The sequence below is a fragment of the Elephas maximus genome, chromosome 5, assembly GCF_024166365.1.
Source record: "Elephas maximus indicus isolate mEleMax1 chromosome 5, mEleMax1 primary haplotype, whole genome shotgun sequence".
Lineage (NCBI taxonomy): Eukaryota > Metazoa > Chordata > Mammalia > Proboscidea > Elephantidae > Elephas > Elephas maximus.
The window spans coordinates 128,256,628-128,328,716 of NC_064823.1; positions in this window are offsets into that span (position 1 = coordinate 128,256,628).

Sequence of the window (72,089 nt, forward strand, 5' to 3'; positions counted from 1 at the left end):
GCAAGTAATGCTGTGATATCTGCGTATCATACATTCTTAATGAATCTTCCTCCAATTCTGATGCCATGATAATCTTCATGTAGTCAAGGTTCTCTGATTATTTTTTCAGCCTACTTACTGAATAAGTATGGTGAAAGTATACAGCTCTGATACACACCTTTTCCAATTTTAAACCATGCAGTATTCCCTTCCTTTGTGCAAACAATTGCCTCTTGGTCTACGTACAGGTTCCACATGAGCACAATTAAGTGTTCTGAAATTCTCATTCTTCCCAGTGTTATCCATAATTTGTTGTGATCCACACAGCTGAATGTCTTTATAGTTCATAAAATACAGATAAACATCTTTCTGGTATTCTCTGCTTTCAGCCAAGATCCATTTGACATCAGCAGTGATATCCCTCATTGCATGTCCTCCAGAATCTGCCTTGAATTTCTGACAGTTCACTGCCAATGATTCCTGTGTATTCTATTCTGTGAGGTCCACCTGTGTAGTAGCTGTTTATGTTTTGAAAGAAATGTATTTGCAATGAAGAAGTCTTTGGTCTTGCATAATTCTGTCATGCGATCTCTGGCATCTTTTCTGTCGTTAAGGCCATATTTCCCCACTAAAGATTCTTCTTGTTTCCTTCTTTTGCATTCCAGTCACCAGCATTTATCAATGCTCCTTGACTGCATGTTTGATCAAATTCAGACTATAGAAGTTGGAGAAAACTTCAATTTCATAATGTTTTTCATTAGTGGTTGGTATGTAAATTTGAATAATATCAACTGGTCTTCTTTGTAGGTATATGGATATTATACTGTCACTGTATATGGATATTATACTGTGACTTTCATTTTTCCAAGATTCATATTTGTACATTCCAAGTTCATATTATTGATGGAAGCTTGCTGTTATTTCTTCACATTTTGAGTCATGCCACACCAGCAAATAAAGGATATGAAAGCTTTACTCTTTTCCTGTCATTGAGATCTACTCTGCTTCGAGGAGGCAGCTCTTCTACAGACGTATTTTGAGTGCTTTTCAACCTGAGAGGCTTATCTTCCTGCACTATATCAGACAGTGTTCCACTGTTATTCATAATGATCTCACTGGTCATTTGTTTTGGAAGTGGACTGTCAGGCTTACTCTGGTGGTGTAGTGGTTAAGAGCTATGGTTTCTAACCAAGAGGTCGGAAGTTCCGATCCGCCAAGCACTCCTTGGAAATGCTATGGGACAGTTCTACTCTGTCCTATAAGGTTGCTATGAGTCAGAATTGACTCAACGGCAGTAGGTTTGGTTAAGTTTTTGGATTATCTTAATCTGGAAGCTTTGTTGAGACCTGTCCACTATAAGCGACTGTGCTGGTATTTGATATACTGGTGGCATAGCTTCCAGTACTCCATGCATCGGTCAATTTGTCATACTGTGGAAGCTTGAATGTTGCTGTGATGCTGGATGTTGTGCCACCAGTATTCAAATACCCCCAGGGTCACCTATGGTGGACAGATTTCAGCTGCACTTCAGACTAAGACAGGCTTGGACGAAGTTCCCAGTGGTCTACTTCTGAGAAAGAATTCGCCAGTGAAAACCTTATGAGTAGCAGCAAAATATTGTCTGACATAGTGCCAGAAGATGAGCCTCCACGTTGGAAGGCACTCAAAATATGAGTAGGGAAAGCTGACTCCTCAAAGTAGAGTCAAGCTTAATGATGTGCATGGAGTCAAGCTTTTGGGACCTTCATCTGCTGTTGTACATGACTCAAAATGAGAAGAAACAGTTGCAAACATCCATTAAAAATCAGAAAGTGAATACCATTCTCCCATCCTCCCTCCCTCTCCCCTCTCTTAACCATCAAAAAATATTTTCTTCTCTGTTTAAACTATTTCTCAAGTTCTTATAATAGTGGTCTTACACAATATTTTTCCTTTTGCAACTGACTAATTTGACTCAGCATAATGCCTTCCAGATTCCTCCATGTTATGAATATTTCACAGATTCATCACTGTTCTTTATCGATGTGTAGTATTCTACTGTGTGAATATACCATAATTTATCTGTTCTTCCGTTGATAGGCACCTTGGTTGCTTCCATCTTTTTGCTATTGTAAACAGTGCTGCAATGAACATGAGTGTGCATATATCCGTTTGTGTAAAGGCTCTTATTTCTCTAGGATATATTCCAAGGAGTGGGATTGCTGGATCGTATGGTATTCTATTTCTAGCTTTTTAAGGAAGTGCCAAATTGATTTCCAAAGTGGTTGTACCATTTTACATTCCCACCAGCAGTGTATAAGTGTTCCAATCTCTCCACAACCTCTCCAATATTTATTATTTTGTGTTTTTTGGATTAATGCCAGCCTTGTTGGAATGAGATGGAATCTTACCGTAGTTTTTATTTCCATTTCTGTAATAGCTAATGCCCAGGACAGGAACCATGCCCAAAGCACTCTTCAGACAGGGAATGGGCTGGACAATGGGATGTAGAGCGATGCTGGTGAGGAGTGAGCTTCTTGGATCAGGTGGACACTTGAGACTACGTTGGCATCTCCTGCCTGGAGGGGAGATGAGAGGGTAGAGGAGGTTAGAAGCTAGAGGAATGGACACAAAAAGAGAGAGTGGAGGGAGGGAGTGGGCTGTCTCATTAGGGGGAGAACAATTGGGAGGATGTAGCAAGGTGTGTATAAGTTTTTGTGTGAGAGACTGACTTGATCTGTAAATTTTCACTTAAAGCACAATAAAAATAAAGAAAAAAAATCAGAAAGTGGAATGTACAAAGTATGAATACAGTAAAGTCGGAAATCTTTAGAAATGAAAAGGAATGCATAAACATCTGTGTCCTAGCCATTAGTGAGGTGAAATGGACTGGTATTGGCCATTTTGAATTGGACAATCATATGGTGTACTATGCCAGGAATGACAACTTAAAGAGGAATGACATTGCAATCATTGTTACAAAGAACATTTCAAGATCTATTCTGAAGTATAATGCTGTCAGTGATAGAATAATTGCCATACGCCTACAAGGAAGACCAGTTAAAATGACTAGTTTTCAAATTTAAGATCCAACCTCTAAGGCCAAAGATGAAGAGACTGAAGACTTTTACCAACTTCTGCAGTCTGAAATTGACCAAACATGGACTCAGGATATGCTGATAATTACTGGTGATTGGAATGGGCAAGTTGGAAACAAAGAAGAAGGATTAGTAGTTGGAAAATATGGCCTTAATCCTGGAAATGATCCTAGAGATTGCATGATAGAATTTTGCAAGACCAAGGACTTCTTCATTGCAAATACCTTTTTTCACCAACGTAAATGGCAACCATACACATGGACTTCACCAGATGGAATACATAGGAATCAAATCAACTGCATCTGTGGAAAAAGGGGCTAGAAAAGCTCAATGTCTTCTGTCAGAACAAGGCTGGGGGCCAACTGCAGAACAGACCATCAATTATTCACATGCAAGTTCAAGTTGAAACCGAAGAAACTTAGAACAAGTCCACCAGAGCCGAAGTACAACCTTGAATATATCCCACCTGAATTTAGAAACCATCTCAGAAGAGATTTGACATATTAAACATTAATGACAGAAAACCAGATGATTTGTGGAATGACATCAAGGACATCATAAATGAAAAAAGCAAGAGGTCATTAAAAAGACAGGAAGAAAGAAAAGACCAAAATGGATGTCAGAAGAAACTCTGAATCTTGCTCTTGAACGTGTATGCAGCTAAAGCAAAAGGAAGACAAAGTATTGTAATAACATGTGCAAAGATCCAAAGATAGAAAACCAAAAGAGAAGAATACATTTGGCATTTCTCAAGCTGAAAGAAGTGGAGAAAAATTCAAGCCCAGAGTTGCATTAGTGAAGGAATCTATGCAGAAAATATTAAACCTCACAGGAAGCATCAAAAGAAGATGGAAGGAATACACAGAGTCACTACACCGAAAAGAATCGGTCAACATTCAACCATTTCAGTAGGCAGCATATGATCAGGAACCAATGACACTGAAGAAGTCCAAGCTGCACTGAAGGCATTGGTGAAAAACAAGGCTCCAGGAATTGACAATATCAGTTGAGATGTCTCAATAAATGGAAGCAGTGCTGGAATCCATCCCGTTAAGGATCTTCTACTTTTTCACTGACCTTCTACTTTATGAAGCATGATGTCCTTTTCCAGGGACTGATCCCTCCTGATAGCATGTCAAAAGTATGTGAGACATAGTCTCATCATCCTTGCTTTTAAGGAGCATTCTAGTTGTACTTCCTTAAAGACAGATTTTTTTTTGTTCTTTTGGCAGTCCATGGTATATTTTATATTTTCGCCAACACCACATTCAAAGGCATCAATTCTTCTTCCATCTTCCTCATTCCTATGCTTTCGCATGCATATGAGGTGACTGAAAATACCATTGCTTGGGTCAGGCACACCTTAGTCTTCAAGGTGACATCTTTGCTTTTCTACACTTTAAAGAGTTCTTTTGCAGCAGATTTGCCTAATGCAATGCATCTTTTGGTTACTTGAGTGATGCTCCCGTGGGTGATGACCTTGGATCCAAGTAAAATGAAATCTTTGAAAACTTCAATCTTTTCTCTGTCATGATGTTACTCATTGGTCCAGTTGTGGTTGCAACAATGGGCTCAAGCATAACTAGAATTGTGAGGATGCCGCAGGACTCGAAGGCACCTAACAACAACAAATACCACAGCTTCCAGTATCACAGCAACATGCAAGCAACCAAAGTATGATGAACTGACAGAGGACTGGTGGATCAATGCATATACTTTACAAAATAATGTTTTACAAATGAAACACACAAACTGATAAAGAAACGAACAAGAAAAACCACGGAAGTATGAACACCCATGAAGTTCTGTATAATTGTCCCCGTTAGTGTTTAGATTTGTTGTTAGTTGCAGTCAAGCCACTGTCAAATGATTACTGTCCTTTCAGACTTTCTCTGTTCATCTTTTTTTTTCTCCTATGTGTGTGTGTGTGTTTTACTACCCACAAAGGCTATATATTTTTTGATCATTTGAAGAGGGATGAAAACTTATTTTTTTCTTTTTAATTCTGTATAATTAATATTTATATTGTTTGCCAACTGGATCAACACTAACCTATCAGTGTGGTTTAAATTTACATTTTTATTAAAAATAAGCATGAACATATTTTTATATATTTATTGACCACTTGTAATCAATACATCTATTTATTGATCATTTGCTGGTTTTTAGTTCTTTCTATATTTTCCTAAGGAATCTTTTCTTTCATTGATGTGGCATATTTATTGCTCTGATTTTGTATGTTCAATCTTTGTTTTCCAAATTTTTTTTATGTGTGTGTATTTTTTTTTAACTTTTTGCCACACAGAAATACGGCAAAGATGACTGACTTTCACCAATCGTATGTGTCACCCTTTCCTCTGTGCAAAGAAATTACCTTTCGCTCCACACTTTCTGAATCAATGGGGAAGTAACTGGGGTTTGTGAGCGGTTCTAACAATACAGTGTGAGAATCGATATGGAGTCTTCCAGGACTGAATGCTTAAGAAGCTGGTCAGCCTTAACCACTTTCTGCTTCTGAATCACAACGAGGAAGTGTGGCCACCCAGCTAGCAATAAACTTTAATTCTATTAAGCCAATGAAAACTTTATGTTCAATATTTACAGAAGCTAGCATTAACCTACTTCGTAAAAGGGTTTTAAATTTTTATTTGCTTCCATTTCATTTATGGTTCCTGGTGGTTTCCACACCATTTGTAAAAATGCCATTCCTTTTCTTATTTTAGAATTTTTTTTTTCCTGTAATATTTTAAGCTGCCACATATCACATTTAAGTAGTTAATCCATCTGGAATTTGTATACATGTGTTTTTGTAAAAGAAGTAAGCTTGGTGTCTTTTTTTTTTTTCTTAAAACAGTTATTTAATTATCTAAGTTATTGAATAAATGATGGATACCTCCCAAAATTTGATATTTTTTTTCTATCACCACCTAGAATTCCTTATATACTTGGTTTTATTTATTTTTGCCTGCTCTTTCATTGATTGGGTAGCACATTCCTATGCCAGGATTTTACACTTTAAATTTTTCTAGCTTTACAACATATTTGAATATCTGGTAGAATGTGCATCTTCTCATTATTCTTCATTTTTCTGAATATTTTCACATTTTTATTTCTCAGGTGAGTTTTCTGATTATATTTTTAATTGAAAAATCATTAAGACTATCATTGGGATTGCATTACTTATACACATAAAGTTAGACAGTATTGACATTTTTACAAAGTTCATCCTCGTCTGCCTTTCTTCGTTTAATCATCTGTTAACCTATCAGTATGTTTAGGTACTGCATATTTCTTCCCAATTACATTTATAATAGTTTCAGATTTTTTGATGATCAAATGTATGTTTTTCTATAACATTTTTGTTTTGGTCCTTATTTTAACGTAGGAAACAAATTCATAACTTGTAAAAATTTGTACATTAATTGGTGATCAGTTGCTCATTGTTTGCAAAGTAAATGATTTTCTTGAATTTTCAATAGAATCATATGATTTCCATACAATAATAAAATAATATCTTTTAAACATTTTTATTCATGTAATATTACTTTGTTAGTTATAATATACAAACCATAACAATATTTCAAAATGCCATGTGTTTTACTTTCTTTACATCACTGCCTTTAGAATGCTTCTAATATAGTTTAATATTTCACTGTTGAACCTAATGCCAACCCTAGCTTCAGAGTCCCCTCACCAAAATAAGTTCACGATTTTAATGAAAATTTGATATCTGATAAAATGTCATCCATTCTGTTTTAAGGACTGTATAATTTAAATCCTTCCTAGGTGTCTTTTTAATTGTATTTAAAAGACATTAATGTATTTGATGTCTTTGCCTATTGACAGTTTCTCTTAGTTTCTTTGTAGTAAAATCTTTAGTTATAAATAGTATGAGACTATCCCTTGAAAATTCTTTGAAAAGGGCCATCTTGTGCCTTAGGGGGCTATTACAGGGCAATTCTACACCAGGAAAATTTTTAAAAAAAAGAAAAGTGGACTGCTGTGTTTTTCTCTTCAGTGGAATTTTCTGGACAACATATGGCAACTATAATGCATGAAAGTGACTATATACACCTTTAGAGGATAAGATCATGATTACCATTCTCAGATTCCATTGTGTTGCATTCTCCAAAAGCTAAGGAAACTGTATCTAGACAGGAACAGATCAATGCCCTTTTTGCCAATTCAGGGAGTGTTAAGGCAGTTACTATCCAATAGACCTCCTAACTTTGTAGGTCCTTTATGGTCAGAGAGGGGTTTGAAACTATAAACAATGAGCATGACAATGATGGTAATACATACTAACCTGTGTCAGATTTGAGTGTGTATACACTATTTCCATTGGGCATACATTCAAGATGTTAACTTAAATTAACATATTTACAAGTAAAACACTACTTTGAACACATACATACACAGTCCAGTGTATAAAGAATATTACTTATAAGTTATATGCTATCAAAGGAAAAGGACAACTTGTGGGGTTGGGAGAACTGAATCTCACAAAGAGATAGATTAGGAGTGGCAAGTGCCTTCAACCCTGGGTTCATAACCTTAGGACAGGCAGCTGTTTGGGAGTTTTGATTGGGACTCTTGCCCTCAGCAAACACATTTGACGTGCATTCATGGTCTCTTGGCTACAAATATTCACAACCGTCTGTTAGGATGGCACGCTGCCTGTTTACAAGTCAGTGTGCCTGTTCCACTAGGAAATGGGTGCCAAGAAAATAAGTGTTTGGTTGGGTAGCTATGCAAGTCTTGAACTACAATTGTTATAACCAGACCATCCTCTGGGACAAGTATATCTTATTTGTGTACGGGCATATATATATTTTCTTCTCTTGGAGTCTATTTTGTACACTGTCAGCATTTTTTTTTTTTTTTTTGAGAAAAAAAGGATCTATTTAGCTTAGCACAGCATGGAATGTTGCTTCTTTCTAAAGGTGCTATTTGTATTTTGTAGCATTGTATGTGAACAAACAATAGACTAGTACTATCTTTTGAAATAGCTGTTGCCTAGGCATTGAATGATATTCCCAGTACTCTTTTGTTTTTACATTATTACAATTTTAAATTATTATTTTATAGAATCCTACCCACTCTCTTAGAGCTGCATTTTTTCCCTAGCTACATTTCAAAACCACCTTTGAATGAGCACATATGTTAGGGGTGTTTGATTCAAAAGAAAAAAAATGTCTAAAATCATGTGTTGGTTAGGATACAAAAAATTAAAAAAAAAGAGGAAACTCAGTAATCTCTATGCCCATACTTACAACATGATAACTATGTGGATAAGAAAAAATAATGAAAAATTTTTACTTCCTTCATATATGCTTTTTTCTCATGACTTTTTGGTTAACTTTATAGTTTTATATAAGAAATATAATTCTCAGGGGATGAATAATTATAATATTTATGAAAAGCATATATCATCTTAAAATTCAGTTGAACTAGTTTTACGTTCTATCAAAATATAAATTCCCTAAAAGATTATTATTTTAAAGCATCCAAAACTCTCTATTGTCTGTTCCTGTTAGAATCAAAAATGTATTTCACGATTTAGAAACCCACGATAAAAATAGAATCAAATTGACACCAATATCAGATGCCATACAATTCATGAGTCCAAAATTGTGAAATGAGCTAAGCAGGGTCGCCAGAGGCAATAGAGAAATACACTGGGCCCAGAGCAAAGTTTTAAATCTAAATACCATCTGTTAGAAATGTCTCTTTGATGGGAAATAAACGGAAATGACCATGCTTTTCACAGCCCTCACACTTTTATCAGTTTTCTACAATTGCTAAGGATTCCAATTTTTCCCAGACTTGCCAAGTAAATACATTTGCTGTGACTAGCCAGGGATCTGAGTTCAATGTCTTTTGTAATGTCTTGCTGGATGAAATGGGATTTATAAGACAGGGGAATATCACCACTCTAGTCTACTGTTAGTCCCAAGTAATCAGCTTGTTTGATGCTTTATCTAAGTACCCCCTGAATTTCTTTTTTTTTCTATGATCTTTGATGACCAGGATGCTTCTCCTAAAAATAGTGTTGTGCACATTCCTACAAAGAGCAACATTCTAAAAAGTTATCCAGTGTAGTCTAAGATAAATCCAGCATAGAACTAAAAACCAAAACCAAATTTGTTGCCATCAAGTCTATTCTGACTCATAGTGACCTGTCCTCATAGAGTTTTCAAGAAGCACCTGGTGGATTTGAACTGCTGACAATTCGGTGAGCAGCCGTAGCACTTAACCACTTCACCACCAGGGTTTCCCTCAAACAATCCAGGTAAAGGTCAACTACAGGGTGGATTGTAAACTGACCAATCCTTTCAAGCTGCTTATGGGGAAAGAAAACCAACCAACCCTTTTGTTATGGATTGAATTCTGTCCCCCAAAATGTGTGTCAACTTGGCTAGCCCATGATTCCCAGTAGTGTGTGATTGTCCACCATTTTGTCATCTGATGTGATTTTCCTATGTGTTATAAATCCTACCTCTATGATGTTAAGAATGCAGGATAAGAGGTAGTTATGTTAATGAGACAGGACTCAATCTACAAGGTTAGATTTTATCTTAAGTCAAACTCTTTTGAGATATAAAGGAGAGAAGTGAGCGAAGAGACAGGGAGACCTCATACCGCCAAGAAACAAGAGTCATGGGAATAGCATGTCCTTTGGACCTGGGGTCCTTGCAATGAGAATCTCCTTGAACCAGGGAAGGTTGATAACAAGACCTCCCACCCCAGACCTGACAGAGAGAGAAAGGCTTCCCCTGAAGCTGGCACCCAGAATTTGAACTTCTAGCCTACCAGACTGTGAGAGAATAAGCTTCTATTTGTTAAAGCCACCTACTTGTGGTATTTTTGTTATAGCAGCACTACATAACTAAGACATCTTTGCAAGCTGCATATTTGAATAGTAAACCAACCAATACCTTAAAGTCACTTATGCATGTAATAAACCAACCAATCTCCTGCAAACCGCTTATGCAGATAGTAAACAGATCAAACCTTTGCAAGACTGTAGCTCGACGAATTATTTTGGGAGAATTATAAACCCAGGGTCAGAAAGCCCGCATAAGAGAAACCCATTGCAGTACATACTTATTATTTTTATTACTACTTGTAGTTATAGAGAAGTTTATATTTTTAAAAGTACTTGTGAGTGTATATTAAAAACCAAGCAATTTTCATGCCTTTTATCACAGGTATTGGTGTATCAGAACCAATGTATGTTCCATCCTAGATTTGGTAAACCATATTTGTCCTCACTGGCTGTTTTTGAATATGCCTGGCTATCATTTCTATTCCCTCATGTTACAGCACCTTGGTTACCTTGACTGTCTTTAATACGAGCGCTAAACCCCTGGCATAGCCTTTATGGTTCCTTTCATGGTGGAAATTACAGCATCAAAAATGTCCGGTTCCTACTCAACACCATGCAGGAATGGGCTTACTGGCACCACTTCTGAATTCAAATAAAATAGTACACTGCAGAGACTGGGATCTGGTAAAAAAAAAAAAATATATATATATATATATATACACACACAACAATATGAAAATATAATAGTAGTTAAAGTTTGGTAGGAAATGCATCCAAAAATCATAATTTTTTTTCTTGTATGAAAAATGTTTCCCTCTATTTATAGTTGTCTTGCTCTATTACTGAACATAAAGTTAATTTTGTTTGTCATGTGTTCAGTAGAAGTCACTTCTCTAATTTATAAGAAGCCAAATCCAACCTTTCTTGGCTAGTTGTTATGTTATGTGAGAGATCATTATGTGGTAGGACACTCTGAAACCATTCTCTGAAAGTTTCGGGTAAAATTTCTAAATATTGCATAAAAATGCAAAGTAATACAGAGTTCTAGAGGCATGAAAACAGCTTTGTTCTATAAACTGGAACAAGCCTTCAAGGCTCAGAAACCAGGCATTTTTACGATGATTTAGAATATGAACCGATTCATAAAATGCAACAAATGATAAAGTCATAAACATTAATCTTTAAAGTGAAAGCCCAGAGTACACTAAAATAAGAATAATTGTATAACAGTATAAAGTATAAAACTGAAAAAAAATAAAGCTTAAGATATGCTACACATATCTATTCATCTATACTATTTTTTTTTTTGTGGAAAGACTAGTATTTCTTTAATTTTAACATTAAATTATAAATGAAGTATGTTATTGATAAGATAAACTTCAAACTCATTAGGCACTAAAAATATTCTTCTTATACTAAATTTTGTGATGCCAATATTTAGCACCACAGTATCCTAGTAAGGTTTTTCTCATACACTAGTGTTCTTAATTGTTCCATGTATAGGCCGTTATTCCACAGGCCATGTGACTTGATATGCATGAAGAAAACATTGAAAAGATATTCTGTTTATCTGTTTTTTTTTTTTTTAGCTTGCACTGTATAATGAAAATGTTGATAAGATGGTTGCTTTCAACTCTAAAATGAAGATTAATAGGCCATGATTTGCTCTTCTTGGTCACTTTGACCTTTTTTTTTTTTTTAATTTGACCATGTTCCAGTCATGTCCCATTATCAGTAGATGTTAAATATTGTCATGATTGGTGCATTTAGGTGTGGCTCAAAAGATTATGTGAGATCAACCATCCTCACACTGTGTGAGGTACTGGAAATAATCTTTTGCCTTGGAATGTCAGTTATTACTTCAAAGGTTTGTTAATTTTTTTTTCTTTTTTTTACTGCTGGTGATTTTATTGCATGACCTTTCAATAAGCAGATTGTTTTTCTCTCCTTGAGATGTAGAGCGACCATTTAGTAAAAGGATTGCCCTCCAAAATAGTTCAGGTCATACCTAAAAACACAACGTTCCATCAAAAATAAAGTATAGAATTTAAAAGATATCAGATATCACCTCTGTCCCTATCTCTCTCTATCACCTATAGTTATAATGTTTGAAAGGAGTCAACTCTTCACAATTTTGAGTTAAGGCATGTGTTAAAAAAACTTATATTGACTGAAAGTAATAGTGTTATCGACGGCCCTTCCAAGAACTTTACTTCAGTCCTAGAGCTGAGCCTAAAGCAGAAATCAAGGGATTTGAGTCTTCTGCTTCTGCAATCAGTGATGGCATGCCTGTGGAGAATTTTTGGAATGAAGAAAACAGACAGAATAGAAATGAATCATATCAATTGCTATTTTTGTCTTATTTCCCCATTTTTGAAAATCTGGACGTAATAGGCCTATTTATCAAGATGAAATTTTTTATATCATTAATTATTACCACTTGTTACAGATTGAAATTTGCCCCCTAAAAAGATATGTTCAAGTTCTTCTATTTTACCTCTACTGAGCATAAATTTAAGGTAGAATTTTTATTCTAGCAAAGGCATATACACCAAAAAATATTAGGAAACCACTAACTCTGAAGTTACTTCTATTTCAAACATTCAATCTAAAATTGATTTTTTTAATGCTTTCTTAAGAAATGTGTGCTTTTTACATTAATTGCAGTAGAATAGAGCTGCAAATGCTACGAGATGAAAATAAAAGCTTTGGTTTCCATAACTGGCTTAATATTTCAGCTTAGCCTAACAGACATTTGCTTTCTCTCCTTGTAAAGAAACGGACTGTTAGTACTTCCATTCTAAAAACAAATTATTAGTTTTCACCCTGACTCTGAGAGATAGAAAACCAATAACTATACCTCTGGACTTCACCACTTCACATAGCGAGGTGAGGAGGCATTTTAGGGAGCACACCACAAGTCAGAATGAGAGCAGGTATTCCTTATCACCTGTCTTTCAGCCTGTACTTCAGCCACATGCAAAGAACAGGTGTGCTACAAACTCCATCTGCTTCTCAACTTTCCTTTCTAGCTCCAGGAACCATGTAATAAATTTATTGTGGCATCCTTAAGAAAACCAAAAGCCTATAGTAGAAAGTAAAACTAAGCAATTAAAAAGAAAAAAAAATAATAACAAACTATCAAGACATTTATTTACGTTGTATTTGTTTAGAGGTTTCCAGTATACTTTACAATTTGTAAACCATAAGAACATGTGATCACCAGGTAGCAAGAGGAGTTAATCTCTTTAGTTATAATTTAACATAGGATTAAAGAGGTGCTATATCTTTTCAGGCTAGAAATACCTGTATTTGTTAAATGGGGTTTATTCTGCCAGAGAATGTATTATTGATATTCAGAAGGGCTTTTTTGAATCCACTCTCACATGTCTATATTGTCCTAAGTAAGAAAGTAAATTTATTTTTCGTAGTTTCCAATAAACATCAGAAATAATAAATGACAGAACATGAATAGAGAAATAAGTCAAATGCATAATAGCCACACTATCTGTCTTCTTTATATTGTAAGCTAATTTTAGAGGATCCAGTCTCTGTCTTAGGTTCCAACATTCAGAAGTTTACCCACATGCATCGAATTGGATATGAGTCTGATGTTTATGTAGAGGCTCCACCTTTAGCTGTGCTTGTGTAGATTTCGGGCTTTGCACAAGAAAATAAAGTCAGTTAGTGAGGAAATGAAATGGTGTCTGTGATTATAGGTATCAGAGCCTTAACATGGAAACAAATCCATCTTTTTTGTCCACCCTTTTCTCCTAATATTTGCGCCAATTCGAAAGAATTTTTCAAAGTATTTCTCTCAGTTGAATTGCTATTCCTTCATTATTACTAATAATAAAGGATGTCAAGGAAAGCTTTGCACTCCAAGATACATAGCGTAAAACCAAAAAACCAAACCCATTGCAGTCAAGTAGATTCCAACTCATAGCAACCCTACAGTCAGTGTAGATAAATGAATGAGTCATTTCACCAATGATTACATCTTGCAGAATCCTCACAACTGGACCAATGAGCAACATCATGATAAAAGGAGAAAAGATTGAAGTTGTCAAGGATTTCATTTGACTGGGATCCACAATCAACAGCCATGGAAGCAGCAGTCAAGAAATCAAAAGACGCATTGCATTGGGCAAATCTGCTGCAAAGGGCCTCTTCAAGCGTTGAAGAGCAAAGATGTCACTCTGAAGACTAAGGTGCGCCTGACCCAAGCCATGGTATTTTCAATCACATCATATGCATGTGAAACCTGGACAATGAATAAGGAAGACCAAAGAAGAGTTGACGCTTTTGAATTGTGGTGTTGGTGAAGAATATTGAATATACCATGGGCTGCCAAAAGAATGAACAAATCTGTCTTGGAAGAAGTGAGGCCAGAATTCTCCTTAGAGGCAAGGATGGCAAAACTGCGTCTTACATACTTTGGACATGTTGTCAGGAGGGGTCAGTCCCTGGAAAAGGACATCATGCTTGGCAGAGTACAGGGTCAGCAGAAAACAGGAAGATCCTCAAAGAGGTGGATTGACACAGTGGCTGCAACAATGAGCTCAAGCATAATAATGATTGTAAGGATGGCGCAGGACCGGACAGTGTTTCGTTCTGTTGTGCATAGGGTCGCTATGAGTTGGAACCAACTCAACGGCACCTAACAACAACAACAGGTAAATTTTGCTACATTTAAACTTCAGGCAGGGGCAACCTAAGGGTTTGTTTTTCTAGTGCCTGAAAAGGGAGGAGATGCTACTGTCACTTCTGCCCTACCTCTCACTTTGATTGTATAATGTATTTCCTGCTTATCGAACCAAAGTCTTGAAAGGGAAAGTAGGTAATTCTCTCTAATTATTCTGCCCTTTTCCCTTTTCCTTCTTCCTTTTTGGCCATTTCTCAAGGGAAGGAAAAGAATTTTTTTTTTCCTATAATTTCAAAATGTTGTATTCTCTTACAAGAAACGCAAGGTATATGCTCCTTAGAAGTGAGGATGGTGAGACTTTGGCTAGCTTACTTTGGACGAATCATCAGAAAAGATCAATCCCTCAAAAAAGACATCATGTTTGGAAAAGTAGAGGGTTAGCAAACATGAAGGAATACGTTAATGAGATGGATTGATACAATAGTCATAACAATGGACTCAAACATACCAAAGATGATGAGAAGGGCATAGGATCAGACAACATCTCTTTTTGTTATACATAAGATGGCCACGAGTTCTAGGTAAATCAATAGCAACTAATAACAACAATAATTCTGAAGAATAGCTAGGCCTCAAGATTTCAGTGTGATTGATGACTATAAAGGAAGTCATTCCATTGGGCAAAAGTCCTCCACTTTGGAGGAGCTAAAGAAATTAGATTTATGGGAATTTGAAAAACAAAATTTATTCTTTCAGCATTGCGTAGTTCTCACATCTATTGCCTAATTGCACTGATTATATATGTCAAAGATTGAATATTGCAATTTTCCTTGTATTCCTTCTGTAATAAGTCCTAATCGGTCCCCCCCCCCCCACTCCAGAAAGAGGAATGGCTCTGGCCAGTTGGGTCAAAGGACTTTTTCTCCAAATGATATAATTGGAATAAATTATTAATACTGGAAAACTGTTAACCTATATAATTATAGTTTGATAGTGACTGCATTTTACGTCCAGATGAGAAACTCAAATCCAGATCTGATAAATGGTTCTTCCAAAGAAATCCGTTTGATTTTGAGCTGAGCCTGTATTTATACCCAGAGTTTTTATTCTTATTCCCTTTCGGCTGCTGCCTGTTTGTTATCAGGCATAGACATGAGAAAAAGAAACCCATCCTAAGGTGTCTAGGAATAAAAACAGTAACTGAGATAAGTGGAAACAGCTCTGAGCATGGCACCCCTAGTCTCACAATTTTTTTTTTTTCTGAATTCTTTATTTTCTAATAACAAATGTTCATTAGACATCACAGGAGAAATGCTAAGACAGAACTCAGCTGAAAAAAATTAGGGCCAAGTACTTTTCTTTAAAGGATTACAATGTATTCCATATTACCAAATGAGACTTGGTAATTGATACGATTCTCTAGACCAAAAAAAATGCTATGTTTATGGCAGCAAAATTTAAATGTGTGATATGACTTTAAAAAACATAAGAATATTATTATACTTGAAAACACTCAAATGAAAAGTTTTTTTTAGGTTACTGGATGATTCTTTTTTTTTTTTTTAAAGCCTTTAAAGCTACTTCCTAGGTTAATTTGTTGTTCTTCCATAGAGATTCATAAGAGGATATGGTTTAATATTATACAAACATAATATTTTTCTAAAAACTAGTAAATGATATCCCAGGGGGCAAGCGAATAAAGTTGTTTAGACCCAAATCAGGAGAATTAGATTTAAAGTCCACCTTCTCTCTGCTTCTATTGGTCAGTATAATTGTCTGATTTGTCCCTCTTCAAAATAAAAGGTAAGCCTGGTAAATCTCCAAGTTTTCCTTCCAAGTATAATATTGGACGGTGACTTTGTTGTATTGTCTTGTTATAGCTTTATAAATTTGCTTAAGGATCTGTTTAGACTTGTGGAATTTCAACTACTACCTAAAAACCTATTTACAGCAAAAATAAAAATGACACTAATCACACATATATATATTTAAACCTCTGAGAATCTCTACGTTATGCCCACTTTTGTTGTTTTGGTAAGTCACTGAAGGCACTCTTTGTTTGTGTGTTCATTTTCAACTATAAAGCTAGGGTTAAAAGCTAAACTTCAAAAGCTGTGGTAAAGAGTAAACAATAAAACAAATTACATAGCACTTCACAAGTATGAAAAGATTAATAGAAATCTTTCATAATCAGATTTAAAAAGACAGAAGACAAAAACAAAGAATTCATAACTCAGTATTCCTAGTCTAATTATTATGGAGTTTTATAATAACTTTGTCAGACCTAGGCTTACTCATTTCCAGTACAATCAGTTTCAAGTGAAATGTTTAATAGAATAGAACATATTTCTTTCACATATGAATTTATGTTTGTGTCAGGGTGGGGGTAGATGAATAGGAAGAGAAGGTAGAGACAGGTAGAAACATATCTCACAGGATTATTTTCAAGCCTTGAGATCTGCCTTGCTGGATTTTGAGCTTCCTTGGTACCCACGACCCCTCTTTTCCTCAAATGTCTAATATAGTAAATGGAAATATCTACCCTCTGTTTGTTCCATCATTGTTCTTTGAAAACAAATAACTTGTGTACTGCATTTCACAGATCCAACATTTTGCTTCAGGATGTAACACATCCAGAATCTCACCCATACTTGATTTAGATGACACGGAAAATGAGATTTTGGACTTAGATTTGATGCTGGAATAGGTTATGACTTTTGGAATGATTTGATAAGGTGAATGTGTTTTGCATATAGGAAGTACATGAATGGGATGGCGGGGCAAATGGCAAAATTTTATGGATTAAACTGTGTCCCCAAAATATGTGTTAGAATCCTATCCCCTAACCTGCAGATATAATCCTGTTTAGAAATAGGATTTTCTTTGTTAACTATATCATACTTGAGTAGAATGGGTTCTGAATATAATCAGTTCTGAGCAATAAAAGAGGTTAGACACAAAGGCTTGCATGCCCTGTGGGAGCGGGAGGAGATAGATGCCATATGAGGATCATCTACAAGACAATGAACCAATGAATAAAGGAACACCTGGAACTACCTACAAAGAAAGATTTGAAACAGCCAAACCTGATTTGGATTTTTGTCCTCCAGAATTGTGAAAAAATCAATGTCTGTTTTTTGAAGCCACTCATCTGTGCTATTTGTGTTACAGAAACACTAGGGAACTAAGATGCTTTGTTCTTTGAATTGACCAGGTACATACACATGGACCTAATTTAGGGCTTAGCTCTTGAGCTGGAATATAATAGCTTATCTTTTTTTCTATTTATTGTAAAATATTATTAAAAAATGTATAATCATGTAATTTACCACATCAACGCCCATGGAAGCAGCAGACAATCAAACAACATATTGCACTGGGAAAATCTACTACAAAAGGCCTTTTTAAAGTGTTAAAAAGCAAAGGTGTCACTTTGAGGGCTAAGGTGCACCTGACCCAAGCCATGGTGTTTTCAATCTACCTCATATGTATGCAAAACCTGGAAAATGAATAAGGAAGACTGACAAAGAGTTGATGCATTTGAATTACATTGTTGACAAAGAATATTGACTATACCATGGATTGCCAGAAAAATGAACAAGTCTGTCTTGGAAGACACATAGCCAGAATACTCCTTAGGAACAAGGGTGGTGGGGCTTTGTCTCATGTAATTTGGACATGTTATCGGTAGGGACCAGTCCCTAGAGAAGGACATCATTCTTGGTGAAGAGGAGGGTTGAAAAGTAGGATGACCCTCAGTGAGATGGATTGATACAGTGGCTGCAAAAATGGGCTCAAACATAGCAATGATTATGGGGATGGTACAGGATCAGTGTTTTGTTCTGTTGTGCGTAAGATTGCTATGAATCAGAACCAACTCAATGGCACCTAACCACAACAATAATTTACCATATAAAAATAGTAGTTATGGGGAAATATGTATAGCCATGTTTTGCTGATAGAGCTGTAAATTTTACACAGCTTTAAAGAAACTGGAACTTTAATATGTATTTCTTAAAACAGTCAATCTTTTTTTAGTAATTTAACTGGTAGAACTTATGTGAATTTACATAAAAAAGCTTTATTCACAAGTTTAACTCATACTTGCAACCAATTTTGAATAAAATAAAAATTATGAAATTTTGTACAATCTTCAAAATCACATCTAAGTAATATATATAGTAAATTATATAGATAATAGATAACATGGGTCATCATCTATTAAGTGAATAACAACAAGTTACAAAACTAATATGATCACTATATACCTGTGCTTAAAGAAAAAAAATGTATATATTATGGAAAAAAATTGTATAGGTATATATAATAAATATTAATGTTAGCTCCAAGTAATAGGAATCTGAGCTCTGTTACACATTGTTTTACCTATGCACACTTTTCTTCATTCACACACACATGAACACATATATTGCCTGATTGCCCCTATATGATAATGAATAATTAAAATCAAATAAATAATACAAGGAAATACAAAGAATAAGGAAATATATTTTGGAATCCTAGTAATAACATCATGAATATAAGATCCATAAGTTTTCTGTGCTTTGGGCAAAGATTTTTTTTTTCTTTTGGAAAAATCAAAATAAGGTCATTATCTTCAGAAACATGAATAGAGATTTTTAGAGAAAGAAGCTAAGTTACTGTTTAATCACATAACCTATATGAGCATAAGCTACATCTTGGAGTCTTTGTTAGACAAGACAGTGGGAAAGCAAAGAAATTTCTTTTCTCCCTGTGTGTTTAGTTCTTTCTTATGGCTGTAAACAATTTTATGTTCTTACAGATCTGTATGTGTGTGTGTGTGTGTTTGAATAGTTACTCAAGGGAGATGAGTTGAAAGAGGAGATTATGGGACGGGCCAGCAGGTACCTTAGTAATGTCAAGCTGAGAGGGTCTCATCTCAACCAAAACAGAATGGCAGACATTGTGCTTTTCAACTTGGACTGACCTCTTATTGGCCTATAAATTGAACGATTTAAGGGTGATGTTGAACTGTATACTGTGGTATAATTGACCTGTCTTGACCTATAATATAAAAAAAGATAACCTAATCACTGGGGGGATTTAGTTTTGCATGAAGAGACGGACATTCCTACTATCAATTATCTTGAAAGGAGTTCATTTTGAGGAATGAAATAAGGATAGAAACAATGATTTATGCTAATAGAAATACTCTTCCCCTTTTAGGGCAACTGAACCTAACAAGAAGGAAGACATGAGATGTGTTCATCTCTTAATGGGAGACAGTGGATTTAATCCTGACAGTTTTTTTTTTTTTTTTTTTTTATGAAGGTCAAGTTGAGTAAGGCAGGAAAGATACTAAAAGGCACAACAGGAATATGTGGTCTCTGGTCCAGCAGTAGTTAAGAGCTTGGCTGCTAACCAAAAAGTCAGCAGTTCCAATCACCAGGCACTCTTTGGAAACTCAATGGGGCAGTTCTACTTTGTCCTATAGGGTCTCTATCAGTCGGAATCAACTCGACAGCAAAGGGTTTGGTTTTGTTTGTTTGTTTTGATATAGAGATACTGCTGGCGTAGTGGTTAAGAGCTCAGCTGCTAACCAAAAGGTTGGCAGTTCAAATCCACCAGCTGATCCTTGGAGACCATATGGAGATGTCTACTTTGTTCTACAGGGTCCCTATGAGTTAGAATTGACTCAATGGCAACAGGTTTGGTTAGGTTTTTTGGTAGAGATTTCTCTGTATAGAAAAACAAATGGTTAAGCACTGGGCTTGTTGTTGTCGTTAGGTGCTATTGAGTTGGTTCCGACTCATAGCGACCCTACTATGCACAACAGAAAGAAACACTGCCCGGTCCTGCACCATCCTTACAATCATTGTTAAGCTTGAGCTCATTGTTGCAGCCACTGTGTCAATCTACCCCATCAAGGGTCTTCCTCTTTTCTGCTGACCCTGTACTTTGCCAAGAATGATGCCCTTCTCCAGGGACTGACCCCTCCTGACAACATGTCCAAAGTATGTAAGATGCAGTCTCAACATCCTTGCTTCTAAGGAGCATTCTGGTTGTACGTCTTCTAAGACAGATTTGTTCGTTCTTTTGACCTTCTGTGGTATATTCAATATTCTTTACCAACACCACAATTCAAAGGCTTCAATTCTTCTTCTGTCTTCCTTATTCATTGTCCAGCTTTCACATGCATATGATGGGATTGAAAATACCATGGCTTGGGTAAGGTGCACCTTAGTCTTCAAGGTGACATCTTTGCTCTTCGACACTTTAAAGAGGTCCTTTGCAGCAGATTTACCCAATGCAATGCATCTTTTGATTTCTTTACTGCTGCTTCCATAGCTGTTCATTGTGGATCCAAGTCAAATGAAATCCTTGACAACTTCAATCTTTTCTCCGTTTACCATGATATTGCTCATTGGTCCAGTTGTGAGGGTTTTTGTTTTCTTTACTTTGAGGTGTAATCCCTACTGAAGGCTGTGGTCTTTGATCTTCATTAGTAAGTACTTCAAGTCCTCTTCACTTTCAACAAGCAAGGTTGTGTCATCTGCATAACTCAGGTTGTTAATCTGGTGGTTCAAAGCCATCCAGAGGCACCACAAAAGTCTTAGTGATCTGATTCTGAAAAATCACAGCCTTGAAAACTTTATGGAGCGGTTCTACTCTGCATACAGGGGGTTGCCATGAATCAGAATCAACAGTAATGGGCTTGGTTTTTTGTTTGTTTGCTTGCTTGCTTGTTTTGGTTTTATATGAAGATATAGATATTTTATTGTATATACCTTATGGTTTAACTATACTCATTGCCATAGGGTTGATTCTGACTCATAATGACCATGCAGGACAGGGTAGAACTGCCCTATATGGTTTACAAGGAGTAGTTGGTGGATTCAAACTGTCGACCTTTTGGTTAGCAGTCAAGCTTTAAACCACTGCACCACTATACCTTCTGTAAAATCTTGTTAAGAACCAGAGCCTAGCCTTTCGGTCTTTGCTAGTGAATGCTTGGGATGAGTACTTTTTGACAATTTGATGAGAAGTTTTGACAAGAAGACTGTGACAGAAAGACAGAGGCAAACCTGAGCACCTGAGGTACTCTGAAACACCTCAAATAAACTCTGCGTGTATGTACGTTTAGCAGCTAAGCTAAACCCTTGAGTGGAAGAAATGGATATACTATTATTGGAGTTTGGACAATAAATATAATAACAACATCAAGATTCTTATTTAAAACTAAATAACTTAGAATGCATGTTGAGTTTAGGTTTATAAAATAGAGTAGGGGAATAAGGCAGTTTTCATAGTAAAAAAGGAGGGAAATATTTTTGAAAAGTATTCTTAGAACATCCTTTCACCTTCAGGCATTTAGCAAATTACAATGCTTCTTCAGCTATTTATAATTTATGTTTTTAGGCTTTATCCTATTTTTAGGCTCTGCTTTAGGTATCCTTGCACCAATACAAGACAGAGATCCTCTATGAAATCTTAATGCTAGTCTGCTGTAGAATCCTCTTTAACTAAACCTTCCATAAGCACACACACACATGCAAGTTCTCAGAATGCTCCTCTTAATAGATATTTATGGATCTTCCATGCACAAAGGTGAAGAAACGATGAAATAAATAAATGAACAAAGTTGCTTTTCTTTCTTCCTTACATTCTTCCTTCCTTCCTTCTTTTTTACCTTTCTTTCCCTAATTTTAACTTCACTAAATTTAAGCTCTTTTCAGCTTTTCCAGGATTTTTTAATTTTTCCACTAAGTTTAGCTTAGATTTTTATGCAACTATTCCTTTCATTTGAATTAGTAACACTCATAAGTTCATAAATTTATCATGCTTCATCTCTCATACCTTAGTTTTTGTCCTAAAGTGTTCCAGAATCTAGACTTTTATCTCCCAAAACTAATAATTTTGGCTATATATCTTTGTCTCTAGCACATTAAGGGACAAATAATCTATATTTTCAAACAAGATAAGATAATCTACCTAGTTTTAGTTTTAGTGCTTTTAATAATGAAGTCTAACACTGTATTCTTCGATTTGTTTTTTTTTTTCCTTAACCATTCCAAGGGACAAATTTGCAATAACAACGAATGCACTTTTCTGAGAGACCAGTTTCATTCCTATAGCTATCAATTAAATAATTTATCCCTAGATCCATTTATTTCCTAAAATAGTTTTCCAAAGGAATTATTAGAACCTTCAGATATAAATAACTGCCATGGTTAAGGGGAATAGTTCATTCAAATGATGACTGAGACTTTGTACGCAAACACATTCACATCCAATTTATTGAGAAATTTTTGCTCCGTATTATTTTGTTAATTTTTAGTAATATGCACGTGCATTTTTCAAGCATGTTCCATAAATACAATTACTTTCCTAATATTACATATTAAATTACATATATTTAAAATCATGTCTTTTTTCTATACTGTACTATTTGCCACTCTACCTCTTTACCAAGTGATATTTCTTTCTCAAATTATTGTCCCTTTGAATATCAACTGGCAAATTTTCCAACTTTCTTGATTATGTATGGTGCATATAAAATAAGTTAGAAGAGCTATGATTAAGTTAATTAACTATTTAGGTCATTTACCTTTCTGTTCCTTTTGCTTGTATGTCATAAAAGACAATGCATGCCCTGGGAAAAAACATAGGGCAGATTGTGGCAACTGCTCTGTTAAAGACGTATTCCTGTCTAGGTGTGCTTAGGTGTGATTGTAGCATTTAAGCAAAGTCTTGCCAGAGTGTGGGAGGTTAAAACAGGAGTGGAGGTAGCAAGGAAAGTAGATGGAAATGAATTTAAACAAATAAATACAGACAGACCACAAAGGAGCCTGAGAACCATTTTAAGAAAAGTATATTTTATTCTGAGGGAAATAGAGAAACTTTGAAGGGTCAAGAGCATAAGAATGGCACAATCTAACTTTTGACTGTACAGAATTGTTCTGGCTTGTTCCTAACATATAAGCAAGGCTTGGAAACTTTAATAATCAGTGGGTCCTAGGTGATTCATGATGGGTCCTTGAGTGTTAAAATGGTTAAAAGCTTAGCTACTAACTGAAAGGTTGGTGGTTCAAATCGAACCAGAGGGGCACCTCAGAAAAAGGCCTGGTGATCTACTTCTGAAAGATAACAGGCATTGAAAACCTTATGGAGCACAGTTCTACTCTGAAACGTGTAGGTTTGCCATAAGTTGGAATTTACTCCCTGGCACCTGGCTTTTGGGTGGTCCAGTGCAGTCTTCAGGCTGTTGATGGATAATTCATTTGGATGCAAACTGAAAGGTTGGAGGTAGGAGTCCACCAAGAGAAGCCTCAGAAGAAAGGCCTGGCAATCTTCTTCCAATATATCAGCCATTTAAAACCTTATAGAATACTACTCTGACACACATGGGGATCTATTTAACAGCAACCAGTAGGTGGTTTAACTGCAGAATTCTCACCTTCCCTGTGGGGGGCCCGGGTTCGATTCCTGACCAGTGCACCTCATGCGCACTCACCTCCTGTCCGTGGAGGTTTGTGAGCTGCTATGTTTTTTTTTTAATGATGCTAAACAGGTTTTAGTAGAGCTTGAAGACTAAGACAAACTAGGAACAAAGGCCTGATGACCTGCTTCTAAAAATCAGTCAATGAATACTTGGTGGATCACAATGCTCCTGTGTGCAACCAGTCATGGGGATGGTACAGGGCCGAGCAGCATTTTGTTTCATTGTACATGGATTACAATGAGTTGAAAGTGGGCTCCATGGCAGCTGACAACAGTCACGATGCTTGGCAGTCATGAGCAGAGTATAGTCTAGAACCCATTATCTTCAACCATCAGCAATTGGCCATTCACTTACTCGATAACAAAACCATAACGATCATGTCTTTTAGATATAGTATTTCGGGGGACTCTGAGGTTTTTTAAGAATCTAAAGGCTCAGTTCTCATTTATCCTCTCAGAGTGTTATTTAAGAAGAAAAGGAAAATTACTTTGAGGAAATACTCTCTATTCTTCACAGAAACTTCAAAGTGCCTTAACACTATCAGAAACATGTTCAAGGCAAATTGGTCTGTGTTTCACAAAACTGAAAGTATGGCTACGTTGATGTGGGGGAACTGCAGTATGTAATCTGATCTTGTTTTCAAATGTATGAAATATAGTTAATTCTACGATATAACTTCCATAAACAACCACAAAAGAAAATCACTTAACAAAAAAGAAAACCACTTTAAATCATTTATTGTGGGAGTGACTTTTGATTTCTATATAACTTTCACTTCCACTGATTCTTAATAAGATTAGCTGCAGGATTTACCAGTAAAGGGCAAAAGCTCGTTCAATAATATCCAGCTGTTCACAGTGCATGTAAAATGGGCTCAGATTGAAACGTCTATTCTCACTTCTTACAAATACTTCTTCAGTGCAGCAATGTTTATTCTTGTAGCTCTAAAAGATGATGCTGAGTTAAAATAGCATTTCTTTGGACAGTTCCTTTTATATCTCTTCTTTGCATTGATTTTTTTTCTCAGAAAACTCCGTGGCATAAAAAAGCTAAAAAATACTAAAAAAAATAAGAATAAATGATAATTCTTTAAACTTGTATGTTTATAGCAAGCATCTTTCTCTTTCTATACGGACTTGTGAGTAAACTTACATTCAAGAAGAATAGGAGAAAAATAAAGAAATTGGGAATTTTTCTAATTTGTTCTTCAGAACTGTGTAAATTTACAGCATTGTAAGTTCCGTTTTTTTTTTCTTTTTATTGCACTTTAGATGAAGGTTTATAGAACAAACTAGTTTCTCATTAAACAGTTAGTACACATATTGTTTTATGACATTGGTTAACAATACCGCGACATGTCAACACTCTCCCTTCCCAACCTTGGGTTCCGTATTACCAGCTTTCCTGTTCCCTCCTGCCTTCTAGTCCTTACCCCTGGGCTGGTGTGCCCCTTTAGTCTCATTATGTTTTATGGGCCTGTCCAATCTTTGGCTGAAGGGTAAACCTCAGGAATGACATCATTACTGAGCTGAAAGGGTGTCCAGGGGCCATACTCTCAGAGTTTCTCTAGTCTCTGTCAGGCCAGCAAGTCTGGTCTTTCTTTTTGAGTTAGAATTCTATTCTACCTTTTTCTCCAGCACTGTCTGGGACCGTCTATTGTGATTCCTGTTAGAGCAGTCAGTAGTGGTAGCTGGGCACCATCTACTTGTACTGAACTCAGTCTGGTGCAAGCCATGGTAGATGTGTTCCATTAGTCCTTTGGGCCAATCTTTCCCTCACGTCTTTACTTTTCTTCATTCTTCCTTGCTCCTGAAGGCGTGAGACCAGTAGAGTATCCCAGATGGCCGCTTAAAGGTTTTTAAAGCCCCAGACACTACTCACCAAAGTAGAATGTAGATGTAAGTTCTGTTTGCTGAATTTGTATTTGTAATATCAGTAGGCTGTACCACTAATAATGACTTTAAAAAACTTAGATTTAAAAAGATTAATAATCATGTAGGATAGATAAATACATATGTAAATGTTGCCCTTGGACCACTCACTCATTCAGTTTTTTATGCAATTGAAACCTTAACATGATCAAAAGTTTTCAGTAAGCCTTATCTTTCAAAATAAAAATAAACTTTAAGTAAGCTATAATTTAAAAAATGTATTTAAAAAATAAAAGTATTATTATATTAAATAATGATGCTTATATTAAAACACCATCACTCATCTGTCAGTTTGTCATACTGTGGTGACTTGCATGTTGCTGGGATGCTGGAAGCTATGCTACCAGGATATCAAATGCCAGTAGGGTCACTCATGGTGGACAGGTTTCAGCGGAGTTTCCAGACTAAGAAAGACTAAGAAGAAGGATTATAACAAAATGTGCAATGACCTGGAGTTAGAAAACCAAAAGGGAAGAACACATGTGGCATTTCTCAAGCTGAAAAAACTGAAGAAAAAATTAAAGCTTCAAGTTGCAATATTGAAGGATTTTATGGACAAAACACTGACAAAGGAAACATCAAAAGAAGACAGAAGGAATAAACAGGGTCACTACCAAAAATAATTAGCCTATATCCAACCATTTCAGGAGGTAGCAAATGATCAAGAAACCATGGTATTGAAGGAAGAAGTTCAAGCTGCACTGAAGGCTTTGGCAAAAAGGTTCTAAGAATTGATAAAATACTAACTAAAATGTTTCAAAAGAATGGGTAGGGCACAGGAAGTACCCACTAGTCTATGCCAAAAAATCTGGAAGACAGCTACCTGGCTAATTGACTGGAGGAGATGGCTGCATATTTGTGTCCATTCCAAAGCAAGTCAATCCAACAGAATGTTGAAATTATTGAGCAATATCATTAATATCACACACAAGCAAAACTTTGCAGAAGATAATTCAGAAGCAGTTGCAGCAGTACATTGACACGAAACTGCCAGAAATTCAAGCTGGGTCCGGGAGAGAACACTTAATGAGGAATATCATTGCTGATGTCAGATAGGTCTTGGCTGAAAGCAGAGAATACCAGAAAGATGTTAACCTGTGTTTTACTGACTATGCAAAAGCATTTGACTGTATAGATTGTAACGTATTAGGGATAACATTGTCAAAAATGGGTATTCCAGAACACTTAATGGTACTCATGAGGAACCTGTGCATGGACAAAGAGGCAGCTGTTTGAAAAGAACGAAGGGATACTGTGTGGTTTAAAATCAGAAAAGATGTGTGTCAGGGCTGTATTCTTTCACCGTGTCTACTCAGTCTGTATGCTGAACAAATAATCCTAGAAGCTGGACTACATGAAGAAAAGCGTGGCATCAGGACTGCAGGAAGACTAATTAACCTGCAATATGAAATTGACTCAATATTGCTTTCTGAAAGGGAAGAGGAATTGATGTAATTACTGATGAAGATTAAAGACTGCAGCCTTCAATATGGATTACACTTCAGCAAAAAGAAAGCAAAAATCCTTTCAACTGGATCAATAAGCAAAGAATGAAGTCATCAAGGATTTCATTTTACTTGGATCCACAATCAATGTCCATGGAAGCAGCAATCAAGAAATCAAACAACATATTTCATTGGACAAATCTACTGCAAAAGACCTCTTTAAAGTGTTAAAAAATATAGATGTCACATTGACAACTAAAGTACATCTGACCTAGACCATGGTATTTTCAATCGCCTCCTATGTATGAGGCAGCTGGACAAAGAACAGGGAAGGCCAGAGAAAAATTAATGCCTTTGAATTATGGTGTTGGTGAAGAATATTGAATATACCATGGACTGCCAGAAGAAAGAACAAATCTGTCTTGGAAGAAGTACAGACTGCTCCTTACAGCAAGGATGGCGAGACTTCGTCTCACATACTCGCGACATGCTTCAGGAGGGACCAGTCTCTGGAGAAGGACATCATGCTCAGTAGAGGGCCAGCAGAAAAGAGGAATAACCTCAACAAGATGAATTGGCACAGTGGCTGCAACAATGAGCTCAAGATAGCAAGGACTGTAAGGATGGCCCAGGACCTGGCAGAGTTTAATTCTTTTGTACATAGGGTCACTATGAATTAGAACCTACTCAATGGCACCTACCGACAACAGTATACTAAAACAGTTTGGCAACTAATTAAATACATCTGTGATCCTTGATTGGATCATGAATTAAACAAAAGAGGGAATTACAGGGACAATATATGGGCTATATAAAAATAATGTTATTTTATCAGTTTTAAATTTCTTGAGAATAATTATATTGTGGTTTGACAGGAAACTGTTCTCATTCCTAGGAGTTACATGCTAACATTACATATAAAGAGAGAGAGGGCCAGAGAAAGAAAATAAAAATGGTAAAATGTTGATAATTGGTGAATCTAGGGGAAAGACATTACAACTTTTTAAAAAATATATAAAAATTATTTCAAAATAAAGAGATGGCAAAAATAGTAGTAGTTATATGCTTTTACCAATTATTAATTTATGTAATTAATAATCATTTGTTCAGGCATTCTGCTAGACTCTGGGTATACGGAGGTAAATAAGAATGGATCTTTCCTTTCTGTGGCATACGCTCTAGCAGGCTAGACAGATATTAAACAAATAGGTTATCAAGTATCACAATGAGTAGAAAATATGTAACAAAGATGTTAACCTAGTGTCTGAAAAATATGAAATCTTTGGGAGAATGACATGAAAGTTACCGGCCATGGATAAGATTTAGGCAGGTGAAGCGAGCTTGGGTGAAAGTGTGACTCATTGCCAGTGCAGAAACCCCGAAAGAAAATTTTGACCAACATAATTTTCCTGGACATAGTAAATTCTTTGAATAGAAGTGGCACAAATTATATCTTACTGGGTTAAATATTCACAATAATGCCTAATGCACTCCCAGAGAAAGAGTAGTTATTCAATAAATATTGTTGAATTAAATAAAGTTGGCTAGGAATTCTTCATTTTATTTATAAAGTAAATAATAAAATAATGAATCACATCATTCAACAGCTGATGTATCTACTGAACATACGGCATCAAATATCAAAACAATGAAACTTTTATTGAGCATCAGCTATGTAAAATATACTTATTTATTTTTTTTTTTTTACCAGATATCAGGAGTCTGATTAATGTAATTTAACATAAAATCTTGCAGGTGTATTGATAACAAAAAGACAGAATAGAGAGGAAAAAATCATTTAATAGCTATTTTAATTCTAACCCATATTAGCTGTAAGACTGTAGTCAAGTCCCATTTGAAATGGAGACAGAAAATAAACAAAATTAAAATTCTGTATATACATCTGGGATGAAAAAATAAAATTAAAAAAATCAAGCAAATATTTCAGCAATTAAGCAGTGACACATGAATTAATCCCCTGTTTCTAAGCACAAACCACAAACCCATAGTCTTCTAGATGATTCCAACTCATAGTGACCCTATAGCTTTTCCAAGGCTGTAAATCTTTGTGGAAGCAGCCTGCCACATCTTTCTCTCACAGAGTGGCTGGTGGGTTCCAACTGCTGACCTTTTCAGTTAGCAGCCAACTGCTTTAACCACTGAGCCACCAGAGCTCCTTTTTCTAAACACAAACACAAAATAAACCAAACAAAAAATGCAACCTTTATGGTTGTCCCCATTATATATATAAGCAGTTTGAGACAACATCCTTATTGACAGAGCCTAAAATCTAGTGTATGGAAACCTGGTGGCACAGTAGTTAAGAGCTCAGCTGCCAACCAAAAGTTTGGCAGTTCAAATCTACCAACTGCTCTTCGGAAACCCTATGGGGCAGTTCTGCTGTGTCCTACAGGGTTGCTATGAGTAGGAATCAACTGATGGCATTGTTTCCCCCCCAACTAAAACATAGAGAATAAAAATATAAATTGAAAATGTATAAGTTTGCATAAGACCAAGTCTAAGAAGGAGAAAGTAAAACCAAAGAAGAAATACAAATGGCTAACAAACACGTGAAAAGATGCTCAACATCGTGTTTCTCATTAGGAAAATGAATATCAAAACCATGATGAGATATCACTTCAGGCCCACTAAGAAGGCTACGAAAAAAAGAGATATAAAAGAAAAGCAACAGGTATTGGCAAGGATGCGGAGAAATTGGAACCCTCATCCATTGCAGGTAGGATTGGTACAGCCACTATGGAATACCACAATTTGGTAGTTGCTCAAAAAATTAAACACAGAATTGCCATATGATCCAGCAATTCCAGCAAAAAAAAAAAGGGCAGGAATATGGGAGGCCCTGAAATTGAAATAAAATGGAAACTCTCATTTGCCAGACAATATGATTAAAAGAAGAAAAACAGAATCAACAAGTAAAAAGTAAATGAAAATTATAAAATATAAAAAATAACAATTGTATAAAAACAGGTTTTCTTATTGTGATATATATACACGTACACATATATACATATATATGCCATTTCAACATTTTTTTACGTATACAATTCAGTCACATTAATTACGTTCACCATGTTGTGCAATCAATCATCACCACTGTTTCCAAGTTTTTCCATTATCCTTAACAGAGTTCAGTGCCCCTTAAGCAATGGCTCCCTCTTTCCCCTTCCCTTTTGTCCCTGGTAACCACCAATAAATTTTGGTCTCTATATATTTGCCTATTTTAGATATTTCATATAAGTGGGGGCAAATACACTATTTGTCCTTTTATGACTGACTTACTTCACTCAACATAATGTTTTCATAGTTATAGTATGTATTAGGACTTCATTCCTCTTTATGACTAATAGTCAATTGTACATATGTACCACATTTTGTTTATCCACTCATCAGTTGATGAACATTTAGGTTGTTTGTACCTTTGGCTTTTGTGAATAAACATTGCTGTATAATTTGTTTGCATTACTGCAGAAATATAAAAAAGAATATTTAAGAAGGCAAATGATGATAGCTCCACATAGGTAATCAGCTTATTTAACTAGGTTTTTCCACCTATGATATTGCAACAATTGTATAATGTAATATCAGAGCTGTTGTCAAGGCTTTTTGAAATGTAACAGAGAAACAATAATGAATGGAAAAACAAGATTTGAATCCAAATTTTGTTTTCTAAAACTAAGTAGACCCAAACTAACCTCATCTAATTTGTAATAGCGTTATAAACTAAAAGGTTATGGTAATGCTATAGATATTTATCTCAGATTTAAGTGAAAGCATGTTGCTTTCACAATGTATACAAATGTCTTAGGCTCAGTACTCTAGAGAAGCAAAACCAGGAAAGCACATAAGTATATATAGAGAGAGGTTTATATCAAGGAAATGGCTCACGAGGTTGTATAGGCTGGAATGTCCCAAATGCATGGTCAGGACAGAGGCTTCTCCTCATTCATGTAGCCACAGACGTTGGTGAACCCAAAATCAGCAGGTCAGAGAGCAAGGCTCTTGCTCACAGGCTATAAAGACCAATGGATCCCAAGATTGGCAGCCAAGACCCAAGGTAAGCTGCTAGCTCAAGTCCCAAAAAATGGAGGTCAGATGAACAGGAGTCAGTTGCAGGATTCAGTGCAAGCAAAAGCCCCCCAGCCTTACCAGAATGTACACTTACATTCAATACAGGCCACATGACCAAGGAAACTCCCTTGGAGTTCAACTGATTGGCTACTCATAGCAGATCCCATCATGGAAATGATCACATCATATGACTGCCAAACCACTGAGAACCATGGCCCAACCAAGTTGACATACAACCTTAACCATCACAGCAAGGTATTGTTTACCTTGGTATTTCATTTCACAAACGCTCACATTATTCTAGGGCTAAGCTTAGAATATGGGTTGATGACAGCAGAGTTTTATATATGTACCTACCTAAGTGAAAAATCTCATCCAAAGATGGTTGATGTGATATTTCTCTCATAATATCACATAAGCCTATTTTTTGCCTTAAGAAAGCAGAATATCAAACTAGTGTTTGAAGGTAGAGGAAGGAAAAGACTTCCTCCAGTTCAAAATAAGAGAGAAAATTCTAACAATTAGAATCGTCAAACAGTGGGCTGGCATGCTGTCAAAAGTCAGGAGCTCCTCCACATAAGAGTAACTGATTAAAGCCTTTCAATTAGGTTTTAAAGAAGGTTGTAGAATTTTTTACTCTAGGAAAAAGTTTTAAACTGGATAGCTTGAAAATCAATTCTTAATTTCTTTTATCTCAAAAAGTTATACCAACAAACAAACAAAAATCTTCATGATACACCATCAGTTCATATGTAACATGTATTCTTTACTAACATTAAATGTCAACACATAACCGAAATCTAGTAATCATTTATTAAAAGTCAATACTAGTTTTATGTTAATAAAAAACAACAATTTTTGAGTGCATACTATAAGCCAAGCACTTCACATGTTTTATCATATTTAATTCTTACAACAAGTTTGTGATCTTGGTATCCATGTTGTCATTTGACATATGTGGATATAGAGATGAAGAATAATTAAAAAGAGGAGGAGCTAGTATTTGAAGTTTAGTAAGACAGAGTCTAAAGTTCACATTTTTTCTATGATACCAATGAAGTGTTGACATCCATAAGTAGTTGTGGGAGATGACTAGAACTTTCTTAAGGATAGTGATAATCTGCTTGTGGATATAAAATTTGTACATAAAATTGTTTTAAAATTAAATTAAAAACATGATCAAGAGTAATATAAAGTTCAGGATGGAAATTAGGCAGATTTCAAAGCAGGAGGCAGACTATAATTGCTATGGAGGTAGAAAGGGGGAGATATAAGGATTTTGCTTTTGTTAGTTGCCATTAAGTTGGCTCCAACTCAATGGCAACCTTATGTATAACAGAGAGAAACATTGCCCAGTTCAGCGCCATGGTCATGATCGTTGCTATGTTTGAGTCCACTGTTGCAGCAATTTTTGTTAATCTATCTAATTGAAAGTTTCTCTTATTTTCACTGGCCCTGTATTTTGCCATCTCTGATGTACTTTTTTTAGCTATTGCTCTTTCCAGATGATGCGCCCAAAATAAGTGAGAATTCCTCAATTCTAAGAATCATTCTGCTTGCATTTTTTCTAAGACCAATTTGTTCTTTCTCTGGTAGTCCACAGTATATTCAATAGTCTTTGCTAACACCCCAGTTTGAATGCCTTCCTTTTTCCTTGTCTAGCTTGCACATACAGAGTGAATAAATAAGGTGAAACAATACAAACCTACACGCTCCTTTGCCAATTTTGAACCAGACATTAGGGTAACCCATTGCCATCAAGTTGATTCCAACTCAGTGACACCATAGGACAGAGTATAACTTCCCCATAAACTTTCCAAAGTTGTAATCTTTTTGGAAGCAGATTATCACATCTTTTCCCACATGGAGCTGGTAGGTACAAACCACTGACCTTTTGGTTAGCAACTGAGGGCTTAACCACTGTGGCACCAGGGCTCCAATCTTAGGATAGGCAGGGACTAATCAGATTTAGGGTGTCAACCACATTGATGTTCTTTGGTTTATATTCAGATACCATAAGCTAAGTACTAATCACCCTAAGTTCTCTTTAAAAAATATTCAGAGTGATCTATCTACAGGAAATTATGTTTCAAGTCAAATATCTCATAGTACAAGAGGAGAAAAGCATAAAAAATATTTTACGCATCAACTTAGAAAGCATTCACAATCATTTTGACACCTATGTCAGCACAGGAAGTAGCCAAGTCATCTGCAAGGGTCAGAGGGATATTAACTATTTATGTGATCAATGGTCAACTGGAAGTGATTGAAGCAAAAGGCAATGTTATGTGAAGGAAAATTCAAGCCCTCTTTGAACTGAGTGTTTCATCTGACACATCAGGGAAAGCAATTTAATTTCTGTTCATTCTTTGTTTGATGGTATACAACAACATGAGAAAAGAATTAGATAATTCTCAAAAAAAAAAAAATTCCCAAAATATTACATTGGCAATTTAAAGTAAAACATAATTACATTGTGTTTGAGTTCTAATGGCCAAGAGATAGCATATAGAGATAGATATACAGGATTTATTTTAAAAATGTCTCCAAAACAGCATTCTTTGATTATTATCTCCTCATCAGCTTTTCATATTACTGGGTTTGGTGGGCTTAAAAAAACATGAGAACAATCTATAAAATTAAAAATGTCATCAATTCTTAAATACCCTCCAATTATTGCAATAATATATAATTTTCTACTCTTAAAGACAGCTCTTTTCCCTCAGTAAACCCTTTCTCTCCTGTGTTGAAACATTTACAAACTCAAAGATTTGAGTTTCATTTCCTCTACTTCAGAGGCCACTTAGGTTACTCCAGCTCAAGGCACCAAGAGCTATACTTCCAACATAAACACTCTTAATAACTTGAGTCTAAAATGTTCAAGTTTCAGAACTTAAAAATTCAGTTTCTACATAAGAGATGGTGAGAATGGGAGGTTAGAAGGAAAAAATATATATATTTTTAATTCTTGAGAGAGTTTTAAAACATAATAGTTAAATAAAACATTTTTCTTCACCAATTTTACATAAAATTTGATGCAACTCACTGTTTGTTTTATTGCTGTGTATTTGTTTGTTTGCTTGGATACTTTCATTTCCATAACCCTGTCCTAAATCTTTGAGTACCTTGAAGGTAGACGTGTGTACATGTGTGCACCTGTGCAGCTGGGAAGAAAGGGTGGGCATAAAAAGAGTGCAGAACAAAGAGTAGAATGGGTGAGTTGTCAAAGGTTGAGATTGTTGTTGTTAGTTGTAGTAAGTTGCTGTTTAGCTGACTCCAACTCATGGCTACCTTATGTAAAACAGAATAAAACATTTCTCGTTCCTGTGCCATCTTCAAGGTCTTTGTTATGTTTGAGTACATTGTCTGTCATGACTATTATGTCAATCAAACTACAAGACTGAGATCATGGCACCAAATAGAAATTTAAACCACTCAATTGGAGGAGAATATAGTAAAATCACAACAGCAGAGAGTTACCATGCATGAGTGCATACTTGATCTACAGACATACACACTAGCATTTTAAAAAGTTTTGAGGTAACTGCCAAATAGAGAAAATAATAAATAATACAAAGTCATTTAATTTCTATAAATCTGCATGGTTTTAAAAACAGGCAAACAAAAATGTTCCAATGACTGTACTTAACAAAGAATTTTACAATATAAGAAAAGTTTTATTTCAGAATCAAGAATAGACTACTGAATAATACATTTGGCTGTCTGACATTTTGGTACTTAAATCTGTTTCATTCCTAAGATTTAAATTTAATATGCTATAAAATTGAAATAATGATATATAACATTCAAGAGTCTTAAAAATGATTAAAATATATAAAATATTCAGGAACTGTTAAGTAAAAAACAGATACAAGTGCAAATGAGTATATAAATCAGTTAAAACTTCTTCAGAACTTTTAATTACACTGTTGTTGTTAGGTGTCATTCAGTCAGTTTTGACTCGTAGCAACCTAATGTAAAACAGAACAAAAAACTGCCAGATCCTGTGCTGTCCTCACAATCATCTACTTGTTTGATACCATTGTTGCAGCCACTGTGTCAATCCATTTCCTTGAGGGTCTCTTCTTTTTCACTGACCCTCTGGATTACCAAATATGATGTCCTTTTCCAGGGACTGCTCCCCCTGATAACATGTTTGTTATGGATTGAATTGTGTTCCCCCAAAATATTTGTCATCTTGGCTAATCCACGATTCCAGTATAGTGTGACTATCTACCATTTTGTCATCTGATGTGATTTTCCCATGTGTTGTAAATCCTACCTCTGTGATGTCTATAGGTGAGATTAGCAGCAGTTATGTTAATGAGGCATTACTCAATCTGTAAGATTAGTTTGTGTTTTAAGTCCATTCTCTTGAGATATAAAAGAGAGAAGAAGGCAGAGAGATATGGGGTCCTCATACCACAAAGAAAGCAGAGTGCATCCTTTTGACCTGGGGAAGCTCTTAGAACAGGGGAATATTGATGAAAAGGACCTTCCTCCAGAGCTGACAGAGAGAGAAAGTCTTCCTCTGGAGCAGATGCCCTAAATTCATACTGCTAGCTTATTAAACTGTGAGCGAATAAATTTCTTTTTGTTAAAGCCATCCACTTGTGGTATTTCTGTTATAGCAGTACTAGATAACTAAGACAATGTCCAAAGTACATGAGACAAAATCTCACTATCCTCACTTCTACGAAGCATTCTGGCTGTACTTCTTCCAAGACAGATTTGTCCCTTCTGCTGGCAGTCCATGGTATATTCAATGTTCTTAACCAACATCATAGTTCAAAGGCATCAATTCTTCTTTGGTCTTCCTTATTCATTGTCCAGCTTCTGCATGAATATGAGGCAATTGAAAATAACACGGCTTGGGTCAAAAAACCTTATTCCTCAAGGTAACCATCTTTGCTTTTCAGCATTTTAAAGAGGTCTTTTGAAGCAAATTTGCCCAATGTAACACATTTCAATTTTTTGACTGCTGCTTCTATGGGTGTTGATTGTGGATCAAAGTAAAATGAAATCCTTGACATCTTCAATCTTTTCTCTGTTTGTCATGATATTGCTTATTGGTTCAACTGTGAGGAGTTTTGTTTGCTTTATTTTGAGGTGTAATCCATACTGAATGCTGTAGCCTTTGATCTTCATCAGTAAATGCTTCAAGTCCTCTTCATGTTAGCAGGCAAAGTTGTGTCATCTGCATATAGCTGGTTGCTGATGAGTCTTCCTCTAATCCTGTTGCCCTGTACTTCTTCATATAGTCCAACTTCTTGTACCCACTAAACAGATTGAATAAATATGGTGACAGGATGTAAACCTGATACAAACATTTCATGATTTTAAATCATGCAGTATCTCTCTTTTTTGTTCAAATGACTGCCTCTTGGTCTATGCACAGGTAACACAAAAGCACATTTAAGTGTTCCGGAATTCCCATTCTTTGAAATGTTTTTCATCATTTGTTATGACCCACACAGTTGAACGTCTTTGCATAATCAAGAAAACGCAGGTAATCTTTCTGGTATTCTCTGCTTTCAGCTAGGATCCACCTGACATCAGCAATGATATTTCTCTTTCCAGTCCTCTTTTGAACCCAGCTTGAATTTCTGACAGTTCCCAGTAGATGTACTGTTGCAATCATTTTTGAATTATCTTCAGCAAAATTTTGAGTGTGATATTAATGATTTTGTTTGATAATTTCTGCATTATGTTAGATCATCTTTCAAATGGGCACAAATATGGATTTCTTCTAGTTGGTTAGCTAGGTAGCTGTCTACCAAATTTCTTGGCATAGATGAATGAGCCATTCCAGTGCTGTATCCATTTGTTGAAACACCTCAATTGGTGTTTTGTCATTTCTTGGAGCCTTGTTTTTCACCATTGCCTTCAGTGAATCTTGAACGTCTTCCTTCAGTATCACTGGTTCTTGATCATACGCTACCTTCTGAAATGGTTGAACATTGACTAATTCTTTTTGGTACAGTAAGTGTGTACTATTCCTTCCACCTTCTTTTGATGCTTCCTGCATCATTCAGCTTTTTGTCCATAGAATCCTTCATATGTCCACTCAAGCCTTAGGTTCTTTCTTCAGCTCCTTCATTTTGAGAAATGCCCAGCATGTTTTCCCTTTGGGTTTTCTAACTCCGTGTTGGGCACATTCCATTATAATACTTTATTTTATCTTCTCGAGCTGCCCTTGAAACTTTCTGTTCAACTCTCGTTTCATCATTTCTTCTCTTTGCTTTAGCTGCTTTATGTTCAAGAACAAGTTTTAGAGTCTCTTCTGACATCCATTTTGGTCTTTCTTTCCTGTCTTTTTAAGGACCTCTTGCTTTCTTCATATATGACGTCCTTGATTTCATTCCACAACTCATCTAGTCTTTGGTCATTAGTGTTCAGTGATCAAATCTCTTCTTGAGACGGAACCTACATTAAGGTGGGATATACTTAAGTTGCAATTTGGCTCTCATAGACTTATTTTAATTTTCTTCAGGTTCTATTTGAACTTACATATGAGCAATTGATGGCCTGTTCCACAGTCGTCCCCTGGCCTTATTCTGACTGGTGATATTGAGCACTGTCTCCTTCCACAGATGTAGTCGATTTGATTCATGTGTATAGTCACCATTTCTGTTGTTGAAAAAATGGTATTTTCAATGAATAAGTCATTGGTCTTGCAAAATTCTATCACTAAGTCTCTGATATCTCTTCTATCACCTAGGCCATATTTTCCAAATAAAGATCCTCTTCTTTGTTTCCAACTTTCATGTTCCAATCATCAGTAATTTTCAATGCACTTTGTATGTTTGATTAATTTCAGACTACAGAAGTTGGTAAAAATCTTTAATTTCTTCATTTTTGGCATTAGTTGTTGGTGTGTAAATTTGAATAATAATAGTGTTAACTCGTCTTCCTTATAGGTGTTTGGATATTATCCTATCACAGACAGCATTGTGCTTCAGATAGATCTTAATTACATTTTTTCCTGTTGCCATCGAGTCGAGTCCAACTCATATCAACCTTATAAGACAGAGTAGAACTACTCCACAGAGTTTTCAAGAAGCAACTGGTGGATTTGAACTGCAGATCTTTTGATTAACAGCCAAGCTCTTAACCACTTTGCCATGAGGGCTCCCTTAAATACATTAAGATTGAATAATCAGCTTTGAGTATTTGCTATTTATACTTCACACAATAAATTATATTTTAGAAGCTCTATGTGTGAATTACATACTTTAAAATATATTAGCCATTGTTATGCTTTATAATATTAACATGCTTTACATTAAAACTTGGGGCTTAGACTCAATAAAATTTGATTGTTAAGAAAGCATACATTTAATAGGAAAACAATAACTTAATGAGGGCATCTGTAATAAAACTTACATACTCTAATAAAAACTAAATACCAATGTGATTTGTTAGATTACATAAAGAAAAATATTATTATTAGACAGTAAGTGCCTGGAAACTAAAGCAATCCACAAGGAACGACTTCAAAGCCTTACAATAACCTCACCTTTTTCCATCTAATTTCCCTGGATGACAAATTACTCTCAATTTCCAAGAGAAATGGTCATAAGTTTTTTAATCCAAAGAGATATTGGGAAATAGATGAAAACACAGGACTTTATTTGTCCGCTACGTATTCTGTACCTTTGCAGCATGAAACCATCCTGTCTTTATCAGCTTATGATGCCAGTCAGTGATGCAGACAATCCCTAATCCTTCTGGCTTGCCTTACAACCAGGGTGTTTAACCGTTTATGCCCAGTTCGGTCATGGCCGACAAAGCCAAACTCAAACAGATACGAATTTTTAAAATGTGGGTGAAGCAGAATGATAATCATAATGGGAGAAATTGCAGGTTGAAGCCCTGCTAGAAACTTAATCTCCCTCTTGGAAAACAAGGGCAGCTACGCACCGCATAGGCGCCAAATCTGTTCACCAGCAGAGTTGGAAACAGCAGTGCCCTCGCTCAAAAATGGGGCGACTGCATAATAATCCAATGTCCCTCATGAGACTCCTGAAACTACTCACTATGCCTCTTCTGAGTCTCCCATTCCAGTGCTTAGACTCGTATTTTCTTTTCCCCCCGCTCTTCTTATTGCACCGCTTCACCCAAATTTTAAAAATTCGAGTCTGTTTCGATTTCGCCTTTGTCGTCCATTGACTGAACAAATTCAAACCATTTCAAAGCCCTGCCTGCAACTGAAGGAGCTTTTCCCCCACACTTACACTGACCTTAATGGTTGGGCCTTTTTGTGTGTGGGCCTTGCAACTCAGCTGAAAGCATAAAATTACCCAAATGAAGGAATTGTTGACATTGTCAGGAGTTAGGTACTATATAACACTTTGTCACTTTGTTATCAGGAAACTCACTTCTGGACTCATCTCTTTCCTTCTCTCTGGTTGGTACTACCATACCATCAACAGCTGTGCAGTTTTTGGCGAAGAGATGGTGGTGGAGTCACTGGAGTATGAGATATTCTGCTGATGCATGTAGAATTCCTGCTCTCCTAGTATTTCTTTGTTGCAGAATAGTAAATTTCTTTTGTTTTAAGCAAACTCAGTAAAAACGGACTTATTATTTTCTAAACAGGCTTCTTTAAACAGGCTACTAAATACTCAGTAGCCAAAAATAGTTTTCTGTATGACTGTAAACAAGAGGACATATGAGAGTACTTGGCATAAAGAAGTATTGTATACATTTTATTGAGCTTGTGTACTGTGTGACTAATGAGGAAATTTTATGGCAAAGAATTGCATTTGAAGAAAATTTCTTTAAGAAGTTTAAAGAGCTCTCACTGATTTCCCTGCTTCTGCCAAGCCCATCCTCAAAATATTTCTTGTCTTAAATGCTAAAGTGTTCACTTTAAAGTAAAAAATACATCATACCATGCTTGTCCTGATCTATATCCTTCAGTACCTCTCATGTGACTGAGAGCAAGGCCTTTCCTATGGAGCACACAACACTATCTGGTCTGCTTCCTGACCTCTCCCACACCCGTGCACATCTCATGAACTCCAGTTTTCACTCTTTGTTTGTCATAACCACCATGCTCCTAACTCACGGATTTTGCGCCTGCTCTTCACTCCACCTACTCCAGAAATTAATTATAAACTCTCTCATTCTAATATTCCCTATCTCTCTTCTCTGCTTTATTTTTCTCCAGTAATCATATATATATTTTTTAATCATATGGTCTAATATGATTTATATTGTATTGCTATGTATTTACCTGGTTCATAGTCTATCTATACAAGGATAGGTGTCTCTGGCTGGTGCAAATTGTTCAGCAATTGCCTACTAACTGAAAGGCTGGAGGTTCAAATCCACCCAGAGTCACCTTGGAAAAAAGCCTCAGCCATCTGCTTCCAAAAGGTCACAGCCATGAAACATTGATGGAGTTCAGTTCTACTCTGAAAATACATGAGGTCGCCATGAGTGAGAATCAACTTGATGGCAGCTGGTCTTTTGGTTTATACCAGAGGTGGGAATGTTATGCTCCAAAGGCTCAATCTAGCACTCCACCTGCTTTTGTAAATAAACATTTATTGGAGCACAGTATGCACATTTACTTATGTATGTCTATGGCTGCTTTTATGTTCCAAAGGCAAAGATAGGTACTCATGGCAGAGGTGACATTACCTGCAAAGGCTAAAATATTTACTATCTGGCCCTTTACAGAACAAGCTAGTTGATCTCTTTATTAATTTATACTAACAAAAAGAAAACTCCATAAGGGCAGCAAATGTGTCTATGTTTTTGACTATTATATCCCTATTGCCTGATATATCCCTGGCACAAAGTAAGTGCTCAATATATATTTGTTTTTTGAATAAATGAGCAACCTCTCTGCCTTAATATTCATGAAAGTTACTTTGAGATCTCTGCTGCGTTACAGACTAGCTTGATCTTGAACAAGTTGCTTAAGGTTTTTTAACTTCCATTACCTCACCTGTGACATGGGGATAGCATAACAACCTGCCATATTCAATCTGAGAGATAAATTAATCCATAGGTAAGAAGTGCTTAGATTAGTAACTGCCACAAGATAGTACTCAATAAGTGTTTCTCCCTTGGTAGGGAACTTTATTGCAAACAATAAGGCAGGGGTGAAGAAGTAATATTATGTCCTGTATTACTGATAAAAAAGGACTGTTTTGAAGATTAAGAACTTGTCATCTTTTTTTTTTTTTGCAGTTGACTGACAAATGCATCATTTTTTAAACTTTATTTACCATGAACAAAGAAAAATAAAAGAAAGAATAATGACAAAAGCCAGGAAAGAAAATGAAGTTAGTATCCAAACAAATGATAAAATGAAATGTCTGGAAATAATTATAATTTCCATATGTACCACTCAACATACAAATGTGTATATATGAATAAAACCAAAAAAACCAAACCCGTTGCCATCGAGTCCATTCTGACTCATAGCAACCCTATAGGACAGAGTAGAACCGCCCCACAGGGTTTCCAAGGAGCACCTGGTGGATTCTAACTGCTGACCTTTTGGTAGCAGCTGTAGCACTTAATCACTATGCCACCAGGTTTCCATATATCTATCTATCTATACATACATACACACACCAGGTAGATAAACCAGATATGTAAAACCATAATCAAACTCATCACCATTGAGTTGATTCTGACTTATGGTGATCTCATGTGTTACAAAGTAGAACTGATACATAGGATTTTCTTGAATATAAACTTTACAGAGGGAAATAGCCAGGTCCTTTCATGGCTCCACTGGGTCAGTTTGAACTACCAACTTTTAGGACCTTTAGGTTAGTAGTTGTGGTGCAGTGAATTACATAATATGGCCCTTCTAGCCATAGTCTTTGTGACTCCCATGCACTGATTGTGTGGGATTATGCAAATAAGGTGCTTGTGGTCCACCAAGGTAATTAGACAGCATACTTAAATAATGCAAATAAGGTATATGGCACCATTGTGGGGGTGGAACCAAGTAAATAAGGTGTATAGAACCCTAACAAGGGGATTGGTCAGTTTTTCCATCCCAATAGGCTTAAAAAGAGTCAATTCCAGAGCAGAGAGGAGACCTCAAAGCTATTAAGACAGAAGAGCTGTGAGTGGAGTATGTCTTTTGGACCTTGGGTCTCTGTGCTGGGAGCCTCCTAGACCCAGGAGACAGAAAGAGCTGTTAACGCTGGGGAGACAGCAAGAGATGGCAAGAGACAGCAAGAAATGGTGGCAGCAGAGGCAACAGAAGCAGGAGACCAGCATGGTGGGTGTTCTGACCCACTACATGAGAAGCATGAACTCCTTCAGGCAAGAGGCTTGCTGCAGAGTGGGGTACTTCCAGGCTTTTGTCAGTGGAGCTAGGTTTGCCAACCCACAGAGCCAGAGCTGAGTGTCTTCAGCTGAGGCTTACTGGTGAAGTGTGGTGCCTCCAAGCACTTATTGGCAGAGCTAAAAGAGATTTATAACACTTGCCTGAGCAGAACACAGGCCAGGGCAGCACAAGGGGGCCTTCAGGGGGTCAAGACCAGAGAGAGGGCTGCCTGCATCATGGCTGAGAAGAGGCTGTCCTGATTGAAGAACTGTATCCCAAGTGTTCTTGGATCAAATTGTAACCTGTTACTTCCCTAATAATCCCGTTAGTATGGTCTGTGAGTTCTATGTGGTCATTGCAACAAATTATCCAACCCAGCAGAGAAATAGAGATTGCCTTGTGAGGGACGGTTGGCGTCAGAAATGGTAAAAAGTTTGGGTGGATGAGGCATGTCTGACCTCTGCCTCATAGAAATCAGCCTTGGGTGGTTGAGGCTAGTAAGGATTCTCCCTCCTCATAGTGAAGTTAGAAGAGGTCAGACAATGCCCCCATGCCATTTTAACCGTTGTCTGCCACAAACCACTTGCACCACCCAGGGACTATTTATACCCCCCTCCCCGTGGCTGCTGTAAAATATTACCACAAACTGGGTGACTTAAAACAAAGGCAATTTATCTTCATATAATTCTGGAAGCTAGAAGTCCAAAGTCAGTATTACCGAGCCAAAATCCAGATATCAACATGGCTGCACTTCCTCCAAAGGCTTTAGGGGAAAATCCATTCCTTGCTTCCAGCTTCTGGAGGCTGCTGGTACTCCTTGGCTTGTGGTTGCATCATTCCAGTGTTCGCCTTCATGGCCATATATGTGTGTGTCCTAATCTCCCTTTCCTTATATGGACATATAATTTCATTTAAGGCCTACCCAGCTAGTCCAGGATAATCTCCTCATTTTAAAATCCTTAATGTAATCACACCTGCCCCTTCTATTTCCATCAGGTAACATTTACAGATGCCAGCTATTAGGATCTGACATTTTTGGGTGGCCATTATACAGAATTTGGATTTATGCCTGTTTTACCTATTTCCAAAATCCGTATGCATGAACATTCTACTGTTATCCATTCTTGGAATAAAAAATTATTTACCTACATGGCTTTAAAGACAAAAGGGACACAAGCAACATAAAAGTAGCAAGCTCTCTTTCAAATTGCCTACTTAACTGCCCGTAGGTTAGTTGAGTTTGAGGCAGTGTTAACTTTTTTCTTTTGAGTTTTTTTTACATGAAACTGCTACCAAGTATGATTGGCTAGAATGTGATCTTATTTTTCAACCTTACACATATAATTAGCAACATTAAATAACACACACACATAATCAGAGCTTTTGCCACTTACAGGCTGTAATAAATGTCCTCTAGGTATTTATAACCCAATATCCTGCGAGCCCTTCCCCAATTTTGTAAATGTTACTATGGTTCCTTCGTAAAGGGCATCTTCATCTGCTCAGATAAATCTAATTGTAACGTTATACAAGTGTGCTTAATTGCTGATAAGTCCTTCAAGATGATCTGTACAACTAATAGGTATCTAAAATGTTGCAGAAAATATGAAATATTTTCACTCATTATTTTCTTGCCAATTCATGTGGAAAAAATATATTTTTAACGTTGCTTGGATCACAATTACGGTTTCTGAACAGTAATCTCATATTCTCTTATTGCTCTCTAATTACTACTCAGGAAGCAGATTATGTTCCATTGTGTTCTAAAGCAGCTTTAACTTGCTGGATTCCTTATCAATATAACCAGCTGTTCAATGGTAGATTCAGTGATGACGGTGTTTTTAATTGCTTTTTTTGTTTGGCTAAGTAAGTTCAGATGGTCACTAATTAGTCCTGTCATGCAGAGATAGTTTTGTCATGAACAATGCAATCAGTGTCTCATTGAACAGACAACTGTCCTCAGATCAACACTACTTAATTATCCATATGAATTCATCCTCAGTTTCTTTATTTGTTATAACTGTCATGAGTAAGGTGACAGGAATTAAACAGAACTGCAGCTTAAAAGTTTGCTTCCACCAGTGCATGTAATGATTCCTCATTTTTGCCTGCCTAGAAGCAATCAATAGAAATGAGTCATAAGACTTATTCTTTATTAAAGTTTATGCAATGCTTTGGGGCACTACAAATTACACCAAATCATAAGATATTGAAGTTAAAATGTTTTGATTTTCCATCACTTTGTAATTTTTACACACACCCATTAAATTCCTTCAACTTAATTTGTTTGGGAAAATAGAGAATCTTCCTGAACTAACAGAATAAAAAAATTTATTGTTCTACTAGGCAGATAATAGAAAATAGTTAGATACTGGTATAAATGAATCAAAATAGACATATTTTACAATGCTTTTATGTAACGCTTCTGAATTCTTCATAAATTTTATAGTAGAATGGATTGTCTTGCTGCATAAAAAATGAGACTTTGGAAATAAATAAAAAAATAGTTTCAGTAATTTATGTCTCAGGAGACCTTTCTACCCTTTAGCCTCTTCTCATTCCTCTTAAGTGAGCGTTTTCATTCTTACAGATTAAAAGAAAAAAAAAAAAAACCCTCTACAGGCAAATTTCACTTTGAATATTTTAAAATAGAGACAGTATTGCTATATGATTTTCTGGGAGTGAGATAAAGACCTCAGTTTCCTGTGTGACATTTTATTTTATTCAACATTTTTTCCTTGCCTCTTCACAGAGCAACTTCAGGAACTGTTCTGCACCAATAGCCCAGTTTTTAATACACGTATTCTCATAAGACATCTTAGCTAAGAGTCATTGATATGGATAAAGTTTTGTTTTTGTTTTTGTTTTGTTTTTTAGGTTAAGTCAATGAAAATTTATAACACATTTATTCTGAAGCCTAAATCAAAGACTGCATTTGTTTCAATTATTAAACCTCTGGCTATGGATTCAAAATATGTTATTGAAATATAAGGATAATGAAGTTAACTGTTTAGTGATTTTTCATTTTTGACCTCCATCGAACATGTGTTCCATTATTTCCACCCATGTTATACACTTTTTACCTCTAATATGTTGTCAAAAATGTTATATTTTATTGTCTAAATAAAAATGATTTTATGTTCTTAAAAATAAGATACCTCTATTTTGATTTTTTTACAAGTGCATTTAATTTTACATGAAATGTAAATCGTATCCACTACAAGCTAAAGTCAATATCTCCAGCAAAAGACCTCAAAAATTTTTTGAGTTCCAGGAAAACATGAATATTTATGTTGATAAAGATTTTCCTCAGATACCAAATCCTAAGCTTAATACAAGGAAAGCAACAATCTGGGAAGTACAGCAGAAAAGAGGCCCTGGGGGTCTTTCAGACAAACAGACATTTCAGAAGCCTCACAATACTGGGGAAAGATTGAAATTTTAGTCAGAAAAAGAGGAGAACATTGGTAAAAATCCTGGGTTTTATTAGTTGATACTTTAAAATGGCCATGTACATGCAGTATAAACTATACATAGAATTATGGCCTACTTTAGGAATAATGGTAAAACTGAAATTGACCCTCCTCCAAAAATTAAAACCAAGTCCTCTCAGGAACAAAATACTGTAACATCAGTCCAGAACAAAAAGCCATACTTTAAGAGGGAAATATTACAATCTATTTTAACTAATTTAGAATGTCTCAAAATATCCTGCTAGTATTAACCATTTATCATTATTTATTAGACATTTGAAGAAGTGGTAAAATATGATCCATATCAACAGAACAGGAACAGTCACTAGTAGCACAGATAATAAAATTAGCAGACCGACTTTTAAATAATTATTCTGTGTAAGTTAAAGTATTTCAAAAAAAATGACAAAAAAACATAGAGGATGTCTACATAGGAAAAATCTTTAAAAACAAGCAAAATGAATTTCTAGAATTTAAAAATGACTTTCTAAAATAAAGCTACTATGATGGTTTTAAAATAGGCTGAACACTGCAGAAGAAAGTGTTAGTAAATATAATAATGGTACAATAGAAATTATACCAGCTGAAGCAGAGAGAAAAAAATAAAACAAAAAATTAACAAAGCATTTTAGATATGTAAAACAATATCAAAATATAAAATATGTATAACTGGAATGAGAGAAAGAGGGGAGGGTAAAATGAGGCAGAAGAAATACATAAAGAAATAATGGATGAAAATTATATTAAATGCTATAAGACATATAACCAATTCAAATATCTCAGTAACTTGCAAGAATGCATTTATAATTAGATGTAGAAAAGTTACAATAATAACAGAGTTTTCTTCAAAAACAACAGACACTGGAAGGTAAAGGAATTATTTCCTCAAGCTTTTTGGGAAAAGTTAAAAACATACAAACACATGAAAAAACAAGGTGACCTTGAATTCTATGCTCAATAAAAATATCAACAAAAATGAAGGAAATATTAAGACGTTTTCAAGCAGGCAAAAGCTGAATAAATCAATTGCCAGGTGACTTGCAAGAAGGGCAAAATCAAGTCTTCTTATTTAATTAAAATAATTCTGTAGGTACACTGTAAAAGTGGTTTGAGGGAGGGAGGTGTTTGACCTCCTCTATCTTCACAAGGGGGAAGGAGAAACAAAATCAACAGCCCATGGCTGATTCCTGTGAGGCAGAGGTCAGACATGAGTCTTCTCTCTGCCATCTTTACCAATTCTGACCCCCACTATCCCTCCCACAGCACTCTCTACTTCTCTGCTGGGTTCAAAAATTCCCTTGAAATGGCCACACAGAACTCAGACAGTACTCATAATTATGGGGTTTATTAGGGAAGTAAGTTACAATTCAGGGTCAGGAACATTCAGGATACAGTTCTTCTATCAAGACAGCCTCTTCCCAGCCGTGCTCACAGACACACCTCTCCCTGGCACTCAGAGTTTGTCCAAAGCCACTTAGCTTTCTTCTCTCTCCATGCGCTAGGAAACCCACCGTGCCATCTCTTGCTAACGGGCCTCTGCTGCCTGGTCTCTACTGCTGCTTCTTGCTGCATTTAGTGTTCCAGTTCTCTCTCTCTGTCCCTTGGTTCCAGAAGCTTCTCAGAGTAAGATTCCTGGGTCCAAAGGACACACTCTCTGCTCCTGGCTGTTTTTCCTTGGTGGCCATGGGATCCTCTCTTTCTCACCTCCAGGCTAGCTCATTTCAAGCCCAGCATGATGTCAAAACTGACAAATCCTGTGATGGGCCACAATTACCGTAACACTCAGTCTTGCTCAATCACTTAGGTAGAAGTTACAAGGCCATAGCTCGGAAGACCACACAAAAGTGATCCATCATACTGCATACATGCAGGAAGGAAAGAAGAGCACAGCAAAATAGAAAAAAAAAAAAAAGGCAGGGAGAAAATTGTGAGCAAATATGCAAGATTACATTTTAAAATTTATTTAAAGACTGTTTACTCTTTAAAACAAATATAATAACAATATACTCTAGTATTAAAATATATAAAATGCAAAATGTTTGGCAACAAAGGCATAATGTGAGTGTGAAGGTATAAGTACAATATTATAATGTTTATTAAGTGATATAATAGAATGGGCTTTTATAAATTAAGGATGCATACTTTAACCTACAATAATCACTAAAAAATAATACAAGATGTATGACTAAAAAATCAATAGAGCTTATAAAAATGTATACAATTTTAGGTAAATAATAGAAAATAATGCAGGGAAGGAAGAACAAAGGATCAAAGAATTCATGTGAAGAACAAAAACCAATTGCTGCCATATCAGTAATTTCACTAACTGCAAATACTTTAAACACAAAATGAAAAGATAGTGACTGTAAGATTAAAGAAATAAAATTCAAATATATTCTGTTTAAAATAAATATATTTTATATATAAGAAAAGAGAGAAGGTGAATGTAAATATTTGGGAAAAATAAAAAATACAAACCTACTAATAAAAAAAGTCTAATGTGGCTATATTATAGCGCTGCTATGAGTAGGAATTCACTTGACAGCAGGGGGTTTGGTTTTTTTTTTGGTGGCTATAATACACAGATTGATTTAAATGAAGACCTGGTGAGTTTTAAGGCAAAAAAGGAAAGTTTTGAAATGATAGAAGGGTCAATTTATTTAAAAATCTTACTTGTAAGTCTCTATGCAGCTAATAAAAAAATCCATAAAATATATGATTTAAAAACTCATAGAAAAAATAAAATACTAAAGTATTAATCATAGTTAAAGATGTAAATGTACCTCTCTCAATTAATATTAGAAAAAGTAGGCAAGAAATAGTAAGGATATGGAAGAGTTGAACAACACTATTAATTCAGATTGTGGACAATTACCCGACATTAAAACCAACAACTCCAGAATGCACCTTTTTTTTTTTTTTTCTCAAGTATTCATAGAACCCTTACCAAAATAGAATATATTCTGGGGTATAAAGCAAATCTTATTAAATTTCAAAGGACTGAAATCACAGAGCATATTTTCTCATACCGTGTAATTCAATTAGAAGTAAATAAAAACAAAACTAAAAAAATACATCCACAAATGTCTGGAATTGAATCAGAACAACTCTAAGGAGTTTATAGGTCAAAGGAAAAAAACAAATAAGAAATGAAAAACAATTTTTTGAATTGATTAATAGTGGGAAAAACCAACAACATAACAAATTTGTTTCGTACAGTTAAAGCAGTGCTGGGATCCAAATGTATAGATTCAAATGCATATATTAGAAAGAAAAAGGATGAACAACCTAATACCCCAAATTCAACTTCAAGGAAGTTTTAAAACAGCAAATTAATTCAAAGGAAGTAGATAAGAGGAAATGATTAATGTATAAGCAGAAATCAATGAAACAGAAAAAATACAAATAGTGAAAAAACAATGAATATCAAGAGTCAGACCTTTCCAAAGGTTGATAAAATCTATCAGCCCCTGGCTGAGCAAGAACAAAGAGAGAGGAAAAACAAACAAACAATATCAGGAATATTTAAAAAAGAACATCACAACAGATCCTATAAATATTAAAAGAGTAATTAAGGAATACGATGAATAATTTTATGCTAATAAATTTGCCAATTTGAAGGAAATAGACAAATTATTTGATAAATACAATTTTCTAAAACTAACATATAAAGAAATAGAAAAATCTGAAGACTCCCGTATCTGTTAAAATGACTGTTATTAAAAATCTTCCCATCAAAATACTCCAGGACCTGATGGTTTCACTGGGAAATTTTAGCAAATTTTATTTGAGTGGGAAATAATACAAACTTGCATACAAAATTATAAAATCTCTTTCTGAGAAAAAAGGAAAAGAGACAATTCCCAACTTGTTTTATGAGGCTAACATAAAAAATAATAATAATATTTTGATGAGGTCAAAACATGAAAAGACTGTACATGTCCGTATACCTCACAAGAACAAATACAAAATAGTAGTAAATTATATCCAAATATATAAAAAGGGTAATGAATCATGACTAAGTGTGGTTTATCTCACTAATGCAAACTTGGACTAATATTTGAAAATCAATAAATGTAATTAGCCAAAAAGAAAGAAAGAAAGGAAAATATAATCAGCTCAAGAAAAACAGAACAAAAGTGATAAATTTAAAATTGTGCATAATAAAAACTTTCTGAAGATTGGAAGAAAAAGATGTTTTTTCAATTGACAAAAGGTAACTAAAAAACCTTACAGCAAACATTTTTGTTAAAGGTGAAATAACAAATCCCCATCCTCCATCCCCCTCACCAGATTAGGATGAAGATATTCCCACCATTTTTACAATTTCACTAATCTTATGCTAGAATTTTTACCCAGGGCAATAAGGAAAGAAAATTATAGGGGCAATTAGATAAATAAATAAGTAAAATTGTAGTTATTCTCCAAAGACGTGATTGAATATATAGAAATGCAAAGCAATACACAAGTAAAGTACTATAAGTAAGTGAGGTTGTGAGATTCAGTTGTATTTCCATATACTGATCATAAATATTTAGAAATAAATTTTAAAAACACAAAATTTCAAGTAACATCAAAACACTTCAAAAACAAAAACCATAGATAAATAAAATACAAGATGTGCAATGCTTATACACTGAAAATATTAAAAATTATAAGATAAATGAAAGAAGACCTAAATATATTGGAAAATATACTGTTTTTATTCAGATGCCGTTTGTCCCTAAATGGAGAATGTTCTTTTATTATTTTGTTATCATGGACTGATCATAAAATTTATATGGAAACATAAAGACCTTTAAATACTTATGACAAGTTTTAGCAAGAGAAAAAATATAGGAACTAACATTAACTGTTTCAACACGTACTAAAAGGCTATAATTATAAAGCTACACTGATTAAGGAAATTTAGTAGTGGTGGAAGGAAAGAGAATAGATCAATAGTAAACAGCAAATATTCCAGAAATAGACTCAAAATCATATAACACCTTCACTTTAAACAAAGTTTCCTGTTCAATTTCATTGGAAAAGGAAGTTGTTTTCAATAAATGGTTTTGGAAAAAATGGATACTTATATGGAAATATATATAACCATTAAACCTTTGTTAAACTTGAAACTATAAAGCTTCTAGGAAAAACAAAACAAAACAAAACATGAGATAGGCTCTTCATTACCTGGGTTAGTCAAATATTTCTTAGACAATTCAGAAAATTACGAAAAATGTGATAAACTGGACTTCATAAAATTAACATATATGATATTGTTTCTTTTTTATTTTATTTATTCTAATAGTTGTGTAGAGGTATCTTATCTAATCTCACAAAATGTAAATTCAAAAAGGGGAAATATGTATATTTTCAGTAGTGAAAACAGTATACACCACCATTGTCACTGATAAAGTGAATATGTACAAGATAATTAGATATCTGTGCTGCATGGTAAAATGTAATGAAAAGAAAAAGTATAACTTCCATGACATTTCTTCCAGAGATGTCTAACCTAAATGAAGTCATAAGAAAACATCAGATAACTACTTGAGCAGGAAAGTGAATGACTTGTACACTGAAAACTATAGAACAATGCTGAAAGAAATTGAAGACGATTTTAGTATATGAAAAGACATCTTGTGTTCATGGATTGAAAGATTTAACATTGTTAACATGCCAGTACTACCCAAAGTAATCCACAAATTCAATGCAGTCTGTATCAAAATTCCAACTTCCCTCTTTGCAGATATGGAATAGCCAATCTTCAAATTCACATGAAATTGCAAGGGGTCCAAAACAACCCAAAAATCTTGAAAAGGAAGAATAAAATAGAAGGACTCTAACATTCTAATTTCAAAATTAACTGTAAATCTATATATGTCAAAACAGTGTGGTATTTGTATAATAACAAACATATAGATCAATGGAATACAATTGAGAACCCAGAAAGAAATCCATATGCCTATGGTCAATTGATATTTTACAATGATGCCATGCCCATTCAATGAGGAAAAAATTGTCTCTTTGGAGGTGGGGCCAAGATGGTGGAATATTCCGATGCTTTGTGTGGTTCCTCTTACAACAAAGACCAGAAAAAAAAAAAAAAATCATAATATATGACAATATTGGAACCCTAATTATCAAAGACAAAGCTGAAGAACCTGACTAACAGGTGGAAGGAGACACAATTCAAAAACAGTGGAAGTGGTGACTTATGGATGGTGGGATTGCTGGTGTCCTGCCAGCTGAATCTGCCCAGCACACTCTGAGTGAGGCAAGCAGCAACATCCCAAGTTGAAATCCATCTAATCTGGTGCAGCCAAGCAGCAGGGAATCTGCATGCATCTCCAGAACCAAACAGTTACAACACCAGATCTGCAAAAGTTAAGTGCAAGCTCCCAAACCACTGTGAATACACCATAACTCTTCCCCCCACAGAGCTCCACAGATAAGAAGCACTCTTTTCCCCTCTCCAATCCCAGCTCCAACATCAGTCCCACAGCATCAACAACACCTCGGCCCATAAGCTTGGTGCCCACTCCTTCGCCCAGTCACTGGTGTAAGGGGTCCACAGACTTGGAGTGCCCTTCACCCCTGCCCTTCACCCGTGTACCAGTGTCTTGAAAGCTGATCTAACACTGCTCTCCCTCATTAAGACAAAACTGGCAGGGCATCCACATGAAGTCCACTTTCACCTGCAGCAGACAACTGGGAGCTGCAGATTGTGACATTCAACACATCTACCCACACTGGGAGCCTGAGGGCTGGTGATATCACCCACTCCAACTAGCACCCACAACAGGGGCCTGAGAATTAATGGTGCCTCCTAACCCCTCCAGCCAAGGGCACCAGGCACCCAAAGACCAGCTGCACTACCTCGCTCCACTATGTGCTATAGCAGACAGGTCCCTGCCCTCTATCCTGTCATCAGGGGCAGTCAGCAACCCCTTCTTTGCCCCCCACACCCACACCTCCCCCGCTGCAACCAGAGACCTATACTAACTTTGAACAAACCCACTCAGCCCTGCCCTCCTAGGACTGTAGGTGACAGTCTCCACTCCAAACACTTGTTGACAGATAACCCAGGCACCTGTGCCCCAAAAAACAGGTAAGTGCAGACCACACAAAAAATACCCAACCCAATGACCAGGGAGAATACTCCCTGCAGCCTTAGCCAGGTGACCAGCAGGACAGAACTACCACCTCACAAAAATTCTTTACCTACATCTACACCACCCCTGCGAGAACAGTGAACATACTCCTGGGCTCACACAACTAGTAGCTTCTCTGACCACCTGGAGACAGGAGGTGAAAGCATCAATGATGTCAACGAACAGAGCAGTATATATGCCCAGCCTATTTGGATGTAAAAAAACAAAGCAAAAATACAAGATGCAGTAAATAAAAATGCAATAAGTGAATATAATAACTTATTGCTGCCTCAAAGACAACACTCTATATGAAATCATATAAAGAAGCAGAACAAGGTGGCTTCAGCAAGTGGCCAAAATAAAGGATCAGAAATTTTTCTGGAGAAAGAAAAGGTAACTGAAGTACCTGCTAAAGAATTCAAAAGGCTAATATACGGAGCTTTCCAAGACAAACAGAGATCAGACAAAACAAAGAAATGCAAAGACAAAGCAATAGAAAAGTTCAGAAAAACAATACAAGAACAAAATGACAGAATCACCAGGCTGCTAGAAACCATACACAAACAGCAACTAGAAATCCAAAAAATTAACAATAAAAATTCAGAATTAGACAACTCAATAGAAAGCTACAGGAGGAGAATTGAGACAATGGATGTCAGAGCTAATGAAATTAAAGATAAATTCCTTGAGACCAATTTGCTTGAGGAATAACCGAGGGGGAAAAAAAAGAATGCCTGAGAGTTATGTGGGCTACTATCAAGAGGAAAAATCTAGCAGTGACTGGAGTAGCAGAAGACGTGGGAAATAATGGAAAACGCAGAGAGAATTGTTGAAGATTTGCTGGCAGAAAGCTTCACTAATATCATGAAAGATGGGAAGGTATCTATCCAAAAAGCTCAATGAATCTCATACAAGATAGACCCCAAAAGAAAGTCACCAAGACAGGTCATATTTAAACTTGCCAAAACCAAAGACAAAGAAAGAGTTCTGAGAGTGGCTAAGGATAAACAAAAAGTCACCTACAAAAAAGAACCAATAAGACTAAGCTCAGATTACTCAGCAGGAACCATGCAGGCAAGAAGACAATGGGATGACATGTGTAAAGCCTTGAAGGACAAAATTTCCAGACAAGAATTATATATCCATCAGAATTGTCCCTCACATACAATGGTGAGCTAGGTGATTTCCATATAAACAGAAATTAAGGGAATTTGTAAAAAACAGGCCACAATTACAAGATATATTAAAGGGAGTCCTTTGGTTAGAGAGCCAACAACATCAGACAATAGTCCAAGACTAGGACACAGGACAGGTCAACCAGATGTCAACCCAGATAGGGAATTCATATAAAGAAATAATAGCTAAGAGACTGAAATGAGGAACCAGAGACATCACTATGTAAACCACAACAACAACAAAACAAAAAAGAAGGAAAAAAGGTATAGTCATAGGACTTCCATATGAAGACGAAGTCAAGGCAATATCAAGAAATAAGAAACAAGTTTAAACTTAGAAAAATAAAGGTAAATTTCAAGATAACCAGAAAGGAAGCTAACAAACATACTCATCAAAATAAAAAAAGAAGAAAAACATAAAGACTCAGTAAACACAAAACCAACAATAATGAAGTAGATGGAAAGAAATACGTAAACAAAAAGAACTCAGCGCAGAAAACTGTGTGACAAAGAAACTGTCAACACCACATACAGACACAGGAACACACACACACACACACAAATACATCAAAATAATAGCAGTAAACTCATAAAAACTCATACCCATCAATAATTACACTGAATATAAATGGCCTAGGTGCACCAGTAAAGAGACAGAGAGTGGCAGAATGGATAAAAAAACACAACCCATCTATATGCTATCTACAAGAGACACATCTTAGAAACAAAGACATAACAAATTAAAATTCAAAGGATGGAAAAAATATATTAAGCAAATAATAACCAGAAAAGAGCAGGAGTTGCAATACTAATCACGAATAAAATAGACTTCAATGCAAAATTCACCATAAAGGATATGGAAGGACACTATATAATGATTAAAGGGTCAACACACCAGGAGGACATACCCACAATAAATATGTGTGCACCCAATGACAGGTCTCCAAAATACATAAAAGAAACTCTATCAATATAAAATATAAGAGAAAAAGACAGTTCCACAAAAACAGGAGGGGACTTCAGTGCACCATTTTCAGTGTAGGATAGCACATCTAGAAAGAAACTCAATAAAGATACAGAAGGTCTAAATGACACAATCAACCAACCCTACCTCATAGGCATACAGAACAGTCCTCCCAACAGCAGCAAAGTATACATTCTTTTCCAATGTACATGAAACATTCTCCAGAACAGACCACATTTTAGGCCACAAATCAAGCCTTAACAAAATCCAAAACACCAAAATAATACAAAGTATCTTCTTTGATCATAATGCTACAACAGTAGAAATTAATAACAGAAACAGCAAGGAAAAAAAACAAATACATGGAAACTGAACAACACCTTGCTTAAAAATTAACAAATAACAGAAGAAATTAAGGATGGAATAAAAAACATTCCTATGATCAAATGAGAATGAAAACACATTTTACCAAAACCTTCCCAACACAGAAAAGCAGTACTTACAGGTCAATTCATAGCAATAAACACACACATTGAAAAAGAAGAAAGGGCTAAAACTGAAACATAAACCATACAACTTGAACAAATAGAAAGGGAGCTGCAAAAGTAGCCTTCACGCACTAGAAGAAAGGAAATAGTTAAGATTAGAGCAGAAACAAATCAAATAGTAGAAAAACAGTGGAAAGAATCAAGACCAAAAGCTGGTTCTCTGAAACGATCAACTAAATTGACAAACCACTGGACAAACTGACAAAAGAAAAACAGGAGAAGCAAATAACTTGAATAAGAAGTGAGACCCAACTGAAATAAAAAGGAACATAACAGAATACTACGAAAAATTGTACTCCAATAAATTTGAAAATCTAGGCAAAATGTACGAATTTCTAGAAAAACACTTCCTACCTAAACTAACACAAACTGACATAAAGAAATTAAAAAGACACATAATAAGAGATTGAAGAATTTTAATTTTAAAAATCCCCCAATCAAAAAAAAAAAAAAAAAAAACCACTGACCTGGATGGCTTCATCATAGAATTCTACCAAACTTTCCGAGAAGACCTAACATCAATACTACTCAAGCTATTTCAGAGCATAGATAAGGAAGGAATATTCCCTTTCTCATTCTATGAAGCCAACATAACCCTGATACCAAATCCAGGCAGACACCACAAAAAAAAAGAAAAAAAGAGAGAGAGAAAAAACTACAGCCCAGTATCCATCATGAACAGACACAAAAATTCTCAACAAAATTCTAGTCAATAGAGTTCAAAATATACAAAAAAAAAAAAAAAACTTCATGGCCAAGTGTGATTCATATCACATATACAGGGATGGTTCAATATTAGAAAATCAATCTACGTAATCCTCCACACAATTAAAACAAAAGAATCATGATCATATCAATCAATGCAGAAAAAGCATTCGACAATATCCAACACCCAATCCTGATAAAAATTCTCAGTAAAATAGGAAGAGAAGGGAAATTCTTTGACATAAAAAAAGGCACTTATTCAAAGCCAACAGCCAACATCACTCTAAAATGGAGAGGGACTGAAAGCATTGTCCTAGAGAATGGGAACCTGACTAAAATAACCTTTATCACCACTCTTATTCAACCTTGTGCTGAAAGTCCTAGCTAGAGCAATAAGGCAAGAAAAAGAAATAAATGGCATCCAAATTGGTAAAGAAGTGGTGAAACTATCCATATTCACAGATGAAATCATCTTAAACACAGAAAACCCCAAAGAATCCACACACAAGAAAGCTACTGGAGCTAATGCAAGATCTCTGCAAAGTAGCAGGAACAAAGAATAACTTACAAAAAGCAATTGGAGTCCTCTACACAAAGAGAACTTCAAAAATGAAATGATCAAATCAATACCATTTACAATAGCCCCCCAAAAGATAAAGTACTTAGGAATAAATCTAACCAGGGACATAAGAAACATTTAAAAAGAAAACTACAAAACACTACTGCAAGAAACCAAAAGAGACCAACATAAGTGGAAAAATGTATCATGCTCACGGATAGGAAAACTCGATATTGTGAAAATGTCAATTCTACACAAAGCAGTCTGCAGATACAATGCAATCCCGATCCAAACTCCAACAGCATTCTTTAACAAGATCGAGAAACAAGTCACCAACTTTATATGGACAGGAATGAAGCCCTGGATAAGTAAAGCATTACAGAAGAAGAACAAAATTGGAGGTCTCACGCTACCTGATTTTAGAACCTATTATATCGCCACGGTAGTTAAAACAGCCTGGCACTGGTATAACACCAAATACATGGTCCAATGGAAAAGAATTGAGAACCCAGATATAAATCCATCTATCTATGCACAGTTATTTGACAAAGGACAATGTCCGTTAAATGAGGAATTGACAATCTCTTTAAAAAATGGTGCTGGATAACTGAATTTCCACCTGAAAAAAAAAGAAATAAGATCCATACTTCACACCAAACACAAAAGCTAACTCAAAATGGATCAAAGACATAAATATAAAATCTAAAACAATAACATCGTGGAAGAAAAAATAAGGACAATGCTAGGGATCCTAATAATATGGCATAAATAGCATACAAACTGTAACTAACAATGCACAAACACCAGAAGAGAAACTAGATACTTGGAAGCTCCTAAAAATTAAACACTTATGCTCATGAAAATACTTCACCAGAGGAGCAAAAAGAGAATCTATGGAGTGGAGAAAAAAAAAAAATTGGCTATGACATATACAATAAGGATCTGATCTCTAAAATGTTCAAGATACTGTAATGCCCACCAAAAAGATAAGTAATCCAATTTAAAAAATGGGTAAATGATATGAACAGACACTTCACCAAAGAAGACATTCAGGCAGCTAATAGACACATTAGCCATTAATATGCAAATCAAAACCACATTGAGATACCATCTCACCCCAATAATCCTGGCACTAATCCAAAAAACACAAAATAACAAATGTTGGAGAGGTTGTGAAGAGATTGGAACACTTATGCACCGTTTATGGGGATGTAAAATGGTGCAACGACTTTGGAAAACGATATGATGCTTCCTTAAAAAGCTAGAAATAGAAATACTACATGATCCAACAATCCCACTCCTAGAAATATACCATAGAGACATAAGAGCCTCCAACTGCGTAGACATATACACACCCATGTTCATTTCAGCGCTATTCATAGTAGCAAAAATGTAGAAACAACCTAAGTACCCATCAATAGATACATGGATAAACACATTATGGCATATATACACAATGGAATACTAAGCAACAATAGAACAATGATGAATTCAAGAAACATTTCACAACATGAATGAATCTGGAGGACACTGTGCTGAATGAAATAAGTCAGTCACAAAAGGATGAATACAGTATGAGATCACTATTGCAAGAACTCAAGAAAAGGTTTACACACAGGAAAAAAAATTGATGGTTATGAGGGTAGGGAGTGAGGGGGAGGGAAAATCACTAACTAGATAGCAGACAACTGTCAACTTCAGTGAAGGGAAGGATAACACAATATAGAAGTCAGTACAACTGGACCAAAACAAAAGTATGGAAGTTTCATAGGCACATCCAAACACTTCGGGGGAACAAGTAGCTGGGCCTGGGGGCTGAGGATCATAGTCTCGGGGCATATCTAGGTCAATTGGCTTAACATAGTCCACAAAGAAAATTTTCTATATCCTATTTTGGTAAGTTGTGTCTGGTGTCTTAAAAGCTTGTGAGTGGCCATCTAAGATACATCTAATGGTCCCATCTCATGCGAAGCAAAGGAGAGTGAAGAAAACCAAAGACACAGGAAAATATTAGCCCAAAAGACTAAAGGACCACATGAACCAGAGACTCAACTGGCCTGAGACCAGAAGAACTAGATGGTGCTCAGCTGCCACCAATGACTGCTCTGACAGAGACCACAACAGAGAGTGCCAAAGAGATGGAAGAAAAATGTAGAATAAAATTAAAATTCACACACACACACACACACAAAAACAGACTTACTGGTTTGACAGAGACTGGAAGAACCCCCAAGACTATGGCCCCTGGACACTCTGCTAACCTAGAACTGAAACCATTCCTGAAGCCCACTTTACAAAGATTAGACAGGATTGTAAAACAAAAAATAACACACTTGAGAAACATGCTTCTTTGTTAAATCCAATATACAAGACCAAATATGTAACTCCTGTCCAAAAGCAAGAGGAGAGGCAGGAAATGGATGAATGGACACAGAGAACTTGGGGTGAAAGAGGGAATGTGCTGTCACATTGTGGGGATGGCAACCAATGTCACATAGCAATATGTGTATTAATTTGTGAATGAGAAATTAAATTCAGCTGTCAACTTTCACCTAAAGCAAAATAAAATAAAATAATTCAATAAGTGGTGCCAGGACATCTGGATCTCTGCATGCAGAAGAATGAATGTGGACCCATATGTGACACCACGTATTAAAACTCAAAATGTGTTAAGAATCTAAATATAAGAAGTAAAGCCATAAAACTATTACAAGAAAATGTAGGAGTAATGCCCTGGAAGTTAGTACTTTACAATGAATTCTTAAGTATGACACCAAAGGCACAAGCAGCAAAAAACAAAATAGAGAAAATTATGGAATTTGTGTTCTGAAAGACTTTTCAATATAGATAAATTGGACTTCATCAAAATTAAAAAACTTCACTCTTGAAAGAACTTCATCAACGAAGTGAAGATACAATCTACAATTTGGGAAAAAAAAAATTATGGTAACTATGTATCTGGCAAAACAAACAAAATATGTTACCCTCAAGCCTATTGCCACTCACAGCAATCCAATAGGACGGAGTAGAACTGCCCCATAGGGTTTCCAAGGCTATAAACTTTATTGAAGCAGAATGTCACATACTTCTTCCATGGAGCAGCTAGTGGGTTCAAAACATTGAACTTTTTGTTAGCAATCATTAGTCATTATTGTTGTTAGGTGCCATTGAGTCGGTTCCAACTCATAGCGACCCCATGCACAACAGAACGAAACACTGCCTGGTCCTGCGCCATCCTTACAATCATTGATATGCTTGAGCCCATTGTTGTAGCCACTGTGTCAACCCACCTTGTTGAGGGTCTTCCTCTTTTCTGCTGACCCTTTACTTTGCGAAGCATGATGTCCTTGTCCAGGGACTGATCCCTCCTGGCAACATGTCCAAAGTATGTAAGATGCAGTCTCGCCATCCTTGCTTCTAAGGAGCATTCTGGTTGTACTCTGTCCAAGACAGATTTATTCATTCTTCTGGCAGTCCATGGTATACTCAAAATTCTTCATCAACACCATAATTCAAAGGCAGCAATTCTTCTTTGATCTTCCTTATTCACTGTCCAGCCTTCACACGCTTATAATGCAATTGAAAACACCATGGCTTGGGTCAGGCGCACCTTAGTATTCAAGGTAATATCTTTGCTCTTCAAACTTTAAAGATGTCTTTGCAGCAGATCTACCCAATGCAAAGCATCTTTTGATTTCTTGACTGCTGCTTCCATGGCTGTTGATTGTGGATCCAAGTGAAATGAAATCCTTGACAACTTCAATCTTTTCTCCGTTTATCATGATGTTGCTCATTGGTTCAGTTGTGAGGATTTTAGTTTTCTTTATGCCGAGGTGCAATCCATACTGAAGGCTGTGGTCTTTGATTTTCATTAGAAAGTGCTTCAAGTCCTCTTCACTTTCAGCAAGCAAGGTTGTGTCATCTGCTTAAAAAAAGATGTTATTGAGTCTTCCTCCAATCCTGATGCCCCGTTCTTCTTCACATAGTCCAGCTTCTCTTCTCATATTATTTGCTCAGCATACAGATTGAATAGGTATGGTGAAATAATATAACCCTGACGCACACCTTTCCTGACTTTAAACCAGTCAGTATCCCCTTGTTCTGTCCAAACAACTGCCTCTTGATCTATGTAAAGGTTCCTCATGACCACAATTAAGTATTCCGGAATTCCCATTCTTTGCAATGTTATCCATAAATTTGTTATGATCCACAAGTCGAATACCTTTGCATAGTCAATAAAACGCAGGTAAACATCTTCTGGGATTCTCTGCTTTCAACCAGGATCCATCTGACATCAGCAATGATATTCCTGGTTCCACATCCTCTTCTGAAACCAGCCTGAATTTCTGGCAGTTCCTTGTTGATATACTGCCGCAGCCGTTTTTGAATGATCTTCAGGAAAATTTTGCTTGCGTGTGATACTAATGATATTGTTCTATAATTTCCACATTCAGTTGGACCACCTTTCTTGGGAATAGGCATAAATATGGATCTCTTCCTGTCAGTTGACCAGGAAGCCGTCTTCCACATTTCTTGGCATAGATGAGTAAGCACCTCCAGCGCTTCATTTGTTTGTTGAAACATCTCAGTTGATATTCCATCAATTCCTGGAGCTTTGTTTTTCACCAATGCCTTCAGAGCAGCTTGGACTTCTTCCTTCAGTACCATCGGTTCCTGATAATATGCTACCTCTTGAAATGGTTGAACACTGACCAATTCTGTGTATTCCTTCCATCTTCTTTTGATGCTTCCAGTGTCATTTAATATTTTCCCCATAGAATCCTTCACCATTGCAACTAGAGGCTAGAAATTTTTCTTTAATTCTTTCAGCTTGAGAAACACTGAGCGTGTTCTTCCCTTTTGGTTTTCCATTTCTAGCTCTTTGCATATGTCATTATATTACTTCATCTTCTCTAGCTGCCCTTTGAAGTCTTCTGTTTAGTTCTTTCACTTCATCAATTCTTCCTTTTGCTTTAGCTGATCGATGTTTGACAGCAAACTTCAGAGTCTCCTCTGACATCCATCTTGGTCTTTTCTTTCCTGTCTTTTCAATAACCTCTTGCTTTCTTCGTGGATGATGTCCTTGATGTCATTCCGCAACTTGTCCGGTCTTCGGTCACCAGTGTTCAATGCATAAAATCTATTATTCAGATGGTCTTTAAATTCAGGTGGGATATACTCAAGGTCATATTTTGGCTCTTGTGTACATGCTCTGATTTACTTCAGTTTCAGCTTAAACTTGCATATGAGTAATTGATAGCCTGTTTCACAGTTGGTCCCTGGCCTTGTTTAACTGATAATATTGAGCTTTTCCATGGTCTCTTTCCACAGATGTAGTCAACTGCATTTCTGTGTGTTCCATCTGATGAGGTCCATGTGTATAGTCACCGTTCATGTTGGTGAAAGAAGGTATTTGCAATGAAGAAGTCGTTGGTATTGCAAAATTCTATCATTCAATATCTGGCATTGTTTCTATTACTAAGGGCATATTTTCCAACTACTGATCCTTCTTCTTTGTTTCCAACTTTCACATTCCAATTACCCATAATTATCAATGCGTCTTGATTGCATGTTCGATCAATTTCAGATTGCGGCAGCTGAAAAAAATCTTCTATTTCTTCATATTTGGCCCTAGTGGTTGGTGTGTAAATTTGAATAATAGTCATATTAGCTGTTCTTCCTTGTAGGTGTGTGGATATTATTCTATCACCGATAGCATTGTACTTCAGGATACCCAGTAAACTCAGTGCTGTCGAGTTGATTCTGGCTCATAGTGAACCTATAGGAGAGATCTTGAAATGTTCTTTTTGATGATGAATGCAACACCATTCCTCTTCAAGCTGTCATTCCCAGCATAGTAGATTATATGATTGTCCTATTCAGAATGGCCAATACCAGTCCATTTCAGCTCACTAATGCCTAGGATTTCGATATTTATGCATTACATTTCATTTCTGATGATTTCTAATTTTCCTAGATTCATACTTCCGACATTCCAGGTTCTGATTATTAATGGATGTTTGCAGCTGTTCCTTCTCATTTTGAGTCGTGCCACATCAGCAAATGAAGGTCCTGAAAGCTTTCCTCCATCCACGTCATTAAGGTGTACTCTACTTTGAGGAGGCAGCTCTTCCCCAGTCATCTTTTAAGTCCCTTCCAATCTGGTGGGCTCATCTTCCAGCACTATATGGGACAATGTTCTGCTGCTATTCATAAGATTTTCACTGGCTAAAGCTTTTCAGAAGTAGACTCCCAGATCCTTTTTCCTATTCTTAGTCTGGAAACTCAGCTGAAACCTGTCCTCCATGGGTGACCCTGCTGGTATCTGAATACTGATGGCATAGCTTCTAGCTTCACAGCAACACGCAAGCCCCCACAGTATGACAAACTGACAGGCACACTAATTTACCTTAGTCATTACAGAAATGTTAATCAAAACCACAGTGAGATACCACTTCACTCATGCTAGAATGTTATTATAAAAAATATGGAAAGGAATAAGTGTTGGAAAATATTACCACATGACATAGTAATTTGACCCTTAGGTATACACCCAAAATATTTAAAAACAGTTACTAAAAGATCGATAGATGTACACCAACTTTCACTATATTTTTATTTACAACAGCCAGGAGTGGAACCATTCCAAAGGCCCATCAATAGATAAATGGATAAGCATGTGATAAACCAAAAAAAAAAAAAAAAACCTGTTGCCATCGAGTCGATTCCAACACATAGTGACCCTATAGGACAGAGTAGAACTGCCCCATAGAGTTTCCAAGGAGTGCCTGGTGGATCTGAACTGCCGACCTTTTGGTTAACACCCATAGCTCTTAACCACTATGCACAATGGTTTCCCATAATGTGATAAAAAAAAAATACAATTCAGCTATAAAAATACAGGAAGTTTTGATACATACTATGGCGTGGACTAAGTTTGAAAACATTATGATATGTGAAATAAATCAGACTCAAAAGGACAAATACTGTATGCTTCTGCTTATTTGAAATATCTAGAAAAGCAAATGAATAGAAACAAAAGTTTATTGCTGTTTACTAGGGGAGGGGATAATAAGGGAAAGTATAACTGCTTAAGAAGTACTAAGTTTCTGTTTTAAGTGATAAAATCTTTGAAAATGGATAAGAGCGATGGTTGTACAGAATGATGAATATGATTAATGCCACTGAATTGTACACCTAAGACTGATTGGAACAGCTAAATTTTTTGTGATATATGCTTTGCCACATTTTTAAAAAGATGCAAGAAAATCTCTTTGAAGAGCAAGATTTATACTGAAGGCATGTGGGCTAGGTAAGATTGCAAAGTGAGTGGTTGCTCCTACTTAAACCCAGCAAATAACGCACTGACAATGAATAAAAACAAACACAGACTGAGATCTCAGAACTCCAGACAGCAGCTGAGGTATAGGAGAGTCAAGGTGAGTCCAGAAACATGGAAGAGAAGGAGGAGCAGCACAGAAGCTGGGAAAACCTATACGCTAGCATCTGGAGCACTTGCTCACAGTGACCATTTTGGGATGGAGTGGGGCAACAACCTGAAAAAAAAATATGGAACAGCAGCTAAACTGAGGAAGCTGTATCCTGATTTCAAAAGTATGCAAATTAGCAGTGAGAATAGTGGGCTGCACACTTGGGTGGGTGGGGAGGGAGACCTGGCACTGTGAGAGAGTGCTGGTGAATCTCTCTGAGATCCGAGAAAGATGGGCACTAGGATCGAGAGAAGCTGAAAAAGCACCAGGAGGAGGAGGGTGCTACTGAGGGGCAACAGAGGGAAACAGCTGGCTCCCCGCCCACAGAGATATATCATGGGGGATCCTATGCAGGGGAACCCATAAAAAAGTGATCCTTACCTTTGCCATGGGAACTCCTAATACTGCAGCTATGTCAGTGTTGGTGGTCAGCTAAAATCGTCCATACATGCATACTGAACTCCAGAGGCCGAGCACCCAGAACTTCTAAATCAGTGCTAAAAACAAAAACAAACAAACAAAAAACATAAGGATAAGTTTGCCCTTTATGGTTCTCAGTAGAATGTAGTGGACGTATATCAACTAAGCAGAACCAGAAAAATTTCAATGAAAATCGGAAAACAGAATTTAAGCTATTAAAAAAAAGATATCAAAACAATGAAAGTTCAACAAATAATCATAAAACACACAAAATCACAAGAGAAGGACAAATCAAAAGGAAAACATGAAGAAAAAGAAATTTCTCCTAAGGAGGCCAGGTTAATGCAAAAAATAGAAAATTTTCAGACAATAGTGTTAGATATTTAAAAAAAAAAAAAAAAGCAAAAACCACACTGAAAACAAAATAACAGAGATCAGGAAACAAACGGAGAAGCAAAATTAAAGACTCAACAAGGAAATTGAAAACATTAAAAAAAAAAAGAGGTACTAGAACTGAATAAAGCATCTGAATTAGAAAAAGCAAGAGAAACACTCAACAATAGAGTTGAACAGACAGAAGATAGACTACGTAACTAGAAGACAGAGTAACTGAACTTACGAAATCTCAAGAAAAAGAACAAAGAAATGTGAACAAACCAAATGGAAATATGTGATTCAATTAAGAAATCTAATATTAGAATTATTGGAATTTCAGAGCATGACAACAATAAAAGCATAGAAGGAATTTTCCAAGAGATAATCATTGAGAATTTACCAAAACTGCACACAGAACCAAGGTTGCAAATACAGGAAGCTACACAAAGCCCAATTAGACGAAACACAAAGAGATTAGACAAAACACAAAAAGATCAACTCCACACCACAGTCTAATAAAATTTCCCAAAACCAGAAACAAGGAAAGAATTTTGAAAGCAGTAAGGGAAAACACAAAATATAACATGCCAAGTGTCCCTCGTAAGAATCAGCCTGGATTCTTATACAATATTGAAAGAAAACTATTATTAGCCAAAAATTCTTTACCCAGAAAGTCGTCATTCAAAATTGAGGGGGGATATCTAGGCATTCCAAAATAGACAGAAGCTGTGGGAATTTGTCACTACCAGAGCAGCTCTGCAAATACTACACAAGGGAGTGCTCCAAATGGAAAGGGAAGAACATTAAACAAATACTTTGATCTATACATGGAGAAAAATAAAAGAGAGAGAAGAGAGAGATCTTCAAAAAATGTAACAACACAAGCAATAGTAAGAACAACATAGTGATATTTTCCGGGAATAAACTTGATAATATGATTCCACAAACATACAAAATCAACAGCTTAAGAAATAGGCACAAAGAAAATCTATCAGATATAGGATGTTCAGTGATATTAATGGAGACTCATCAACAGAAACGGAGGAGAGGGGAGCATGTCAGGAATATATTTAATATGTTAAGGTTGTACGTTATCTGTAGTTCATATGTTAAACGTTGTTGAAATTGTAAGTTGTGTAATGGAATATGTGTGGTAACCACTCAGAACTAACCAAGAAAAAAATATGCAGACAAAATGAGAGAAGAAAGCAAAAAGGCTTATCACAAGAAAACAGGCAAATACATACAGCAGAAAAATGAGAACAAACAAAACAAAGAAGATACAAAACAGTGAAAAACAAATAGCAAAATCAATGAGGTTGAAACTTCGTTTGCAGTAATAACTGAATAATCTAAATGTAAATGATCTAAACTCCCCATGTAAAAGACAGAGTAGCAGAATGGATTAAAAAAAAAAAAAAGATCTATTATTTTGTTGTCTACAAGAAACACACCTTGGACACAAAAAGACTGGAAATGAAAGCGTGGGAAAAAAGTATTCCATGCAACTAATAAACGAAAATGATCAAGGGTGGCAATACTAACATCAGATTAATTAGACTTTAAATAAATATCTATTACAAGAGATCAAAAAAAATTACATAATAATAAAATGTTCAATCCAGCCAGAAGACATAACAATTAGAAATATATATGCGCCTAACAACGATGCTCCAAAATATATGAAACAGATACTAATATGAAAGGAGAAATAGATGACTCTACAATAATAGTAGGTGACTTCAACACACTGCTTTCAATTCTAGACAGAACATTTAAAAAGAAGATCAATAAGGACATAAAATAAAACCATAAGCCAATCTGACTTAGTGGACATTTATAGAACACTCCATCCATCAACAGAACAATACACATTTTTCTCCAGTGTGCATAGATCTTTTTCCAGATTAGACTATACGCTAGGACACAAAACAAGTCTCAACAAATTTAGAAAGACTGAAATTATACAAAGCATCTTCATGGGCCATAATGATATGAATCTAGAAATCAACAACAGGAAAAAAAAATTGAATACATCAAAACAAAATAATACACTACTAAGAAAATATTGGGTCATAGATGAAATCAAAAGTTAAATTAAAAAAATTCTTAAAATCAAATAAGGATGAAAACACAACATACCAAAATATTTGGAATACAGCAAAACCATTACTCGGGGAGAAATTAATTACAATAAATGTCTACATTAAAAAATACAGAAGATCCAAAATTGATAACTTAAACTGACAACTTGAACAAAATAGAAAAGAAAGGATAAAAGAAGCCAAATGCTACCAGAAAAAAGGAAATAATAAAGCATCAGGGCAGAAATAAAAATAGAAAATAGAGATCAATAGAAAAATCAATAAAACTAGAAGTTGTTTTTTTGAAAGGACCAATAAAATAGACAGTGGCTAGACTGACAAAAGAAAAAAATGACAAGAGGCAAATAACCAAACTAGGAAATGAAGCTGGAGACATTAAAACCAATCCAATGAAAATAAGGAGGATTATAACAGATTACTATGAAAAATTGTACTTCAACAAAGTTGAAAACCTAGATGGAATGGACAAATTCCTAGAAACACCAAATACCTAAACTAACACAAACAGATATAGAAAGTCTAAATGGACTCATTACAAAAGAAGAGATTGAAGATGTCATCAAAAATACTAACAATAACAACAATTGCAGGACCAGATGGCTATACTAGGGAATTCTACCAAACATTCAGAGAAGAGATGACACCAGTTCTACTCAATCTCTTCAAAAACATAGAAGAGAAAGGAATAGTACTAAGCCCTTTCTATGTTGCCAACATAACCCTGATGCTTAAACCAGGCAAAAACAACACAAAAAAAGAAAATTACTGACCCATATCCCTCAAAAACAGAGACAAAAATTTTCAACAAAATTCCAGGGCATATATGCAAAATCAACAGCCAATATTATACTCAGTGGAGAAAGGCTGAGAGCCTTCCCTCTGAGAACAGGAATGAGGCAAGGATGCCCATTATCACCACTCTTATTCAACATTGTCCTAGAAGTCCTAGCCAGAGCAATAAGGCAAAAAAAGAGAAATAAAAGGCATTCAAATTGGAAAGGAAGAAGTAAAACTATCTCTATTTGTAGATGACATGATCTTATATATAGAAGACACAAAAGATTCCACAAGAAAATTGCTGAAACTAATAGAATAATTCAGCAGCGCTGTAGAGTACAAGATCAATGCACAAAAATAAGTTGGGTTCCTTTACACTAACAAAGAGTATTACGGAAATCAAGAAAACAATATTATTTACAATTGCACCCAAAATGATGAAATACCTAGGAGTTAACCTAACCGGGGACATAAAAGACATACAATAAAATTATAAAACATCACTACAAGAGACTAAAAGTGACCTAGAAAAATGAAAAGACATCACATGCTCATGGATTGGAAGACTTAATAGAGTGAAAATATCTGTTCTACTTAAAGCAATCTGCAGATAAAATGCAATCCTTATACAAATTCCAACAACATTCTTTATTGAAATGGAAAAACAACAACAACAACTTGATATGGAAAGGAAAGAAACCCTGAGTAACCAAAGCAATATTGAAGAAAAGAACAAAGTACGACGTCTCACACTCCTTGATATCAAAATATACTATCCAGCCACAGTAATCAAAGCAGCCTGATATTTGTCCAGTGATGGACACGTAAACCAAAGGAATAGTATTGAGAAATCAGAATTAAACTCAGCCATCTACGGCCAACAGATTTTCAACAAGGGGTCAAATTTCATCCTATGAGGGGAAAAAAAAAGTCTCTTTAATAAATGGTGCTTGAAAAACAGGATATACACTTGCAGAAAAATGAAACAGGGCCATACTTCACACCTAGACACAAATTAACACCAAATAGATCAAAGACCTAAATGTAAAACCTAACGCTATAAAATTCCTGGAAGAAAACATAGGTAGAAACCTATGAGACCTTATCTTTTGCAAAAATAGAATAACAAACATAACAACAAATGCAAGAATGAATAGAAGACAAAGTAGATAATTGGGACCTCATAAAAATTAAAAACTTATGCTCATCAAAAGAGTAAAAAGAATCTACTCATTGGGAAAAAAATTTTGAAAATAACAATTACAAATGAGCAAATGACATGAACAGTACTTTGAGCAAAGAAGACATCCAAGCAGCCAACAAACACATGGAAAGATACAATCATTAGTTGTTAAAACAAACAAACCCGTTGCCTTTGAGATAATTCCAACTATATTACATAAAAACAAAGAGATATTACCACACTCCCAGCTAAAATGGCACTGAAAAAAAAAAAAAAACAGATAACAACGAATGTTGGTGGAGATGTGGGGAGATTAGAACCCTCATCAATTGCTGGTAGGAATGTAAAAGGATACAACCACTATCAAAAATGATATGGTGTGTCCTCAAAAAACTAGAAATAGAACTACACTATGGCCCAGCAATCCTACTGCTAGGGATATTCTCTAGAGATGTAAAAATAGTGACACAAAAAGATACATGCACTCCTACATGCATTACAGCTTTATTCACAATACCAAAAAATGGAAACAACCGAAGTGCCCATCAGTGGGTGAAAGGATATGCAAATTGTGTTACTACATACGATGAAATAATACTCAACCATAAAGAACAATGATGAGTCTGAGAAACATAATATAGGTGGATCTGAAGAGAATAATGCTAAGTGAAATAAGTTGAGCACATAAGAAGAAATATTGTATAAGTCCTCTTTTATAATACAAAAACAAATATAACGAGACCAATGTTCAATGGTGGTTACCAGGGAGAGGAATGAAGATAGGGGAAAGCACACTCTAGGCTGTAGATACTTGTTATTTTTGGTGATGGGAAAAGTGACACTGAATATGGGTGTAATGAACACATCATGACCGAAGTAAATGATGCCACTGAGAAACGCTCATGAGAAAAGCCTGACTGTACCAAAGAATTTGACATTTATAAGATGGTAATTTATAAATTCAACAAAGAACAAAAAATGAGTCTAGGATCACATAATGATGGGTATAGACATGTATGTATATAGGTAGGTACAGGTGTATACATATGCAAGAACAGATAGAAGTATCTACATGTAGGTACAAATACAGATATGTACAGGCAGACATGTATATTCATTGAAGGCACAACTAAGATACTCCTCAGACGTAACCAAACACCTTCCAAGATCGGTTTTCTGGATTTGAAGGCTTAGGACTATAGTCTTATGGGACACATCAGTCAATTGGCATAATACAGCTCATGAAGTTCATGTTCTGCATCCTAGTGAAGTTAGTAGTGTCTGTGGCCTTAAAAGCTTGTAAGCAGCCATCTAAGATACAACTATTGGTCTCTACTTGTTTCATTAGAAGCAAAGAGTAAGAAGGTACCTAAAATCACAGAGAAGAAACAAGTCTACAAGGCTGATAGCCTACATAAAGCAAGACCTCATCTACCCTGATACCAGAAGAACTAGATGGTGCCCAGCTACCACCGCTGACTGATCTGACTGGGGGTACAATAGGTGATCCTGGTTAGAACTGGAGACAACTCAGACCATACTCAAGTTCTTAAAAATGACTAGGCTAACTGGACCACTGAGATCAGGGGTCTCCCCGAGACTATTGCACTGAGACCCGCTTTAAATCTTGAACCAAAACTATCCCGAGATCACCTTTTTAACAAAAAAGAAGAGCGACACACAAAACAAAGGATATTTCTCATTAGATTGGTGCTCGGCTAAAAAATATCTGTATACCTCCGAAACGTCAACATCTAATTCAAAGCAGAGATGAGAAAATGAGGGGGCAGGGAAACTAGAATATTGGAAATGGAGCAACCAGAACACAATTAATCAGAATATTGTCACAGTGTGAAAAATGCAACTAATGTCATCAATCAATTTGTGCAGAAACTGTCAAAGTGGAACGAAAAACACAATATTATTTTAAAATATGATCAATACTGATAAAAATTAGTGTGTGATTATATGATTATGTCACTCTGGATGATGCAGACAGGAAACAGCAATTGTACTGCAGACTCAGACTGGAGTGAAACTGGAAGATTTATGAAGTTCCTTGAATTTTTATATGAACCTTGAAGGATTAGATGGGTTTAAGTAGGCCCTAGAACAATTTACAGAAAAAGAAAAAAAGTGAATGACCAATGATCGTATGGAAAAACCTTAAAGTTAACTAATAACTAAAGGCTATGACAATTTAAAATACGGTGCAATTTTTCACCCAGCAAATTTGCATACTTTAAAGAAATGATAATGAGGAGCCAGGGAATCAAGCACACTCAAGTGCCATTAGCAAAAGCATAAATAGTTACAAAACTTCATGCAGATAAATTGGGAAGTACTTAGCAATATTTTATTTACATTTTTTTCTTGTTATCTAATTTCTGAA